The sequence below is a fragment of the Alosa pseudoharengus genome, unplaced genomic scaffold (genome assembly GCF_046254945.1).
Source record: "Alosa pseudoharengus isolate Yale_2024_CS ecotype anadromous, Long Island Sound unplaced genomic scaffold, YU_APseudo_1.1 YU_APseudo_1.1_scf_16, whole genome shotgun sequence".
In the NCBI taxonomy this organism is placed as follows: Eukaryota; Metazoa; Chordata; class Actinopteri; order Clupeiformes; family Clupeidae; genus Alosa; species Alosa pseudoharengus.
In genome coordinates, this window is record NW_027468630.1 from 38,965,121 (window position 1) to 39,037,209 (window position 72,089).

Sequence of the window (72,089 nt, forward strand, 5' to 3'; positions counted from 1 at the left end):
AAATACCCAGGTAAGACCATGGAAATGAATATTGTTTTATTTTACAATACAGTTTCTGCTTACTTATTGAGTAAATTCTAAAAACATCAACAAAAAGAACCCAGTATTTAAGAAGATGCATTGCTCCTGCAGAGATTACCAGGTAGGTAAATTGAATGTTATTCCATTGCTGTAAGTCGCTTTGGACAAATGTGTCTGCCAAATGAATAAATCTAAATTTAATGTATTACAAAATTCAGCACAAGAAAATAAACACACCACACTTAAATTCCAAAGTAAAAATATTATTTATTTACTTAACACATGATTTCATGTATGTGACAAATAAACCTCCTTGTATCTATACCTACACTGTTACTTATAATCTCACATAATGATAGGGGAGGGCTGGAGAAGTCTGTACCTCTGCTGTATCTCTGTGCAACATGCACATTGTTTATGGTTATTCAGTGTTTTTTGTAAGTTGCCTTTGGCAGTATGTCCATTTTTTTCACGGGTCATGATTTAACACCATCTTCAACACAGCACTATCCTCAATGATCTCTTTTACCCTCTAGAATATTCCAGGAATAAGTCGGCTGGGCACAGCATCTGTGTAACGCTTCCAGTCATGACCATATTTGGCACTACAACGGTGTTCATCTCGCACACAGCGGTGTACCAACAGAATGGTCATGTATACAAAATAGAAGTATGGCAGCAGGTGTGTCCCTCCACAAGCCGCACAGTAGGCTAGGGAACCCATCAAGTCACCAGTGTAGTTGAAGTGGCGAGCCAGACCCCAAAATCCTGAAGTTAGCAGCTTGCTTTTGTGAGTGTTGCCATCAGAGGAGTGGTACTTGCATTCAATGAATGTGGGTTTTTCACCCCAGATAATGCAGTTTCCTTCACTCTGACGGAATAGGTCCTTCTGGTGGTTAGTTGAACGAAAGATGTAGTAACCCACAAGGCCTAGCATAAGAACACCTGAAGCATGAGGTATACTGAGATGGATGGGGTTGTAGACCAGGTAAAGCCCCTGTCAAAAAACAAAATGGGTAAGTTATAGTAACTGCAGGACTGATGCTGAAGTAGTACCACGGGTCCATGAATCCTATGAACATGAGCCAAAGTTACATGATGAATGTGACCAGTATTATGGGAATCACTAGACTCAAAACTGCAACCTCACACACAGTAGTATCTAGTTGCTTCAGCACAGCCATGGTAACTGTAACAACACTTTATGTAATAACTTCACAAAATGTAATGGACTGTCACTTCATTATATAGAATCCACATTTTGTATTGATCTTGGATTGTACTTTGTAAAAAGCAGTCTGAACATATTATGTAATAAATAGGGCTGTGAAATGAATGTGTTCATTTTGAGTAATTAATAACAAAAAATAACTTGTCAAAAACAATTAGAACAGATTAATGACACTTAATGACACCCATGACCCAATTTCTACTCCATTGGTTATATTGAATGGTTTGGATACATTTGTCTATGTTAAGAAAAAACAGGCCATACTTAACCCAACACGCTACCCAGCTCTTGCCACAGACCAAGGTTATCTTTTGCCTCGACTACTGTAATGCCCTCCTAATGGGCCTCCCGACTTGAATGGCGGTACATGGCGGTACTTCTAGTTTTCAATCAACCAATAAGGGCATGTTACCCCGCTGTTCATTGAGCTCCACTGGCTTCCCTTAGCGCCCACATCATATTCAAGTACAAAGTGATTGCTAGGTCTGCTCCTACTTACTTCAAAGCTCTCATAAAGGCTTCCTCCATGGAACGTCGTCTGGCATTGCCAGCCTACACACATGGCAATTCTATTCTCGAGACTATTCTCATTTGTTGTTCCATGTTGGTGGAATGACTTACCAAAAGCTACTATGGGCTCTTACGAAGTCGGCAAAGTATTTTCCTGTTCGTTGACATTGCTGTCAAGCACCTGTTTCAGTTGTACCAAAACGTGTTCTCACCAAAAATCCTTTCCTCCTTATTTTGTGCAGCCACTGCACGTAGGTTGGAGTTTTTAGAAAAAAGGTGGAAGCTAAAATCACATCTATAACGACTTGAAGCCGAGCAGAGTGACACGCAGCACTGCTTCTTAGAACTGCCCAGGGACATTAAGACTCACATATATTGTATTTTTTTACGTTTTGGTACAACTATAAAGCACTCATCTTCAGGTGCTTGTTGACAGCCATGTCAATGAACAGGAAACTGGTTTGCCGACTTCAAGTAGTGCACAGAGCCCATTGCTGTCTCTGTTCAAGTGGCAGACTAGCGCTAAATACTGTAATGAATAAAGAATAATGTGTATGCATACAAATGACGTACCAATAAGGGTAACACTTTATTTTAAGGGGTCCGTGTTCCAGTGTATTTTCATAATGAAGTACAGTGTAACAACCTATGCAACGATATGTAATATCACATACTTATGTATTATACATACATAATGTATTTTTGTGCACCTACAGATCATTAGTACACAGTGCCTGTTACAATACTTTGCCAAAGTGGCCTATAAGTGTCTATGGGGTGAAGTTTGGGACTCTTGACACTCCAACATTAAAGCATAACTCCAGAATGATACAACCTAAGGTCTATTTACGCTAGTTAACAAGTTTTGATTGAGAGCAAAATTACATTAATTGGTGGAGTTTTGAGTAAGACCGTTTTTTTGCATTAACACTGAATGCAGGCATGAAAACGGGTCCGGGGTGAAAAAGGTGAGAAGGGTGCGCGAAGAGGGAAATGGCCGTTTCATAGCAAAACAAAGCGAGTGACATTGTTGCCAATAGCTTCCATGGATGAAGTTGCCTAAGAGTACCCTGTAGACACAGACTATAGCCTACTGATCAGGCCACTGATCGTTTCTTAAAAGACAGCATTACCATGTCAAACACTGCTTTTGTCTCTGAACTTGACAAAACGCACCAGCCCAGTTTAGTTCAACTATTTAGTTATTCACATTAGCCTTTGCTATAGGCCTACTGATAAAGTATGCCTATTTGCTTCACCTTTTGTCGATCTAGATGGCTCAAACTGCACATATTCTTCATCAAATGAACTCGTTATGTCTATATTTCTGTCCAATATTGTTAACTTTAACAACAGCCTATGCTACATTGCTACATCAATCTCAATGTCTTTTTCTGACAGAAGTTGAAAGTTTCAACTAGCCCACCTGTGACATCAATAAGCATCTCTCCTCGCCAGGCGCACATTGATAGCACAGCTGATATCAGACGCATCTATCTGCAGTCACAGACAGGGAGGCTATTCCAGCGCAAACGCTCTGTTCGCGTTGCATCCGCGGCAACAATTAGCTTCCACTGTTTAATAAATGCATAGGGGCTGCATTCACATATTTGTTGCTAGATCAGACAAGTTTTTAATGGGGCTCTGACAATACATCAAGTTCGTGTCTGCGCGTGATTTGTAAACTCAGGAACCCCATACCCCCCCCAAATATGTTCACATCGGATCTGCGCGAACCACGCAAGTCCCCCATTTTGGATTCAAAACGGCGAATTTCGCCGAAAAGGTGAGGAGTTTTCATGCCTGTGAATGGGTTTATGGTTAAAGCTAAGGGGGCCAGCTAGCATGTCAAAAAACAAATGCTATTTTATACCACTGACAATGCTCAAAATATAATCACACTTCTGTAGTAGTGTGGTGAGGGTTCCTACAGACAAAACGTATTGTAAACTTTGAAAATGTATAGAGATGTTATAACAAGACCTGTATCTGAAGGAAGCAAATTGCCTGGCTTTGTGTTCAATCAGCATTCGATCTTGCAGCACTGCGCAGATCTGGCTGAATCTTACAATACAAACATGCCTTACACCAACCAGATCTAAGCTGGAAGAAGTTGAACGTGCCCACTGATTTGACGCTACCGGAACACAAAGCCACGCAATTTGCTTCCTTACTAGGGGTGGCACAGTTCACAAAACCCACGGTTCGGTATGCATCACTTTTTTAGGGTCCTTTCACTTTACTTCAGAAATACCATACTTCAGCATAATGTATTGCTTAATTATGCACCATTAAGGCACCATTAAGGCTACAGTATTAGTATAGCTATATCATGTTTAATCTGCTTAACCTCCAGCAACTTAAACAGTCCTCACCTACAGAAACCTCCTTCTCCATGGCTTGGCAGGGGGGCAGCCATGGCCTACTGGTTAGCACTTCGGACCTGTAACCGGAGGGTTGCCGGTTCGAACCCCGACCAGTAGGAATGGCTGAAGTACCCTTGAGCAAGGCACCTAACCCCTCACTGCTCCCCGAGCGCCGCTGTTGATGCAGGCAGCTCACTGCGCCGGGATTAGTGTGTGCTTCACCTCACCGTGTGTACACTGTGTGCTGTGTGTGTTTCACTAATTCACGGATTGGGATAAATGCAGAGACCAAATTTCCCTCACGGGATCAAAAGAGTATATATACTTAGTCAACAAAACAGACATCATAGCTGGCTATGCCAACCACCTTTCGTTGGAACTCCTTGCTCTGACTGAGACTTGGATCAAACCAGAGTAGGTCACCAAACTAGGCGACTTTATGGACAAACTTGACACTCTGCTATCCTCCATCCCTGAGCATGACTGTCCGCTTCTTGTCCTCGTCGATATTTACATCCACTTAGATGCCCCTGGCTCAGCTGACTTTTTGGCCCTGATCCACTCTTTTGATCTCAAACTGGTTCAAAGCCCACCTACTCACAAAGCTGGCAAAGAGCTTGACTTGATCCTCACTCGGAACTGCAGCACAGACACCCTCATGGTGACGCCTCTCCATCTTTCTGACCACTTCTTTATCCAGTTCAACGTTAGCCTGACAGAACTGCCTCCGGCTCCTCAGCCCATGGTCAGGTTCCGCCGCAACATCCGGAACCTGTCTCCAACCCACTTTTCCTCGGTGGTTGCCTCCAGTCTACCTCCACTCAACACCTTCTCCTCTCTGGAGGTTAATGAGGCCACAGATTCGCTCGAGCTTGTGTCTAGACGAGCTGTGCTCTCTAACCACAAGACCAGCTCGATCAAAACACTCTCATCCATGGCTAAATGATACCCTCCGATCGCAGCGCACCAAACTCAGAGCCGCGGAGAGGAAATGGCACAAATCCAAACTAACTGATGACCTCAAAAACTACCAGACACTCCTAACCTCCTTCTCAGCCAGCTTCACTGCTGCTAAGACTGCTTTCTACAATGACAAAATCAACAGCACTACAGACACTCGAAAACTTTTCTCAACCTTCAAATCGCTACTCAACCCGCAGCTGCCTCCTCCTCCATCCAGCCTTACTGTGGATACCTTTGCCTCATTTGTTACAAACAAAGTGGCGGCAATCAGCAGTCAATTCTCTACATGCCCACACAACGCATCAGACTCAGATACCGCACTCCTACAACCTCCAGGGGCTGCTGGAACATCTTTTTCAGCATTCGCGCCTCTCTCCAAGAGTGAAGTATCTAGACTCCTGACATGTAGCCGTCCTACCACATGCTCGCTGGACCCTATACCTACGAGCCTACTTCAGTCCATCAGCCCGACCATCGCACTAGCTATCACACATGTAATCAATGCCTCGCTAACCTCCGGCACATTTCCAACAGCGTTCAAAATGACCCGGGTAACAACGTTACTTAAGAAAACTTCTCTCAACCCTGGTCAAGTTCAGAACTACCGCCCTGTCTCACTCCTGCCTTTCCTATCCAAAGGCATTGAACGAGCAGTCTCCAAACAGGTCTCTGACTTCCTTTCACAGAACAACCTTCTGGATCCAAATCAATCTGGGTTCAAAAGCGGCCACTCTACCAAAACGGCTCTGCTGTCTGTAACAGAAGCCTTAAAAGAAGCCAGGGCGACCGCTCGGTCATCAGTACTCACTCTGCTTGACTTATCGGCTGCCTTTGACACGGTTAATCACTGCATCCTTCTCTCCATACTCTCTAACATGGGAATCTCTGGTTCTACTCTCTCTTGGTTAGAATCCTACCTCACAGGTCGCTCGTTTAGCGTATCATGGCTTGGTCAGCTATCTGCACCTCACTATCTCACCACAGGGGTCCCCCAGGGCTCAGTGCTGGGCCCCCTTCTCTTTGCTATCTACACTACCTCCTTGGGACAGATCATCCGTTCGCATGGCTTCTCATACCACTGCTATGCAGACGACACACAGCTCTATCTGTCCTTTCCACCTGATGACCCCTCGGTTTCAGCACGGATCTCGGATTGCCTCTCAGACATAGCTACATGAATGAAGGCACACCACCTCCAGCTGAACCTCTCAAAGACTGAACTGCTGGTCCTCCCAGCTAAACCTACCATACACCACGACATCAACATCAAATTTGACTCCCTGTCTGTTTCACCTACCAGGACTGCAAGAAATCTAGGAGTTGTGCTCGACAACCAACTAACCTTCTCAGATCATGTTGCCTCAGTCGCCCGGTCATGCCGTTTCGCACTCTACAACATAAGGAAAATCAGGACTCAAGATGCTACTCAACCTCTGGTTCAGGCAATAGTGATGTCACAACTTGACTACTGCAACGCCCTCCTGACAGGTCTCCCAGCCTGCGCAGTGAAACCCCTTCAGATGATTCAGAACGCGGCGGCGCGCCTGTCTACAACCAACCCAAAAGGGCACATGTTACCCCGCTGCTCAACCAGCTACACTGGCTACCTATGGCGGCCCGCGTCAAATTCAAGGCTCTAACCCTTGTCTACAAAGTAGTCTCCAGTTCTGCTCCCACCTACTTGAATGCCCTCATACAGACATACGCTACCTCCAGACCGCTGCGCTCCTCAGACGAACGATGTCTAGCTCTACCACCGGTACGCTCAGGCCAATCCAAACTTTTCTCATCTGTTGTTCCTCGTTGGTGGAACACACTGCCAGTTCCTACAAGGGCAGGGACATCCCTCTCCATCTTCAAAAAACTCCTGAAGACCCAGCTCTTTAGAGAACATCTCCTCTCATAGCACCACTTACAACAAGTCTTGCTGATACCAGCACCTACCGTCTTGAACTGACACTCAACTGTCAAAAACAGCACTCACTACTGATGCACTTATACCGTTTTTAAATTGTCCTAAAATTGTTGAGAATAGCTTAAAAACTTCATCTGTTACCATGTTATTAGTCGCTTTGGTTAAAAATTCGTCAGCCAAATGTAATGTAATATGTAATCATGCACAAACTGAAAAGAATTTGACTTGACTTCAAGTACATCATTAAGACCAAAGGTGAGATTTTGTGAAGACATTGATGACTTTTGACTATGGCAAAAAAGTAGAATGTGTTATTGCCATCTACAGGAACATTTTAACACACAAAGATTGACTGAAATATTACGGAATATTTTACTTCTACACATAGAGTAGCCTACAGTACCCAAGCCTTGCCAAGCAATTACTAAAAAGGTCAGGAGGGAATCCACAGTACCCACATGATGATTTACCACGCTGAAAATTTACAACTAGGCCATCAGGACCACGGCAGAGGTGACAGACCCCCTGTGCCAAGCCTTCGGTCAGTTAGAAATATTATGAGCCAGTTTTAGTGACACCTCCCATCCCAGAGCAGTTGTCCCAGTCTGTCTACACTGCAACAAGGAGACTCACCCACCATCAGTGGCGTCCCGTAGAGTCATCTGTGACTGAAAACTTCTCTTGAAATGGAGGTGCCAGAAGCCCGCATTGGAGGATGCTACTTCCTTTTTAATCAGGCCTGCAGCAAATTGGATTGGTGGTTCCATTCCGGAACCAACTGGCTACAGACATTTGTTTGTTTTAGTAGGCCTATAGTTAAGCCGAGTTGTTAACTGAGACAGTTAATGGAATAGAATGGGGACATGTGCCACGATTTTGACAAAATAAGATTTAGCTGACAATAACTGGCATTATTTGCGATAAATAAAAGCAAGTAGTGGATGTACATGAAGGCATGAAGTCAGTCAAACTTCAGAATCAGTCAGAATTCCACAGAAAAACTTTTGTAACTTTAGACAGTTATCCAAACCTGTAAAGTATAAAGGAAAGGCAGCCAAACACAGTCCCCCCAGCCAAGGTACCATCCAAAGTGGTCATGGCATATGTCAATGGTCTTCAAGTACCAAGCCTCATTCCAGAAGAAGTCCAACACGTAGATAGCCTGAGAGAGAAGGAGGAAATGACATTTTAATGATTTATTCAGCTATACCTACATTTACATTCCTCTTCCAATTCATGTCTAGACAGTGGATATGAGTGACATGGTAAAAAAAAAACTCAACTTTTTCAGTGTTTCAGTAGACAATTCAAAATTTGATGAGTCAACGTTAACTCTTTCCCTCCTTACACTGACAGACTTTGGAAAGATTTGCAAAGATTTGGAAAAGATTTTTGAAAGACTACAGTCTCAGACCCTCTCATCTAAAGACAAGTAGTAGAGTTTCAAGTCACAGACTATGATTTTGCAATGACTAGGGATCTTGCAGGGTCAGTATTTACAAGACTGCAACTAGATTCCTTTAAATTATTACCCATCGTGCAATAGATAAACAGGAACTGAAATGATAGCCTACTAAACTCAAAGTTGTATTTTCGTGTTTCTGCAGCATTGTTTCATGTGTGACATCCTTAACCACGACAGAGTTGTTCTGTCACGTGGAAGAGCCGACTAAATATGTATAAGAAATTACAAATATTGTAAGAATAACAAATAATCATATAGGCTACAGGTGTCGCCTACTTTGCCCCTTCCTGTTTGGTGTTGGAGAGAGGTCACTATTGGTTTTTATAGTTCATGTCACTATTTGCATGAGTCACGACTAGAAAGACTTTCGATAATATCAAACATGTTTGATATTGTCGTAACGGCAAAACTAGAAAAGGACTGACTCCGACTGACTTAAAACCGCTAAGATTGGCACCTTACACTTAACGATCTAGTTGATGGGAGCGCGCCGCGATTCCAGTACAACTCCCATGATTTCTGTCCGACTTTGGAAATGAAGTCGCCGACTGTGAAAACAGACCAAAATCGTACAATGTAAGGCCGCCATAACCCAAGGTGCTTTTCTAGAAAGTGTAGTTGGCTAAATTCTGTCGCAACTTTGTAGTCCGATCCATCGTTCATAGATTGGGTGTTTCTTGAAAGGGTAGTTCGAACTCTGGTGGTTTGAACTACTGCCCCTGAGCAGTCGCACTTGTGTCATTCCTTGGTAGTTCCGGTTGGTGATTCAATTCAATTCAAGTTTATTTATATAGCACATTTCATATGGCATACACAGACTCAATGCGCTTTTAGAAAAACATTATCAAATAGACATTAAAACACATTGATAGTAAAATAAAATAAAAAAATAAAAAATAAAATGGTAATAAAAAATAAAAGTTTCTGATAAAAGTAATAAAAATGAAAGTCGCCACACCAACTTGGAAAGACCTTAAAGGAACCGTATGTAAGAAATGTATTTCAATTAAATATGATATGTCACTAGACATTAAGAAATCATGTTCATTTCAAATACTTATATCACTGACAACAGTTAGTCCGGCCAGGATATTGCCATTTAATAAGTGAAGTTGCAGCCCTCAACTGATGTTGATGTTGTGTTTTGTCATGTCATGTTGTGTTTTGGCCTGATGCGCCACCCTCTACCTATCTACTAATCACAAAGTCAGTAGTGTTTTGGCATCCGGGTTGGCAACCTCGAGTCAGGGTGGAGGGGGAGAGGTTACACCGCTCTATAGTAATTTGAAAGTGATTGCAGTACCAGTTTTGGCCACAATCTTACATATGGTTCCTTTAAATTTTAACCAAAAGCTGAGGCAAATAAATATGTTTTCAGTCTGTTTTTAAAAGAATTCACTGATTGAGAAGATCTCAGTTCAGAAGGTAGGGAGTGTAGGGGCATAGTGACTAAAAGCACCATGAGCGGAACTAGTATTTATTCTCGGGATTAAGAGGAGACCTTTGCTTGAGGACCGTAGGCATCTGGCTGGAGTATATGCAATTAACATATCAGAGATATATGATGGGGCTAAGCCATTCAATGATTTAAAAACAATAAGAAGTATTTTAAAATCAATTCTTTGTTTTACTGGGAGCCAGTGTAGTGATTTTAGTACTGGCGATATGTGATCATATCTTCTCGTTCCAGTTAGTACTCTGACAGCTGCATTTTGAATTAGCTGGAGTTTGTATAGTGTTTGCTTTGTTAGTCCAGCAAAAAGAGCATTACAGTAGTCTAATCGACTTGAGATGAAAGCATGTACTAATTTTTCTGAGTCATGTTGTGACTTTAGAAATGACTCTAAGGTAGTAAAAGGCAGTCTTTGAGATGCTTGAGATATGCTTCTGGAAGTTGAGTTCAGCATCTAAAGTTACCCCTAGATTTCTGACATCCTCAAGAGAATTTACTGACAGGGAGGTTAACAGAGGATGAAACTTTTGTCTCAGGACCTTAGGGCCGACTAGTAAGATCTCAGTCTTATTTTCGTTGAGTTTTAAAAAGTTGTGGCCCATCCAAGTTTTAATATCCAAGATACATTGGGTAAGATCATTTAAAGGGCTAGGATCATCTGAGGAAATAGAAATGTATAATTGTGTATCATCAGCATATGAGTGATAGGAGATGTTGTACTGCTGAATGATAGACCCAAGTGGAAGCATATATAAATTAAAGAGCAGAGGACCAAGAATTGATCCCTGAGGTACCCCATATAAAATATTAATGCTATTGGAAGAAAAGTTTTCAATAGAGACAGAGAATGTCCTCTCATTTAGATAGGATGCGATCCAATTAAGAACTGCACCTTTAAGACCAACCAAATGTTCAAGACGATGTAAAAGGATAACATGATCAACAGTATCAAACGCTGCACTGAGGTCTAAGAGGACTAGAACTGAAACTTGATGATTGTCTGTGGCGATTTTAGGATCATTAACATCTCTGACGAGAGCTGTTTCTGTGCTGTGGTTCGCCCTAAAATCTGACTGATAGATGTCGAAAAGATTGTTTAGAGACAGAAACCTGAGAAGTTGTTTATATGCAACCTTCTCAAGTATTTTGCCTAAAAATGGTAAGTTTGAGATTGGCCTATAGCTTTCACAGACAGAAGGATCAAGGTTAGTTTTTTTCAGTAGTGGGGTAACAATAGCATGCTTTAGACTGCTGGGGAAGATTCCAGACTGTAGTGAGGTGTTAACAATACCTAGGATGTCAGCAGCCATGCAGCTGAAGACCTTTTTAAAAAGCGTAGTTGGTACGGGGTCAAGAGCAAGGTGATGTTGTCAGTGTTCAGAGGGCCTAAACAAAAATCACAACTGCCTTACCAAAAATCATGAGGTGGTTGTTTGACTGTGGCTAAAGCAGGTGACTTGTCAATTGGACGTTATTGGTTCTAATCCCTTATGCCGGTGAGTTTGCTTTTGTTTCTGACTACATGCAGTGAAATGTGGAAATACTAAATAATGCTGTGGATATTTATTTGAAACTATTATTTTCAACTGATGTAATGTTCCTAATGGTCTCTCGATGTAGAGTAACTATAAATATTTAAGGTCAAAACCTATTGTTGTGTCTCATAGGCACATACTCAAAAGTGAAATGTAGAGATAGGATACGAACTTGTCACGCGCACAGAGTACTGACACACTACAGTTGCGCCACAAGATAGACAATACAAGTTTGTGATAACTTGAAATTTGTCGAGGCTATACACTTTGTACACAGATATTTAACCCACATAATGACAAATATTGGCTGGCTTAAGCAAACTGTTTTATTTGCTTGCTGTAGGTTTAGGTTTTTGCTAATGGCAATGACAATGCCAGCATTAAGCACTTTTAGTTTAAATTAGAAAAATGTCGACACAGACATATGCTGTGGTAAAGAATTTCTAGGGGTTGGGATATTACACATGTTGCCACTGTTTCCACCAATGATATATAGCATCATGAAAAACGTAGTTGGTACTACGGTGTTCGAACGCCGGAAGTAGCGAATTGCGACACAGGTGCGATGCTTTCTGGAAACAGGTGTTTAAGCGCAAGTTGCTTCGTACCATGGTGGTTCAGCAATGCACCGCAGAAGTGTAAAAAAGCAGAAAAATGCAATGTGATATACTGTTTATGCACTGCTTGCCTATACTATAAGATATATAGTAAGTGTAGACAATAGTATACAGTTAACAGTGTTGTGTGGTAACGTAACTACTTTTTCGAGTAAAAAGTAGTGTAACGAGCTACTACTGAAAATTTGGTAACGTAACGTAGTTCCTTTTTCATATCGGCGCAAAGTTACTTTTCCCAGGGACAGGTTTGACAGCGACGCTGTTTTCTCAGCTGCGCACTTGTGCAATAGGCACAGAGCTCCAAATGGCAGCCTACGTGACAGAGGCTGGTAGCATGAAGTGCAATCATAGCTCCACATGATATGTGACAGGCTGGTGGCAATGAAGCAAGACGCAGCCAACGCTAACTTCTGAGGGATGGACATTACTTCGAACTCGTTGAAACTAAGGGGAGGAATGTGAGTGTTAGTTGTAGCCTACACTGTGCCCTGATTTTGTCCACTGCCGTTAACTCAACTGCCATACGATTTGCACTAGCTTTGCACCAAATTTCGGAGGAGCGCCTGTTTAATGAAAGAGTATAAGGCTATAAAATAAGCCCTCATATATTTTGTGCTCACCTATATGCCCAAGATGAATCGAGGCTATGCTATTTGATATTGTTTCATAGGGCTTTAGTGGTGGTTGTTACAAACACGCCAAGTCCACTCCGACAAAGATACGAAAACTGCCAAGACGCTATCTCTGACAAACCAAAACAAACAAAAAGGTTACAAAGCTAGTTCACTTACCTGCTACGTTGTCTAGGGATTCTAAAGTAACTACCTGCTAGCTAGGACCTGGATTGTAACGTTAAACTTGCCCTGCAGTGTATGTGTAAACATGAAGTTGAAAACTAGGTCAGTGTGGATGAACTGTGGGTGCGACTAGGAGGAGGCCAGGAGCGTAGCTTACCATCCGCCGAAGAACGGCGAATAACCCAATCCTTACTCCGAATAACCCAATCCTTACTCCCAGCGAGTGGCCAGCCCAAGCTCCAGGTCCTTCAAGTCAAAGTTCTGTCTTACGACGACGGTAGTCCACAAAAGGAAAATGTCCAAACGAAAATCCTAAAAGGTCTGAGAGGTCATGGGCACGCTGCGTTGCAGACACAGAAACTCACATCATGGGAAACGCGCATCACTTCAATCAGTCACCTGTTTCCCATTTTCAAACCTTGGTGCGTCAACGCTCACTAATCAGCTGACGCTTCCACGGCCTTCTCATATCAGTGTGTAGTTTCCCTGACTGTCCACTACGTAACATGGTGTTGAAGTATAAGCCCAGTGTTTTCTTGTCAAGTGCTCTGTTTGTGGCATTTTTTTTTATAATAAATAGCACAAAATAAATACCTGTTATGTCCTCCATAGTAGAACTTTATGTAGGCCTACACATTTAGGAACAGATATTGGGTTCTGCCCTAAGTCAAGCAACATAAAATAACGTAAAAGTAACGAGTAACGTAAAAAGTTACTTTCCATAGAGGGTAACTAAGTAAAGTAACGGGTTACTTTTGAGTAACGAGTAACGAGCAAACACTACTTTTTAAAAGTAACTTCCCCAACACTGACAGTTAAGAAGGTGGAATGTTTTACAATAATAAAATAACTATATATATAGCATCCACAGACAAGGAGTTTCTTTTGAACCTGCTGGTTCGGATGTGGTGAGACCTGTTACGCTTCCCGGACGGGAGTGGGGTAAACAATCTGTGTGTGGTTGGGGTGAGAATAGTCTTTGATGCTGCGCGTCTTACGCAAGCATTCATTGCCGTGGATGGCTTCGATGGAGGGGAGTGAGGAACGGGTGATGCGTTGGGCAGTTTTCAACACCCTCTAAAGTGCTTTACGGTCGGAGGCAGAGCAGTTGGCATACCATACTGTGACACAGTTGGTGAGGATGCTCTCAATGGTGCAGCGGTAGAAGTTCACCAGGATCTGAGGAGACAGGTGGACCTTCTTTAGTCTCCTCAGGAAGAGGTCAGGGTAGAGGTGTCGAGGGTCCAAGGGAGGTCCTCAGAGATGTGGACATCCAGAAACTTGAAGCTGGTAACACGCTCCATCAGTCCCGTTAATGAGAATGGGGGTGTGTGTGCCAGCTTTTGACTACCTAATGTCCACAATGAGCTCTGGTCTTCTGTCTTCTTGGTGTTAAGAGCCAGGTTGTCGTCAGTACACCATGATGTCAGGTGCTAGACCTCCTCTTTGTAGGCCGTCTCATCGTTGTTGCTTTTGAGACTGTAGTGTCGTCTGCAAACTTGATAAACTTGACTTGGTGTTAGAGCCATATACAGGTTTGCAGCCGTAGGTGAAGAGGGAGTAAAGGAGAGAGCTCAGCACACAGCCCTGTGGTACGCCGGTGTTTAGGGTGAGGGTTGAGGAGATGAGGTTATCTAGCCTAACAGGCTTGCGTTCTGTTGGTTAGGAAGTCCAGAATCCAGTTACAGAGGGAGGTATTGATGCCCAGTTCACTGAGTTTGGTGATCAGTTTGGAGGGTATGATGGTGTTGAATGCTGAACTGAAGTCAATGAACATAGAGATGGCATCCTCCATGCTCCTGTTCTGATGGTAGGGGAATTGGAAGGGGTCCAGTGAGGGTGGTTAGCAGATCTTGAGGTGGGCCAGGACCAGCCTCTCAAAGCACTTCATAATGATGGGGGTGAGTGCAACTGGACGGAAGTCATTAACTCATATGTTTTTCCTTCCCATGCGTTGAGTGCCAAAAATGTAATATTACGTTTTTAGCTTTCTTTTTAAATTACGAAACTAGACACTCTAACACACCTTATATGTGATTTTGGGAACTCTGTGATGAATGGAAATGAAATATATGACGATCGAAAACTCATGAAAACGCACAATCTGGACATTTTATCTGGACATTTTATCATAACTCGGTTGCCGCTTTGGGTCGAATCAGTGACGCATGCACGTCATCTCAAAACCAGGCCATTTTCGTGTGTCTATCACTAGGTAGCAGTCTCGCCAGGTCTCGCTGATCACTTCCCGGAAAGTTTACAGGCAACACTTAACATTTCATGAAAGACGTTATATCTCCATTTCTAGAAAAAAACAGCGATTTTGATGAAAACTAGCCATTGTATGTGTTCATAGCTATAACACAGAATATGCTGTGGCTGTACAAAAATCATCAACAATGGTCTAGATTGCTGGCACTCTAGGACAAAGCTTCCGAAAACAGCTTGGCATTCAATGAGTTAAGGCTCGTTGCAGTGGAGTGTTTTGGCACCGGCAAGATTGAGGTGGTTTTAAAGCATGCAGGGACAGCTGGCTGGGGTAGTGACAAGTTAAATATGTCCAGTCCTTTGGTAGATATTACAAGAACCATTTTGAGAGTTGTTAATGCAAATACAGATGTTTCCATTGATTATTTAAAAAGGGTATGAATAATTTTGGACTTGCCATTTTTCATAAAAATGCAAAAAAAAAAGACAAAAACGATTATTTTTTTGATTCCATGTTTCTACTACATTATCTTACAACCTTTGGGCATGTGGCAGTGTAATTTTCAGTCAGAACAAACATATTGGTCAAGAGAAAATCAACATTACATCAATATTTGCCAGTGGTATGAATAATTGTGTTCTTAACTGAATATCATGCAGGGAGGGGAGAGAAGTCCTAGAGATGCGCTTGGCTGAGCGCACCACTCTCTGCAAGGCGTTGCTGTCTTTCTCAGTGCTGTTGGCATACCACACAGTGATACACTGGGTCAGTATACTCTCTATGAGCCCAGTGTAAAATGTTTTTAAAATCACTGGGGGGAAGATGTGTACTCCCAGATATTTAAAACCACTAACTCTCTCTACCTGTGTTCCATCAATCAAGAGAGGGGTTTAAGTCTGCTGCAGCCTCCTTCTGAAGTCTACAATTAGCTCATCTCAACATTCAGTTGGAGACAGTTTGCCTGACACCAGGCAATCAGCTTTTTCACTTCTTCCAAGAAGGCAGTCTCATCGTTGCCCAGGACTACTGTATCATCAGCAAACATGGGGCCGGCTGCCTTCCTGATGTTAACTCGTTTCAAAGTTTTCCAAACCTCGTCCTCCAAAACGGAGATCGCGTACTCATCTCTGTCTAAGCTGCTCCTCACCACTGCCGACGTTGGTGGTATTGTGGGAATCTTCTCGAAACGCGCATAAAAGGAGTTCAACTCGCCCTCAGAGAAGAGTCAGTGGGAGGCCTATCGGAAGTGATGGATTTGCTGCCGAAGTCGCTGATGGTCTTTAGTCCTTGCCATAAGTGTCGGGGGTCATTCAGTTGGAAGTGAGACTCCATTCAATCTCTGTAATGCAGTTTGGCAGTCTTCACTTCTCAACGGAGAGTGTAGCACGTCACTTTGTAGTCACTCACATCCCCTGACTTGAGCCCTGCGTTATATGCAGCCATGCGAGTATTCACTGCAGTCTGGATCAATTTATCAATCCAAGGTTTCTGATTGGAAAATGTCTTTATGGTGACAGTGTGTGCTGCTTCCTACTATGAAGTTCATTGTTGTCTCCGCGAACTCATTGAAATCAACAGAGCTCTCCCGGAACATGTTCCAGCCAACTGCGTCTAGCTCATCCTGAAGCGCAGCTAGTGATGTGTCAGACCAGCGCTGCACCACCCGACACTTCTGGGGTTCTTGTATGAGCCTTTGTTTACATTCCGGTAAAAGGAATATAGCAGCATGGCCGATTTTCCAAAAGCCGGGTGAGAGATAGCTTTGTAGCCATTCCTAAACTGCGAATAGCAGTGATCCAGTGTGTTTGCACCAATAGTTGGGCAGGAGACATGTTGGGAAAAGTTTGGCATCACCCGTTTAAGGTTAGCTTTGTTAAAGTCTCCAGCCACTATGATGGCAGCATCTGGGTGTTTGTTTATGGAGACATTAAGCACATCATGGAGTTTAGACAGGGCTGTAACTGTATCCGCCTGTGGTGGAATGTAGACAGCTGTGGCAATAACTGCCTTGAACTCCCAAGGAAGGTAGAAGGGCCGGCACATGATTGTGAGATCCTCTAGGTGAGGTGAGCAAGAGCGCGACAGGATGGTGATATTTCTGGGATCACACCACTTGCTATTCACCATGAAGCAGACACCTCCACCCCTGGCTTTACCTGCCTCTGGTGTTTTGTCCGTCCGTAGAATGGAGAAGTTTTCAGATGGAGTTACAGCTTGCTCCGGAACTAAGGTGATGTTGAACATGAGAAGACTCTCAGTGAGTGACCTGTACACCATGGTCAGGGTGTGTTTGCTGGTGTTAAAGTTTTGCAGTTTCCTGAGGAGAGAGAGACGCTGTCTTTTTATAGATGTAGTCTGCATTAAGGTATTTAAAGTTGCTGACCTGTTCCACATCCTTCCCCTTCATGTTGATGGTCATGAAGTTAGGTCCTCTGTTGCCTGCTCCCCTCTTTCCTCCAAAGCACAGTTCCTTGGTCTTGCTGACATTCAGATCAAGGTGACTGCTGTCAAACCAGGTGACAAGTAGCCTGGTGATACCAGACTCTGACTTCGCAGAGAGTCTGGCCTAGCTCTGGCCTAGCCCATTCACTAACAACCAGCGTTTTGTCATACAGAGAAGTTTCTCTGCATCGCACCCTTAGCAAGCAACCAAGCTAAATAAAGGTTGAATTAATGAATAGTAACGGTTGTTTAACTACCTGGAATTGGAGTGTGAAAAACAGAGATGGCTGAAACTGAACATTTGCTTTGCATACACTGTAATAAGAATAGATGATAAGAAGCCTAGGGATAACAGTACAGTGCATGCACTGTAAGAGGCTTGGTAAAGTCCTGGTAAGAGGCCTGGGGGGTATTCCAGAAAGCAGGTTTACTGGCTTAACTGGGTATGCTAACCCAGAGTAAACGGTAAACCTGGGATTTCAGTTACAAAACGATCAGGCTATGTAAGTCACTATGGTAACATTGGCTCTGAACTTAAATGGGTATGTTAACCCAGAGTAAGAGGTAAACCTGGGATTTCAGTTCCAAAATGTTCAAAAATGATCCGGCTATGTAAGTAGCTATGGTAACATAGGCTCTGAACTTAACCTGGTAGGGGGTAGGTTTTTTTCAAGTTATGTTCAATTATGTTCGGTTATTTCAGTGCATGTTCAACCAGGCCGCTATTTTTACACTTGTCACACAATGGCGTTTCATTTTGACAAAGGTCCGATTGACAAAGAAGCACAAAATCATGTTATATTTATCCGTGCAATTCACCGTAAGAGGGTGATAAGACCACATCACATGATATCCTATCCTTTCTTTTCCAAACCAGTTTTTCAAGAGCGCTAGAGTTGAGTTGTACATGGTAAAAATTGTTGCCTCGGATAATGAATAATTCATGAAAAAAAGAGGACCATGAAACAGGTTGATGGCTTTCTGAAGAATTTACGTGAAACATGTTTAGAAGCAAGGTTGATTACCATATTTTAACTATGTATTTGTATTATTTATCTGTATTTATCTATTTATCTGTATTTTAACTATTTATTTAATAATGCATATTTACCTATATTTAGTAATTAATCCATTCTATTCTATTCTTTAAACTTCTTGGTATGAAGAGGTAGGCTACACACTTAGGCTATCCTAATCATCCTCCTCCTCTCAAGCAGTGTTCTGACAGGTGCTGCTGCAGCTGCATGACTATGCATAACATGGCACTTTTCCTGCAACTGCAGCGCAGGCTTAGACATTCCTTGAAGCAACCACAGGAGGTGATCTCCTTACAAGCTTTTAGAGATGATCTCCTTTAGCTTCTTAGAGAGTTCCTTGAATTTCCCCTGGGGATCAATAAAGTATCTATCTATCTATCTATCTATCTATCTATCTGAGATAGTAGCTGTAGCACTAACTGATCATCCACATTTGGATGGCCATGATAAGTGTGTGTTGTGTTTGGGCCAGTCATGCATGAATTGTTTTATTATGCCTATGCACACAAGGGACGCCCGTTGTCGTTTTTTCTCTGGTAAACGTGCGGGTTCTCCTGTTTCCGAGGGGCCGTCAAGGAAGATGGCAAGAGTAGCCAGGGGGCTTGGGGAGTCCTCAGCAGCCTCACTGTTTTCTCCTAGCACAAGGCCTGCAGTTCCCCAACCTGCTCCTCCTACCAGTCCGTGTGAGCTGGAGGAGGAAGATGAGGAGGCCGTTGTGGACATTGAGACTGTTCTCTCGTCTGAGGGAGAGTAGCTACCTTGTGCACAGCCCTGTGCAGCCAGCCCGGCGGGAGGCGAGCTGGCCCGTCTGTTTGAGGAGGTCGTTGGCAGGGCATCCAGGGCTCTTGATATTCCCCTTCCAGAGAAGCCCCTTGCCTCTGTGTCTAGGTTCCACACAGACATGACTGAGCGCCCAGCGGCGGCACTTATTCCCCTAATACCAGACTTTAGTGACTTGGTCTGTCGCCAGTTTTCCTCTCCAACTACTTTTCGTAGGTGGTCTGGCCAGGCTAAGGTGCTTTCCAACATGCACGGTGAAGGGCTGATTGGTTGTGGCTCGCTCCCCCCAGTGGATCAAGCTTTGGAGCCCCTCTTCTCCTCTCCCAACTCCCTCTTTGGTGGTCCCTCCTGCCTCAGTGCCAATGGCAGGACTATGCTGGGTAAGTTGCATAGGCCCATAGCGATGCAAGCCCACCTGGCGAACACAGCGCCCATTCTGTCCCTGTATATTCGACACCTCTCTGGTTTCTTGCAAAGCAGTGCCGGTGATGCCACTCTTTTGAGAGAGCTCCAGTCAGCCTCTGTGTGCCTCGCTGTGGTGTCTAAGGAGTAGGCAGTGGCATCGGGCCGCTCCTTGGCTAAGTTCTGGGTAGCTAGACGCAATCTCTGGCTGTCTCAATCTCAGCTCCAGCAGGCAGACAGAGCGTCTTTTGAGAGTGCCGGTGGAGTCCATGTTCGGCCCAAAGGCAACCACCCTGTTACAGCAGGCGTGTGACAGCTGCCACTGTGCAGAAGAGGTGTCAGGGTCTCTTGGCAGGCGTGCCAGGGGCACTAGGCGCCCTAGGGCATTCACGCCTCAGCCAACACCTACCTTGGGGCATCCGTCTTGGGGGCCGACTGATCTCAGGCAGCGGCTTGAGGCATCCCAGGGTCGGGGTAGCCACCCACAAGCTGGCCGGGGGGGCCAGCGCGTTAGTGGCCGTGGCCCCACCAGGCGCCCTCGTCGTTCCTTACAATCTCCGGGCCAGCCAGCCTCGCCTCTCAGCTTGATGCAGGAATGCTTGGCTGGCCTTAGGAGTGGATCCATGGGTGTTCTCCACCATGACCCATGGGTACCGCCTGCAGTTCAGGACCAGACCCCGTGTGATGAGGGCACCTATGGTTACCTTGGTGAGCAGTGCCATGCACGCTCAGACCTTATGTGCAGAGCTGTCCACCCTCCTGGACAAGAGGGTGATCAGGGAAAGTCAGGAGTTCAGACCCCCAAGCGGGGTTCTTCTCCTGTTTTTCTTGTACCCAAGCGCACAGGGGACCTTCGTCCTATTTTAGACCTCAGGGGTCTCAGCGTGCACCTCCGGTCCCTGAGGTGCAGGTTCATCACAGTTCTGAGGGTGCGACAGGCCATCAATGCAGGGTACTGGTTTGCTACCATCGACCTGCAGGATGCTTATTTTCAGATACCCATCTGGCCGGGGCATTGGCGGTTCCAGGTGCATGGATGCAGTTCTTGCACCCATGAGGCAGCGGGGGCTCAGGATATTAAACTATCTAGACGACTGGCTCATCTGTGCAACCTCAGAAGTGCAAAGCCGCCTACACGTGGCCTTGCTGTTGAAGCACATTCAGGACTTGGGCTTGCGCCCCAATCCCAAGAAAAGCAGGCTCCAGCCTTCCCAGGTCACCACCTTCATGGGCATGGTTCTGGACTCCAGGAGGGCATCTGTGACTCTCTCACCGGCGAGACAGCAGTCTTTCGCCGCATGTCTCAGTTGCTTCACGTTGCACGCCCAGGTGGAGTGGAAACTCTGCCTTCGCCTCTTGGGCCTTATGGTGGCAATGGTGCAGGTAGTCCCCCTTGCCCTCCTTCACATGCGCCCAGTCCAGAGGTGCCTGTTGAGCCTAGGCCTGTGCCCCCAAGGGCCCTCCCAGGCCAAGGTGACTGTTTCCTGCAGGCTTCACAGGGCCCTACACTGGTGGAGAGATCCCGCCAACACCGAGAGGGGGAGTGCCATGGTACTGGTGATTCGTCGCCGGGTCGTATTTACAGACGCATTGAAGTAGGCTGGGGCGCGGTTCTCGATGGTCAGGGCATCAATGGTCTCTGGACGGAGCCTTGGCTATCCCTACAAATCAATGTCCTGGATCTGACGGCCGCTCTCCTCGCCTCCGGCACTTTCTATCGTGGCTAAGAGGCCAACATGTGATAGTGAGGACCGACAGCACGGTGACTGCGGCCTACATCAACAGACAGGGGGGCTTGGGGTCTCCAGGGGCCTCATGTATAAAGCTTGTGTACGCACAAAAATGCTGCGTACGCCACTTCTCACGCTCACGTCCAGATGTACGAAGACTGACTTGAACGTGAGAATGTGCGGTCCTCCATGCAAACTTCATGTCCGATCGTACGCACATTTCCAATGTGTATCGTCAGTTGGCGACACTTAGAGGCAATGCAGCGCAACAACATTAGTTGATCGCGAGTCTAGGCCTTTATTTGCACAGTATAGTGTGAAACATGGGTTATTAAAAATGATAACACTTCGAAAGTAGGCCTATGTTTCTATATAAATGGACATGCAACATGCTCAAATTCTACTAAGTTATGCACCAACCTATCTATAATGACAACTGTAGACTTATTAGAGGATACAAATTAAAAGGGAATGTAAAACCTATTGCCTACACATATTGATAGAATAGATAGGCTGATTAATAAGCACGGATATAAGCTATATTTTCTATAGTGTGATTGACTGCATAGGATACTTTGACTTTCCTCGAGTAAGCATTCGCATTATTGTTGTCACACTTGTGTGCAAATATAGGGATATGATCTAGAAATCGTAATGTTGTGGCGATGTGGCCTGGATCAACTTTGTTTATTCCACCTCGAGTGCGCGATGCGTGGTAGCCTGCTTGGACACGATTGATTTAATGTTTTATTAATTAATGCAGTTGCGTTGTAATGGTTCATATGCATCAAACCCAGTTATGCGAACCCTGTCACCTACTTGCAGACTGACCAATAATTCTGCCAGGGTCTCTGACCCTATAGCTAGCCACTGCTACGCTTTGCCACTACTGTTTTTTTTTTTTTAATTAATTACAGATGATAAAGTCGTAAGATTCTTGCCATTTCGTCGGATAAACACTTCTACCTCGCATTCGCTGGAGATAGCCTAAACTTTTTTTTTTATTATTAATTTGATGATTTCAATTATTAAACTTTGGAGCAGGTTCGAGTATGAATGGATCCATAAATGAGTTTTCATTGTTATTAATATTGCGCGATAGGCCATTTTGTCTTCGAGGAGGTCTGCGCTCTCGAGTGGCCTTCTAGTTAGCATATTAAAATGAGTGTGATTGAGGGAGGAGAGAGGGTGGAGTGTAATGCTTGTGCATGTACGCTTAATTTCACGTTAATTGGGATGTACAAAGAAAGGCTGCGTGGAATGCTGCGTACGCACAGTTTCATACATCAGGATTTTTTTGTGCGTACGCTACTTTTCAGGTTTGCACGTACGCAATGTTTTAGTATGAAATCCACGCAAGTCTTTGTACATGAGGCCCCAGGTCTTTGCAGCCTGGCGACAGACCTGTGGCTCTCTCAGAGCAGTTCATGTGCCGGGGGCCTTGAATGCTGCGGCTGACATCTTGTCAAGAGGGGGCCCACATCCCGGAGAGTGGAGGCTCTAATTAGCTTCTTCCTATTCACAAAGGCTAACTAGCTAATGTTTTTTTTTAGTTTCTTATAATATATTAATTATTCAGTTAGCTTATACATAATCCTCACATAACAATCTTCACATGCTATTACAGATGTATTACATGGTCCTAAACAAATTGTTATTATATTATATTATAGTTTACCTGTTACTGCTGAGCATCATGTGAGGGGAATGACATAATTCACAAGCGCGCATATTTCATTAGTAGGAAAATCTAGTAGTAAGTAGTAGCAGTTTTAAACATAGACCTTTAGCTTAAGAGTTTCAAGCATTTTCTTCAAATACTAAATAAATAGTTAAAATACAGATAAATAATATAGATAGTTAAAATATGGTAATCAACCTTGCTTCTAAACATGTTTCAAGTAAATTCTTCAGAAAGCCATCAACCTGTTTCATGGTCCTCTTTTTTTCATGAATTATTCATTATCCGAGGCAACAATTTTAACCATGTACATTCATTTCAAGCATTTTCTTTAGTCTTGATCTTAAATCTGAGCATGGCATTGAATTCCCTATGTGTGAAAACCTATCAAAGCACATTACATTCAGGTTTTTACCTTGTACAGTCCAAAAGACAAGTGATTAATTAGATTTTGACCTGGCAGTGGTGCCCATATTGGATTTCTCCATTTTGAGGCATTATGGGACATTTTTGTAAGCCTGGCATACAGAAGATTTGAATTCAGCACCCTTCAAAACCCCCAAAAATGTTGTATGCCAAAAATTAACATGATTTGCCTTTAAATAAGCACATTTTCCAAAATCCTGCCTAGTCTAATACTGTTATCTAATTAAAATCCTGCGTGTTTCTTTGCCTGCACCTTACACCGAAATATTTGTGTAGTGTAAAATACCCTTATTTATTTTTCAATATTTTCTTGGGAGAACTTACCTGGAGCACATTGACTAGGATCATGGAGTTTGTGACATAACCATACAACTCCTTTTGCTTAGCAGCATAAGACAGGTTGATGAGAGTCCAAGCAATTATCCCAGGTCGACCATTAAAGAAGAGCTTGAAGTCAAACCATTTCCCAATTCGAGGGTTAAATTCAATTCCCATCATGTAATCATAGAATATGTTTCCAGAAAATTTGCTGCAGAAAAGATAGATATCATGTCAGTTTGAGTTAATCAAAGCACAGAATGTATTTTCAAATATTAATTGAATTAAAATCTATAATTACATATTCATAAATCATGCAACCTATTAGGATACCTAGCCCTTTCTATTCATTTTGTCTTTTCTTCCCCTCTATTTTCAATATTAAATGTGGCAAACTTAACTAAAAATGGAATTGAATAAAAACAAAAGACAAAAATAGTTTGGTCGTAATTGAATTAAGTTACTTTTAAGGACTACATCCTTAAAAGTAACTTAATTCAATTATGACCAAACTATTTTTATGTTTAATGTACATTGGTGCTGATTAGTCTGATGTTTTGATGCAATTTGATTTGTTACTTCCAGTGTAACAGGCTATAGTTTTTGGATTACAGTACAGTAATTCCAATGTAACATAGGCTACAGTTAATGGATTTATGCAAGGTGCTATTGTTTGAGGGTGAGCAGCACAATTGAACCGATTAAGTTTTCCCTTACTAAGGTGTCACACAAGAAACATCTCAGGATGGGTAAAAGTGCACAGCTGTGCAAGACTGTTGCAACTTTATTGTTGCAAAACATATTAATGGAACTGGATGCAGAAATAATTCCGAACTTCATCGTCATCCAACCAGGCACAGGAGCTCCTTGCAAGATTTCTGAGTCAGAAAAGAAGCCCAAGAGCCAGGGACCACTCAGAAAGAGCTCCAAAAAGACTTGGAACAAGAACAGTTGTTACAGAGAAAACAATGGGCAATGCACTCCACCGCCATAATGTACGCTCACCCCCCAAAACTCCACTACTATTGAAGAAAAGCCTATTCTAACTCGTTTAAACTAGTTTGTGAAGTCTGGCTAGTCTGGCTTGATGAAATTCATTCTGGACTCTCTATCCGACCACATAAAGACCTCGGATACTTCGGTTTGGCATTAGGGACCCTCTACTCACTACCACGTAAGTGTAATGTTGTTTGGAACTGTAGAAGAGGTATAAAAATAGCGTTTTGTAGCGGCGAAATGACATGCCCGCATCACGTCCAGGCTAAATAGCTTTGACTAAAAACGGTAACATCGAACTTTCTCAAAACACATCCGAATGACATGATTTGGGTGTCAACTCAACGTATGTACTCCCAATCATCCGTAAATTGATTGCTAATGGCCTACAAGCTGATCTGGGGTGCGTTTCCCGTACAACTACGGAGGTTAGCTTTTTACTAACAGGATGCATCGTTCAACTAACCAACATGTAAGTTACGACTGTTTCCCAAAACTGTCGTACTTACATAGTACTGTAAGTTTGGACCATGATAGTTTCCAAACTTCAGTAGTCTGGACTAAAGTGGTTAATGACGTTTAGTAGCACGTGAACGGGCACCTGCACATAGTTCTGTGGCGCATTGCGTTTAAGGCCGGCAGATGACAGCCGCCGTGGCACAGCAGTTACCAGTCCCCTGTCCAAGAGTTCGAATCTGGGTTAAGATTTTGACAACAATATTGACATCGTTGTTTACCTAAGTTTATCTTTTGTGCAGATCATATTATCAAAATCAGAATCAGCCTTCTTGGCTTGGTTTGCGTAAACTAACAAGGATCCTCCCCCCCCATGAAAATAAAAGGCTACATATTCTCAGCTGACTCGTCAAAAAGTGCGCACCACCTTATTATTATCTGCAGGTGTGTGACTTTTACTTACGTGCACATGGCTGCAAATTGACTTTTAATTTATGTATTTTCTGCCTTGGGCATTTTAAAATATGGATGTATGGTGGTTAGAAGTGTAAATATCAATTAGAAACCTAAATATATTTATAATTATTAATTTGCAAACAAATAACTGGCGTCAGTGACGCTTCTACTAGCATTCTACCACAGGTCGAGAGGTGTAGTTGTAACTACACAACTTTACGATAGTGGTTGCGAATGTTCGTTGCTACTATGGTTTTGGGAAACACTAACGTAGTGTAACGATGCATTGGACTATGTAAGTTGTCCAACCACTGTTTTGATTTGCGTAGTTGCGTTACCCCAACACTGACAATAATGTAGACAGCAAATTTCGATTTCGATTTTCGTTACCACCGTGTAGTCAAGCCTTAATCCATACCCAAGTAGCCTAAATCGAGGTAAATCAAGCTTTTTCAGAAGGGGCGGCAGGCAGAGCGATGTACAGTGGCAGAGCGACGCACAGTGGCTGAAAGTGGTACTAAAGCTTCACGCAGCTTCACGCCTCGTAATGTGCGACTGAAGTGGCCATTTGAAAGCGATGCCCACTGTATACACGGGAATGCCTTTGTGTTCGGTAAGGTCTGCTGTTTATTCTGATATATGGCTTGTCATGTGTTGCGTGAAGAGTGTGTAGGCCTACGATATTCCACCGAGACGAATGGATGTGGAGATGGGCGCAGAGAATAATCATATATAAATTATTTTTATAAGTTATTTTTTCTCGCGAACTGTTTATTACAGCAAATCGTGGCTAGCTAGCACCGTTTAAAAGCTGAGAAAAGGGTCTTCTTAATGTGACACATGTGTGATGAGTAGCCTACTTCTCGAGGAGTTTAACAGAGAAGAATGGGTGAATTTGGACGCACTTTTTAATATGCCTTGTAGAAGTAAAGCTAAAGCGTTGCGCAGGATACTGCGGCTCACTGGTAGTTATGTAACTTCAAATCAGCGCGATTTACCCTTATAGGCTACTGCACATTACACGATTTGTACGAGATGATCCGCAGCACTGAAGTGAGAAATTATTTAACTCTTTGTGTAGAGCATGTGAGCACTTTTTTCCCCATTTCAACCTGAATATTGGTGGGGACATTTCAGTCGTAATTTGACATTGGTGTGGACACGTCCTTCGGTCCCCACGCAAATCTACGCCCCTGCTTATTTCCCCCACTGTATAACACCGCGGGTTGGGGATGTCACACCTGAAACAATGCTGCAGAACCACGAAAGTCTGACTTTGGTATGAATAGGCTATACGGGTCGTCTATACAAGCCTCGTTTACACAAGTTTATACAAGGCTTGTCATTCCTGTTGATATCTAGTGCGGGAAATAATGTAAAGGAATTTGCAGTCTTGTAAATAATGACCCTGCAAGATTCCTGGTCATTGCAAAACCATAGTCTGTGACTATAAAATCTGTAAAAACACTCCAGCATGTACCTTGTGCCAGGGAAGAGGAACTCTGGAGCACTTCCTCAGCAGCTGTCCTAAAGCACTTGGGGATGGCCACTACCACTGGCACCATTACAAAGTGCTGAAGGCAGTTGCTTAGTCCATCGCCACTGACATTGACCAGAGCAAGCGTTTACAACGACCTAGGCACAAAATTTCATTCTTAAGAGCAGGAGAACACCTGCCTTCCCGACCAAAAGCCCAGAAAGGCCTGCGAATGACTGGCAGCTAAGGGTGGACCTGGGAAAGCAACTCAGATTCCCCCGAGACATCGTGGAGACCAGCCTTAGATCCAACATGGTTCTGTTCTCAGTACCATCCAAGCAGGTTATCTTGTTGGAGCTAACAGTGCCCTGGGAGGAGAGGATGGCTTGCCCATTGAGGTTGGGGAAAGGGGGTTTGCAGGAAAGTCACTCCGCAAGACCTACAGCCTACTGGCAATCACAAGGGCACGCAAGAGAAGAGCCATCAGTGCAGCTTCAGAGGCTGCATTAAAAGCCTCATGATGGCTGTGGATCAGGAGGGACAAACAATGGGCAAAAGCTTCTTGGACACAGACTGGGAACTGATCACTCCCGGTCAGGTCGCCTGCATGTGGGCGTCTGAAGTTAAAGTTCTGCAGCTGCTTCACCTAGTTTGAAATCATAATAATTTTGTCGCAATGACACCAGATCTAGCTGGCCTAGTCTGCGTTCCAGTGGATGAACCATCTATGGTTACTACTTTGAGATGACCTGACAATCTCTGGAAATGCATTTAAACCATAATCAGACTACTTGGTTTACATCTTAAGAGATGGTTTTATTGTCCAGTCTGGAGTCAAAATTCAAAGTGTAATATGCTTTAGAAGCATTAATATATCAACCTCGATTTTCATAGAGATACATGATTATAGGTGAAATTAGCAGTGAGTACTTGACCAATGAAAATTTGTGGGCGCTTGTGACAAAATCTTGGGATAATGTTAATCCTAAAGCTGTTTAGAAAATCTAAAAAGGCTGGTCCCAGCCACCTGTGTAGTGCTCTGATACTGGAGCAAGATGGGCTTGGTTGAATGGGTAGACAGACTGTAGGCACTATGCTTAATTGTCTGCGAGATTAGTCAGTAAGCGATGTGTTGATTGGCTCTTCAAAAAGGCTGTCAAATAAGTGTGAAATTTTCGTACTCGTAACTTGAGTGTTGCATCTTCAGTGTTGCAAACTTGTAATTTCAGTATCGCACAAGGAGTAGGAAGGGAGGAAAATCGCATGAATTTGCCAATTACACATGTAGAAAACCTTTACCACACTTGGACATAATGATATTCAGGAATAGTTTCTATCCCTATTCCTTAAGACTGTTTAACACTCAATACAATTAACATAAACATATTGCTATTTCTCTCTATTTTGTTATATTACTATTACTATTATTATTATTATTATAGTTCATTTTAAAGTAAACCGTTGTCATCTAAATTTGAATGATCAAGTATTTCACTATAAAAAAATTACTTTTCCATGATAATTTTTTGCCTATTTTTTACCCACCTGTATGTGAAGAAGCGATCAAGTAAAAATTTAATTCTAATTGATACACTTTTGTTTACATATGACAAACTTTGGAACTCAAAAAGTAGGAATTCTGGGGGAACTGTCCTACTTCAAGTTTATATTTTTGTTATTTTTTGCTTGTTCATTTGAACCAAATTCAAATTCAAATTTGTAGTTTCTTTAAACTGAGTTTTCTCATTCTAGAGTAATCCTCACCAGTCCTCTGGATTGGTTGGGAACAGGTGTGCTTTGATGAATACAAAGGTGGAGACGGAGTAACCCAGAATGTTGGTGCACCATAGCAATGGAATCCAGTTATCAATGATTATAGTTGGGGAGAACCAGTGGAAGTAACTGGCATTTGCAAGCCACAGCAAATGGGTGATGATCCAGGACTGAAGTCCATTGATCTGGTATTTATTAATGAGACCTGAAATGAAACAGGGCATGTAAATTTATACTTTGTATTAAAAACCATTATTTAATCATTCTTTCATTGCAACACAGTACATTTTCAGTAAGTTTAATAGCTCATTAATAATAGCCCCAGGTAAAGGGATTATTCCAGATACAGTAAAATGTATCAGAGTAGCAGAGATATTTTCTCTACCTGCAGGGGTTCTTGCCCCGTCTTGAACTCCTCCGACATAGCCAGGCAAAAACTTGTGAGTAATGTCTGGGAAACACATGTATAGCACAACCTGTTGGAGAAACAAGCTAAGTGATTATAATGATAATTGTAATAGTAAGGGCCCGTCCCATTTCCCCCCCCTTAAAACTTCCACTTGGTTTTGATTGCCCTCAACATTAAAGCCCCCTCGACAAGGGAAGTGGAGGTGAAGATCTTTCCCTGTGAATTGGGACACCATGCAAATTAGCGTAACGAACGTGCTCACCTACGTCACGCGCAGCGCCGACGTGTCTACCGGTAGTAGCCTGCTACTATTTTCATTCAGGAACATGCCCGTTCCAGCGGTCATTGTTGTGTGGGCTGTGCTGGTTTATCTACGTCTGGTTAATCAACAAAGATACTCGTGTTCATGTGAACGTCAGAACACACACCTTAAATATTGACGAAACTACCCAGATCAGATATATAACGTTATTTGATGGGCAGACTCTCAAAGCACTCAGCAGATATCATGAACATCGTCAGATAGCTTTGTGAGATATTTTCTGACATTAGTGTTCAAAACAGTCCATCAGATGTGCATCAAACTAACATATTCCAACATATTTCGAAATTTTAATATGCTTATTTGCGAAAATATGAAAAATTTGGCCGGCTCGCTGAGCTCGCACGGTATCCTGGGTAATTTCATCTTCCACTTCGTTTTAAGCCTGCATCGGTCCTGGCTATATTTTGAGGGTTGATTTTAACTCATTGAGTGCCAAAAACGTAATATTACGTTTTTCCTTCCCATGCGTTGAGTGCCAAAAACGTAATATTACGTTTTTAGCTTTTTTTTAAATTACGAAACTAGACACTCTAACACACCTTATATGTGATTTTGCGAACTCTGTGATGAATGGAAATGAAATATATGACTATCGAAAACTCATGAAAACGCACAATCTGGACATTTTATCTGGACATTTTATCATAACTCGGTTGCCGCTTTGGGTCGAATCAGTGACGCATGCACGTCATCTCAAAACCAGGCCATTTTCGTGGGTCTATCACTAAGTGGCTGTCTCGCCAGGTCTCGCTGATCACTTCCCGGAAAAGTTTACAGGCAACACTTAATATTTCATCAAAGACGTTATATCTCCATTTCTAGAAAAAAACAGCGATTTTGATGAAAACTAGCCACTGTTTAGCTTGGGATTTCTCAGGAACAGAGGTGTGTAGAAATACTGAGAGCTTAAAGTCTCACCTTTTAAACGAGCCATTGTATGTGTTCATAGCTATAACACAGAATATGCTATGGCTGTACAAAAATCATCAACAATGGTCTAGATTGCTGGCACTCTAGGACAAAGCTTCCAAAAACAGCTTGGCATTCAATGAGTTAAGGGGAAAATTGCACTTACCCTTGCTCCCTAAAGTAATGGGACACCCTAGCCCTACACGTGCACGCGCAAAAATGTGGGTCAGGGCAAAAATCTAGGGGTAGGGGAGGTATTGGGACGGGCCCTTAATCTGCAACTGCCAAATCTACACTGATGACTGTATGTGTGGTCATTTATAGTATTTACATTAACTATAATGTATATAAAACTATATGTAATTATAATTAGTCCAAAGTAACTTACTAAAAGCAAAATAAAAACAACAATCGAAAAACACTGATTCTATGCCTAGGATGAAGACCATCACTGTGTCTCAAATGGCGTACTTCTGCACTTTACCTAATTTGAGTGTGTTCACACTGAAACTTCCAACAACACAAAGCTGAGTGTGGAATGCTAGACACTTTTCGCCCTCAACGGATGCCATCTTGGCCACATATCACCGTCACTGTCAAATAGAGGACAACAATAAAGTTATATTTAAATGTTGTGATCATCATTTCCGTTAAGTGCACAGAGTTCGATATGAGACTATTCTGTTAAAATTCATGCATTCTGCCAGTAGGCACACAGGGCGCTGCATGAAAGTGTACTCACAAAAGTACGCCATATGAGATACAGTCCATACTATCATATGAAACAAGAACACCTAAAGCAGCCATCACCAAATGGCGGACCGCGGTCCGAGTCCGGACCGTGACGTGATCCTATCTGGACCCAGACCATAATAGCCTAATTTAGATTTTCACGTAAGATTTCAAAGCTGCGCTAAATGTTTCGTTGGTTAGGATAACAGCATTTACTTCAGGAGCTTCAGGAACTCGGGATACTTCGGTTTGGCTTTAGGGACCCTCTACTCACTACCACGTAAGTGTTATGTTGTTTGGAACTGTAGAAGAGGTATAAAAATAGCGTTTTGTAGCGACGCAATTGAAATGCCCCGCTCACTTCCAGGCTACGAGTTGTGACTGAAAACGGTACAATCGAACTTTCTCAAAACACATCCGAATGACATGATTTTGACTCAACGTATGTACCCCCAATCATCCGTAAAACAATCTAAAGTGCATTTTACTCCGGATAATTCCTTTAAGAAGGCAATATGATTGATCCACCACAATCTAGTTAAGCCTACATGCATTCACTGCCCAACAACGTGATATTCCTGGGTTTCCAGGATTTAGGGTCAACATAAAAAAAACTAAAACAATTAAATTAAACTTGCTGATTAATGGGTTCAAGGAACCAGCTGTGGAATATCCATCCTTGTCTCAGCTCAAATTTTAAGTGCACGTTAAGATCTTAAAAATAGCCAGGGCTACTCAGTTTTTCTCCCCAATTAGGCTACTCTTATCTTGCCTTATTTCTCCTCATTTCGGATGTTGCCTTTTAGGCTACTTATTTTATTTCACATTAAACATTAGGCCTAGGCCTACAATCTTCTATTTCTTGAATTTCCCCTTGGGGATCAATAAAGTATCTATCTACCCTATCTATCTATCTACAACTAGGCTCCATCCATCCATCCTAATATACATACATATATACATAGCCTAAACACACGTTAAACATTATGATGCTCCGGACCTTTGCTTGAGGAAATTTTCCGTAACTGGACCTCGCTGAAGATTAATTGAATACCCCTGACCTAAAGCATCCATTGGTACAGCTGATATAAACAAGGGGTGAAGGGGCATTCCAATGTGAGTGCTTTTTGTTTCTGTCATTCCCTCAGTGTCTTCTTGCCATGAACTACTGTGGACCTTGTTGAAATTCAACTGGCACTTATAGGCCTGGGGTTTGTTATAATTTCTTTTAAAGGCATCCGCATTGTGTTGAACCTGCACGATTCAGCTTTCATATGCACATTTTTTACCATTTTTACCATGCTTTATGGCAATTGTTGGTCAGAAATAATGATACACCAATGAAAAAAGCGCAACTTATCTTATTTGTTTTTTATTTGTATTTTCAACATTTACAAAGGAACAAGGCCTGTAGGGAGTTGGGAAATGTAGTATTTCTTATTTCCTGTCATTCGTGATTAGGCTCAGTGCAAATGTTTGTTTTTTCGGCTATTGCTTGGATGTTCATCTAACCTTTTGCTAGGAAGCTGGATTTCAATTCATAACTTCGCTGCACAGAATACTCATAGAGTGAATTTCTAATGGGTAAGTTACAGGATTCTTTTTCTTACGGTGTAGGGATAGCATTAGGCTACCTGTCAGCTGTTGGAATGGTCTATGACCTGTTTGTGGGTAGGCTACATTCTGGCCGCTGTGCCATGCTGATAAATATATATACATATACATATCGCAATTGTGTGCATATTGCCTAGGCAATGATCATGCAGCCAGTCGGTGGACTGGCGCTGACGTGACCGTGTTTCAACGTTGTAAATCCTCTTGTTCCATCCCACCTCTTGTAACATACACCTCAGGTGGCTTTTAACACCATGTTCCAGTGGTCCACAGATTAATATTCTATGTTTAATTTAATTTAATTTAAATTAAATATAAGATCAAATCCTTGCATTGCCATTGAGCTGCACTTTTTAAGCACGCAGCCTTTCCTTACCCTGCCCCGCTCTCTCTCGTAGCCTGCTGCCCCTCCTCTGCATGTGCATTTAACAAAATATTCACGATTGTTGATGGATTGTTGTTGCCACATAGAAGCATTGCATAGAAGACGTCTGGCTAAATTGCTATTAAATCCGCTTAGCATCGTGACCATGCTGTGCAAATTTGTTCAAAACTGCTGCATTGAAGTTAACTCTGCTAAGGTCTTATCACAATGGCCTTTTAACTGTGTTACTCACGAACGTCTTAAAGTAACAGGCACTCAATTAGACCTATACACTACCAAGACGATCTTAATACCCCCCCCCCCCCCGTTGTCCAAGTCAGGTACCGCCACAAATTGAATCCAATTCTGTGGGAAACACTGTGTTCTATTCTCTACATCTGACTAACTTATACTGAGATCCTCTGACCAAATTCTCTTGGCTATCCCCGCTCCAGACTTTCCACCCTGGGAGGCAGGTCCTTCAGTGCCTTGGCCCCCAAACTCTGGAACTCCCTCCCCCAACCTCTCGGTGCTTGTCCTTCTCTTCCTTTCCTGAAAACACATCTCAAGACCTTTTTGTTTAATGATCACTTCTCCTCCACACCACATAGCTCCATACAGATAACTTGTCTTTGTTGTATTGTTTTGTTTGTTTGTTGTTGGGTTTCCTTGCCTTCCTACTATATAAAGCGACCTTGGGTTTGAGAAAGGCACTGTATAAAATAAACTTATTATTATTATTATTATTATTATATTACTGTTCCGTAACTGACCCTAGGCAGATGGGTCAGGCCCTTGAGTCGTGGATATGCTCAAGGTTTCTTCCAATTCTAGGGAGTTTTTCCTCGCCCCTGTTACCCATGGGCCTTCTTTTCTTCTCTCTGATTGTCTAACACTCTGTAAAGCGCCATGAGACATGTGTAATGTTTTGGCACTCTATAAGTAAAATTAAATTGAAATTTAATTGAAAATTGTTATAAGAGGCAATACAAAGTATCCCACTTTGACCACTATTCATTCAGACATTGCTTTAATGTTTGTTGAAACGCTGTTGCATTTACTGCATTTTATAAGTTGCTCCGGTTATGATCAAAGAGGTAATTCTGTAATAGAAATCCCGTGATTTGTTTGGAAGCTGCCCTTTCTATAGCCTTAGAGAGGAAAGGTAGGAGTGAGACCAGGCCAGTTCCCCACCTGCGTGGGAGCAAGAAACGTATATTTTTTTGGGCTTTTATGCCTTTAAAGTGACAGGATAGTGGAGAGTGACAGGAAGTGAGTGGGAGAGAGAGTCGGGGTGGGATCCGGAAAGGACCACGGGGCGGGAATCGAACCCGGGTCGCCGGCGTACGGTGCCCCAGCCAGTTGCGCCACAGTTGGGGCCAAGAGAAGGCTTTTTAAGCAGCAGAGTTACCTGAACCAGTTTGAATGCAGTCAGAAATGTACCAGAAGCAAGGTAAGTGTTTATTACATGTGTGATTGTTGGTGTGATGGCGGGAGATATGTCGAGGACGTTGGTAGGAATAGGGTCTAGTATGTTACAGGGCAATTGCATGTTAGGAGTACAATCTCAGTAAGAGGGGTATAGGAAATTAATGAAATTAATGAATTAATTGCAAATTAATATTATTGACCTAACTTGACTGGACTCCCTCATAATACATGCTATGTCAAAATCCATTTTGGAACATTCATAAATTCAGTTAACAACTTTAAATGTAAACGTTCGATAACTTTTATTGAAAAAATATTTACTTCACATTAATTCATTTTTATTTATTTTTACTTCACATTAATTAACTGTGGTTGTTAACCTGCAAGTTGCTCTTTAATGCATTAGCGGTAGACTATCCCTTTCAACAGTCAATAACCATATGGCGGGATCACATTGACCAGCGGCAGGTGGCAGATTTCCAATTGTTCTCTATGGTTCAGCAGCGGAACAGTTGGAGTGGCAGCAGTAAGCTAGCGTCGAAAGGCTTGAGAGTTGAACTTGGTTAAATACAATACAGAACCATGATGACAGTGTCTGTCTGTCTGTAGGGCAGTGGTCACCAACCTTTTTGAGCCCAAGATCCCTGACCTCGGCCCTGAACAAAGGCAAGATCTACCTTGAAGTGCAATTTAAGGCATTTTATTTAGGCAAATGTATCAGGTCAAAAATATCACATCCTCCACCCCCGTGAATCAGTGCCTCTGTACCTTTTAGTCTGGGTTACACAACGATGCCGTACATTTTACAAACCGATACCGCAATTTCCTTATACAGGCGTCAATGAGATAGCACTTAACATAGTCTTTACTTACATGATTTTGGTTTTGATTTTCTATGAGTAAGTGTTTGTGACAACACGTCATGATAAATTTGTTAATGTTTGATTGCTGTTTTGGTATGAAGCAGCTTTCACGTAATGAATGCGCAGATAGCGCACTCTAGAAAGTGAAAGTAAACTTGGCCTACGATGCGCTCCGTGTTTGTAGCTGTCTGTGCACGTCCGCAATCAATTATGTTTTTCAAATGGAGAACACATCCATGTTCCCTCGCGTCTCATGGACACTCTATGTAATCCTTCTGTGTTTGCAAAATTCCTGATCGCTAAACTTTCGTTTTCCTTTCCTGTCAGTTATCAGTTGATGTAGAATCACCTAGCATTTGTCCTGCTGAGAGAGAGAGAGAGAGCACACCTGCTGGTTCCCTGTTTGTCTGTCCAGTCCCGCATTCACGCTGCTCCATTATTAGAATAACGTTATCAGACAGCGCTGTAAAATCTGTGCGGGAATTTCTCGCATTATGATGGCTAGAGTTGCGTGACTTGAATAAATCATGCGCTATACCCGTAATCCTGCACTGAAATGTAGGCCCTGTAAACGTTGACGTGTTATTCTTGGGATCTACTGGGAAAGTTCCAACGATCTACAGGTCGATCGCGATCAAAGGGTTGGTGACCCCTGCTGCTAGTGGTGTCTCATTTCCAAGGGGGAATATTCTACCCCTATGTCTTGCCACTCTATTACTCTAAGGCAATGTTTCTCAAAGTGTGGTCCGGGGACCACTGGTGGTCCGCAAGCTATCCTAAGTGGTCCGCGAGCAGACGTGGTAAAATATAATATAAAATAGATGAGTTGTTTGCAATATTGAACCAACTTGTATGTAGGCTAAATCCAAACAGTTCTGCAACACTGTCTATGTAAGATAGGCCTATGCCAGTTTAAATCATATGAATCCTCTGACACAATAAGCAAAGTACAAAGACAATAAGCAAGGTGGTTCAGTGAGTAGGCCTATTGTGTATAGGCTAATATAGCCTACTGTTGAAGTAGGTCTAATCTTTTTTTTTTTAACTAGGTGGTCCGTACGTTACTTTTTTATTGGTTAAGTGGTCCTTCATCTGAAAAAGTTTGAGAAACACTGCTCTAAGGGGTAGAGGAAGGGGAAGAGGTAAGAATGAAAAATGGGATTGGGCCTAACAGTGTCAGACTGGTTACTGCACACCCAGAGAAGGGTATATCCTCCATCTAACTGGGGTAGACTGCACATAAGCTAATTTCCAAAAAAAGTTGGCGTGTTCCTTTAAAGGAATTATCCGGAGTAAAATGCACTTTAGATCAATTTACGGATGATTGGGAGTACATACGTTGAGTTGACATCCAAATCATGTCATTCGGATGTGTTTTGAGAAAGTTCGATGTTACTGTTTTTAGTCAAAACTCGTTAGCCTGGAAGTGACGCGGGCATATAACACGCTCTGGAAATTCACAATTTCGTCGCCGTTTTTTTTAAAAAACATAGTCCAGTCCATACAACTTCATTTCAATTTTGAAAGAAATACTGGACTATGTTTTTTTTTTTTTTTTAAAAACGGCGACGAAATTGTGAATTTCCAGAGCGTGTTACTCCACACTCAGCAATCGACTCCAACGGACTTTCCCCTGAAGATGGCAGCAAAGATGGCAACATTTCCGGAAAGGTACTGGCTTGATGAAATTCATTCTGGACTCTCTATCCGACCACATAAAGACCTCGGGATACTTTGGTTTGGCTTTAGGGACCCTCTACTCACTACCACGTAAGTGTAATGTTGTTTGGAACTGTAGAAGAGGTATAAAAATAGCGGCGAAATGACATGCCCGCGTCACTTCCGGGCTAACGAGTTTTGACTAAAAATGGTAACATCAAACTTTCTCAAAACACATCCGAATGACATGATTTGGATGTCAACTCAACGCATGTACTCCCAATCATCCGTAAATTGATCTAAAGTGCATTTTACTGCGGATAATTCCTTTAATATCAGTAAGATCAAGTCTAACTTCACATAGACATGTTAGGCATAAAATATACGCTCATTAATAGACAAACACTATCAGTGTCAATCATACAGCTTTTAAGGCTATGGTATAAAGGGGACAAGTGGGACCTAATAGCAAGCTATATGTTGTGCATCTCTTGCAATATGAGGAGTTACAGGGCACATGAGGCACATTGAGAGCTACTTGGGAGAACAGAAATGTATAACAAAGAAAATGCCTGTACCTGGAAAATCACCCAAATTGAATATACTTTAGCTGCTGTCCATGTGATGGAGGGTATTTGGTCCCAGATAGAAAGCAGGGTAGAATCACCGTTGTAAAGGTCAATCAGGCAATGGCTGATGGAGCACTGATATTGATCGCATGTCATGACGAAGAAGAAAACAATGAAGGGTGCAAAGCACAGTAGCAGGATCACACTAATGAGGGAAAACCAGTCCACTTGCCTGTTGAAGTTGAATGAGAACATGATATAAAAACAGTTGCCAAGTATGTATTATAGCAAACATGGTATTGGAGAAATTATACATTTCAGAATGTATGATGCTCTTTAGCATGTAATCCATAGTGCTTGAAGTGATTTATATAGTCTAATAAATTACATGTTTGTGATCTAAATTGGTCGCAAATTAATAACATAGCCTATGTAGCAGGGTTAATGTCGTTTCCCTGAATTTCCCCACAAGATGTTCTTTTTGAGTTTCTGCATATTCTTTATAAACAGAAAGCATATTCTAACATGCATGCTGTGTAGGGATGAGGAGGTGTGACATGCACTGCAAAAAATAAAATAAATCTATAATCTTAAATCTATTAATCTTATATTAAGTTCAAATCATCTATTTGGTAGGAAAGGTCTAGATGGCTTATGTCATATGTTTCTAATTCATATAAAGTGTATATATTTTAACAATGTATAGTATTTTATAATCTGCATAATTACTAGTAGCAAAAAATATTTAGTCATTTTAATACTTTATATTGTGTGCATTGCTGGTGTGTAGGTGTAACTGAGTGCCTGTCACTTTAAGAAATATGTCAGAGTAATTAACCGTTAGTCTCATGGTTTTAGGCTAGTGAATAATAGTTGTGCATAGTCAAGTCAGTTTTCAAGTCAAGTCAGTTTTCAAGTCAAGTCAGTTTTATTTTTAAAGCGCATTTAACATGCACAGAGTGCAACCCAAAGCGCTCCACAAACAAGAAACATAACAGAAAGACAAAAGATGCCGGATGGATCGGCGTAGTTGCCAGCATGCCCATGACATGAAGATATGACGAATACATTTAAAAAATAACAAACACAAAAGATGCCGGACGGAGCGGCGTAGTCGCCAGCATACCCGTGACACCAAGAGATACAAGACAGGCAACAAAACAAATAAACAAATAAAAAGTAAAAAAAAAGAAAATACATTTAAAAAGGGGGAAAAGGTGATGTTAAAATTAGTCCAATTTCCAAACCAGCTGAAAATGTCCAAGGGCAATGATGACCCGCGTGAAAACTGCGCACAGCTGTGTCTTCACAACCGATGCAACGCCTTCGCAAGTTCTTTACAACTGACCAACCCGGTGAATTCACTGGCAGTCTGGAGATAACGTTAACGTTAGGCCTTGTAGACTGCAGTCTGGATATCACTGGAAGCACAGTCTGAAGTTGTGGGTGATCTTGCAGATCAGCAACTCGGTGGACTTTTAACAGCGACCATTTGTTGCTCCGTGAGATTGCAGCTCTTCAACGTTAACGTTAGTCTGCAGTTGGCATGGCAGCTCGCAGGTCAGCAACAGCTCGGTGGCCACGGCTGATCTTTCGCAGAGTAGCCTAGGTCCAGCTGTCCCGAGAGATCCCCTCGACCAGACAGTGAAGTGCAGCACCGCTCATGGATGGATGGAAGGATGTCAGAGGCCCAGTTAGTCAGCAGTTGGCATGGCAGCTCGCAGGTCAACAACAGCTCGGCGGCCACGGCAGATCTTTCGCAGAGTAGCCTAGGTCCAGCTGTCCCGAGAGATCCCCTCGGCCAGACAGTGAAGTGCAGCACTGCTTACGGATGGAAGGATGTCAGAGGCCCAGGGTAAAAGCTAGCCATAGCAAGCTCCCAATGGACAAACGTCAATGACATCAGCTGACTTAGAAGCAGTAAAAAGGACTAAGAATAACACGACAACTATCAAAAATAACGTAAATAAACAGGGAAAACATTTAACTAGACAAATCAATACAAAAAAATAAACATGACATTACATAAAATTACGAACATTACATAAAAACAAACAAAAACATGATGCCAGACGGAGCGGCGTCTCGCCAGCGTTAGGGATCGACCGATATGTTTTTTTAATTAATTATTTATTTAATTAATTATGCAAACTTCTTTCTTCTTTTGATACACAATTGTCAATCAACTTGCATCACTTGCAAGTGTATATCCTGTGTATCATTTTAATCCAAGAGCTGAGTGATAGCAATTATTTTCATAGAGTAGGTCTACACCAGTGTTTTTCAACCAGAGATCATCAGGCGTGCCGCAGAAAATTACAGTACCCAAATGTCACTCACTGGTCCAGAAAAGCAACTGTTGCATCAAAGAATTTATAACCACATGCTCTCATTGATTGTATGATTGCACTATTTGTGGTATGCAGGCATTGTACAACGTGGGCCCCATATCCAGTATTCACAGAATCATCACATATCCAGTTCATAACAACAATTAAATTAGATATAGTCACCTACAAATGAAACAGAGGGCGCTTGTTCTATTGAGCAGGTCTTGCATAGAAGCCATAATAAGGCCATATCTGTGTATTATTTGAAATTTTAGGCTATGGTATGTTTATTTTTTCTTCACACAGGATGTTAATGTGCCGTGGGACATTTTAAGTGTCAAAATTGTGCCGTGGCACAAAAAAGGTTGAAAAACACTGGCCTACACAATGGGCTATGTGCTTGTTAAAGCAACACCAAAGAGTTTTTTGTACCTTAAAATAATGTTTCCAAAATCGTTTCAGTGGTTCATCAACTCGTAACAGGGTGAACGGCACTTTCTGCATTCGCTTCGCGGCCCTCTATCGGCTATTACCGCACTATGTAAGTTTGCTGCATCGGGTAGCGGATCTGTAGTTCGATGGAATGAGACACGAGAAACTACAAATTTCACTTGCATCTGATGTCGCAATACATCGTACTTTCATAAAATCATGCAACTTATTCTACCTTGTCTGTGGACATTGTTATTTGCAAAGCCGGTGCTGGATAAACAAATAGTGCGTGCGACAGATGAAAAGTTCTTTGGTGTTGCTTTAAGGGACCTGTCACAAAGAGGATACTTTGCCATCGTGTGTGTGAGTGCACGGGAGAGGGAGAGGGAGAGGAAGAGGTGCATGCGTGATGGCAAGGGTTGTATAGTTTAACATATAGTTTTAAAATAGTTCGTAGGCTATTTAAGCATGCAATTTGTGTCCATATGCTACAGTGTTTCCCCTACAATGTATTCATCAGCGGCGCAGCAATTCAAGCGCCACTGCAAAAAAAAGTTGCCTAATTAAAAAAAAAAAAATAGACGCAAGTGAACTTCAGGAACAGCTGCCGTTCGTTCAGGTTTAATGTCAACAAATAATAGTAGGCTAACGTTGAAGGCGCAGTCAGGGATTCCACAGGAGATCACACTTGTTTGTGTTTATGTTTAAGTTTATTAGCAGACGCAATTTTGTGCAAAAAAACGTAGCCTACATTATGTTTACCAAGGAACCAAATTAAACACGCCAGCGAGATAGTTCGCCCCTATCTTCAGTAGCCTATTCCCAGATAAATTCCACGCATTGTTTCGTTTTTGTTTGTGATACAGGCAATGCTTTCAAGCCCTGTGTTGCTAACATACCTAGGCTGTGAAACTGAGGTCTAGCTAGCCTATTGGTGGGTTTAATTGAATTTGAGTAATAGGATACGCAACCATTTACATCTGAGATAGTTTGTAATTCCTGTAGAGCTCAAGAGACTTATCTGCTATAATCCAAGATAGATTTTCTTCGAGTTTTTGACCATTTATTTTACCAAATGACATGGGAAACATAATTCATTTCATCCACATATTCTTATGCACCATGCACAACAATGCTACTAAGTTAGCTTAAAACCGTGAGAATCAAGCAAGCGTCACGGACTGTCACGGCATTAAAGTGACAGGCACTCAATTCGACTTGCACAGCACCAATACAGTGTAATGACATGAAAGAGAGTCTATATAGTTTATACAGTGCTGTGCAAAAGTTAAGACACCCATGCTGAAATTGACTAAAGGGAGGAATAAAAAACATATTTTGCCTTTTGTCTTAATACCTTAATAAAAAAAAAATAGGATATCAATTATTTTTTAACGTATCATGTATCGTAAATAAATAAATGTTATTATATATAAATGTCTTAACTTATGCACAGCACTGTATATTCTAAATAGTAATAGTTTGTATAGTGGCCTACAGTGTACAGTTGTACAGTGGCTAATACTAATAATGTAAATGAAAAAGGTGAAAGAAAAACATTAATAATAATCCTGTTCAAGTACTGCAATAATCATGCTTTGTAAATGCTTGTGTTAATGGTTATGTCATAATTTGTAACTCAATCTGTCCATTTATTTCACAAAATCCACCAGAAGTCACCATTTAAGGAGTAATTTTTTCAAAATGTTCTCTTTTTTTTTGGGGGGGGGGGGGCTTCCTACGATCAACAGCACCGCTGCTGGAAAAAATTCTAGGGGAAACACTGTGCTATAAGCTACACTTTTGAGAGCCTAAAAGGCACGTTAATACCCAACTCAGGACGCGATTTAGTTCAGGTCGGATTAAATTACGGCTGGCTCTGGGTGCATGTAGTCTTTTCTGACAGTCCGTTTCAAAAAGCAGCAATTAGACTTTTTGACATTCGCTATCGCATAATTTAGGACTTGTCTGTACTATGTCCACCGAGGTGTCCCGTTATTCACAATTAACGGACAAGGCGGAGGCAAAGAACTCCCGACGCGCAGCACCCGGGTTTGAAGGCTAACTAGTAGCCTAAACACCATATCACTAACGTGCATCAATCGGGAATTCGCTAAATGAAGGAAGTGGGTTCTTTACTTATTGATCCAGATCAAAGAGACAATAGCTTACAAAGTGCTGTTTTTGTAACTTCAGTGTAGATGTGTAGATGATTGTGATTCATTGCAACTTCAGCAATGTAAGGTACCTTCCTTACCTTCAAAAAATAGCTCCGTACAGCTGATGTAACTGTTGCCATTATGTTGAGTTTATAAGATAATTTGTTTAGGTTTTATTTTGTAATTTTACATTGATTTATCTGGTAAGACAGAAGAGACTTTTATTTTGAAACCTCTACTAAGCTGCTATAACGTGAGTGAATGAGAGAGAAGTATGCAGGCACCGTATGCGTTGCTGTTGAGTTTAAGGTCACGCAGTTGAAAGTATTACAGTACATGCCTTAAATTAACTGAAGTTAAGAAGAACAGTTTAATGTTGAAGATAGGAAGGCTTCAAGATGATTTCCTTTCGTAGCATGCAGCCAACGAGATAATTTGTCTGTCTGTATTTATTTTCTATACGTGTTATTTTACTGCTGTGTGTGCTAATAAGCTAACATGGGTTTATGTGTTTAATACTGTGTATTATTAGTTTTCACGGTTTGACTATGGAGAAGACTTCATTAAAACCAGTAAAAGGAAACCACTTGTGTCTGCCCGTGCTTGAGAGGGAGTTACAGTGAAAACTCGGACTGTTCATCGGCGCGAGTGGGTGATGCAGCAAGCTGAAGGACTAGCGAGCTAATCTCAACGTGGTGGCTACGGTGCATCGAACGGTCGTCGAAGGACTGGCAGATGAGTGAAAAACACGTACTTGTAACACGTAGTTAAAACACACACATGGGCTGGAAGAGCAACGTTTCAAGGCAAAGCCATAACGAACTTGGACACTAACAAGAGTGGGCTAAGAAGAGGTTGCTGTTAAAGTTCATGTGAATGATAGCTGATTTAATTATTGTGCTGTATGTGGTTACAACTTTTCTGCTTAGCTAAAGGTTAAACTGAAACATATTTGAGTTCTCCAGAAGTGGTCTAAGTGAATTGATATTTTGTTTATACATTTTCAAGTATGTATGTTTCAAGTAAGTGCCTTTTGAAGTAGGGCCTACATCAGTGAAATATTGCTATTGACAATCATAGCTTATGATAATAATTTTATGTTTAAACGTACACACTTACATTTAAGAGACATTTATATTTAGCAATTGGTAGCAGGTAATGCTGAGATTAGCCTAGCTACATTTTCTGTCTAAGTTACATTTACAGTACATGTATATTGACATTTATGTAGTCAGTTTAAGAAAGTTATTCAACTATGGCAGAGTCTAGTGAGTCTACAGCTCAGGTAAGGGACAGTGTTGGGGATGATGTAAATCAAGACCCTTCAGAAGCTCAAGCTGAAGTCCAGCAAGAGGACGTGGAGCAGCCAAGACGTGGTGAACGAATCCGTACTTTAACAGACAAGGGTAAAGAAATGCAAGACAACAAAATTAAAGCACTTCAACTAAAGTTCAACTATATTTACAGCAAATGGAGAACACAAGTTAAATTCTCTAAACAGCCATTATCACAATCATCAGAGCCTTTATCAGATACTCTCCTTAATGACATTATTGGTGATGTCAGAGGCCTTTCTGCAGATATCCATATGTATGATGAACTACGCAGTGTTTCAACTCCAGACCAAGACACTCGCCGGAGAGTGGATCTGTGTGTAGAGATTTCGAACTTCATTGTTTCCAGAGCCTCAAGTCGTCTGAGTGGAAAGGTTCCAGAAGAAGAACAGCATGATTGGCCAGAAGCAGGTTCTCTTTGGAACTCAAAGAAAAGTGAAGTTGGTTCTGTCACCTCGATCTTGAAAGCTGCATCAGAGCAATCAAGCAAGTCTTCTGTGAAACGGCAAGAAGCTGCTGCTGACGCTGCAGCAAGCCAAGCTGTTCTGAAAGTGTTGCAAGAACAAGAAAGAGAGCAATTGGAAATACAGCGCCTAGAAGCAGAAGCTAAAAGAAAGATAGCTGCTCAAGAGGCAGCAGTTGTAAAGCGCCGTCTAGAACTACAAGCAGAAGAGGTAAGGAGAAGAATAAAGAAAGAGGAAGAGGAAGCTGAAATGAAAGCTCAACTAGAAGAAGAACATGCAGCTCTTCAAAGGACTCTGGAGGAAAAACGGAGAAAGATAAAGCATTTGGAGGCGGTAAAAGAGCTCAGTGCAGCGCAGGCAAGAATGCAGGTGTATGATCAGGGGTTTGCCATAAAGGAAGAGCCGAAAGACATACTGAGCCATGAGATGGTAGCAGATAACCAGCTGCTAGGTCCCACAAGCCGTCTGCCCCAGTTTGTATCTCCTGTCCCACAAGCTGTGACAATCTCCTCAAATGAAAGTACAGCTGAGCTTGTCAAGCTACTGGCAGATGCTTTAAGCGCCAACAGAATCCCAGTTCCTGAGCCTTCAATATTCAGTGGGGATCCATTGAAGTACAGCGACTGGAAACTCTCATTTGAAACACTCATTGACCAGAAGAATATCCAAGACAAAGAGAAGATATACTATCTCCGTAGATATGTAAGTGGACAAGCTAAGACTGCACTTGATGGCTATTTCCTACTTGGAACCGAATCTGCCTATGTTGCTGCATGGAAGATTTTGGAAGAGAGATATGGAAACCCATTTACAATCGCAAAGGCATACAGAGACAAACTCCAAGCATGGCCCAAGATGGGATCTAAAGACAGCTTTGAGCTCAGAGAGTTTGTTGATTTTCTCCGTAGTTGTGAGGCCGCCATGGTCCACATCCAGGCATTGCAAATCTTGAACGACTGTAATGAAAACAGAAAGATTCTTTCAAAGTTACCTGATTGGCTAACTGCGAGATGGAACAGGAAAGTCATTGAAGTAGAAGAACAGAGCAGCCAGTTCCCCTCCTTTAGCCAGTTTGTGAAATTTCTGACAAGAGAAGCGAAAATTGCCTGTAATCCGGTTACATCATTGCAATCACTAAAGCAAAGTGAAACTGACAAGCCAAAATACCAAAGACATCAAAATGTTAAAGCAAAGACACTGACTACAAGTTCTAATGAAGAGACTGTAAAGACATGCATTTTCTGTAAGAAGACTGGGCATGCTTTACACAAATGCAGGAAGTTTGTGGAGAATTCAGTCACTGATAGAGTGAAATTTGTTCAAGCTGAAAGGCTATGCTTTGGTTGCCTCAAGTCTGGTCACCTCTCAAAGAGCTGCAACAATAGGAGTGTTTGCGATGCATGCCACAAGCGGCATCCTACTTGTCTGCATGAGGAGAGACACAAAGAAGAACAAAGACTACCACGAACCAAGCAAAATCCAAGTCAAGAGAAATCAAGTACAACTCAAGAAAAGAGCAAAGAAAGGCCTCAAGTAACACAACATAAAGAAATAGTCACAGTTGCTACTTCAAATCGAGTTATCCTGGATAAAGCTAATACACAGACCTCTGCAATAATTCCTGTCTGGCTTTCATCTGCAACTCAACCAGCACAAGAAGTCCTTGTATATGCTCTCTTGGATTCTCAAAGCGACACAACTTTTGTTTTAAGTGAAGTAGCCGAAGCATTGGAGGCCAACAAAGAGCAAGTCAAGTTAAAACTCGTGAATTTATTCCCGCTAACAGAACTCACATACCAACTGATGAAACTGCAAAGGCTTGGTCCCATCTAGAGCACCTCCAAGAAGATGTAGCACCTTTGCAAGACTGTGAAGTAGGTCTGCTCATTGGTTACAACTGCTCACAAGCCCTTCTGCCACGAGAAGTTGTGTCCGGCAAAGAAAATCAGCCTTACGCACAGCGCACGGATCTTGGATGGAGTATTGTCGGCCATGGGAATCCCTGTGTAGATTATGGAGATGCCTTCGGAATCAGCCATCGCATAGTAGTGAGACAGGTGACACCAGGTGTTGAGCCCTCTGTCAATCTCAAAACAGAAGTGCACTATGTGAACAGATCCAAAGTTAAAGAAATTACCCCTTTAGACATCATAAAGGTCTTTGAATCAGACTTCTCAGAAAGAGCTGGAGAAGAGGATCCTGTGTCTCAGGATGACCTCAAGTTCCTGTCAAAGATGAGAGAAGGCATAACACAAAAGGACAATGGTCATTATGAAATGCCATTACCGTTCAAAGAGGAAAGACCAAAACTACCAAACAATAAGATATGTGCAATACATCGCCTAAATTGTCTTGAAAGGAGGCTAAAAAAGAATGAAACATACTACAAAGACTATGTAAACTTTATTGATGACATAATTTCACATGGTGATGCAGAGAAGGTCCCTGAGGAAGAAATTGACAACAGTCCGGCTTGGTATATTCCACACCATGGAGTTTATCATCCACAAAAACCCGGGAAAATACGTGTAGTGTTTGACTGTTCTGCCAAGTTCCAAGAAACATCTCTCAATGACCATCTGCTCACTGGACCTGACCTGACAAATACACTGGTGGGTGTCCTGTGCAGATTCAGAAAAGGCTCCATAGCAGTGATGTGTGACATCGAAAGGATGTTTCATCAGTTTCATGTGAAAAGAGAAGACCAAGATTACTTACGAGTCCTTTGGTGGGAGAATGGCAATTTGGAAACCACACCATCAACCTACAGGATGAAAGTCCACCTGTTTGGAGCGTCTTCGTCTCCTGGCTGTGCCAACTTTGGCCTGAAACATCTGGCAGCACAAGGGCAAGATCAATACAGTGAAGATACGATACGCTTCATACAAAGAAATTTTTATGTAGACGATGGTCTGGCAAGTGTCCAAACTGAGGAGGAAGCCATCCAGCTTGTCAAAGAATCAAGAGAACTTTGTTGCACTGGCAAGTTAAAACTCCATAAGTTCATTTCCAATAACAACAATGTGATGGTATCCATCCCAGAGGAGGGACGTGCCACAATCAAAGATCAAGATATGGCCTTAAGCCTACCACATATGGAGAGAGCGCTTGGAGTAGAGTGGTGCATCACATGTGACTCATTCAAGTTCAGAGTTCAAGTAAAGTCCAATCCACTAACAAGAAGAGGTGTGCTCTCTACTGTAGCCTCAATGTACGATCCATTAGGATTCATGGCACCTTTCGTCCTTCTAGGGAAACAAATACTCCAACAAATGTGCAGAGAGAAGATCGGCTGGGATGAGGAACTTCCAGAAAATGTAAGACCTCAGTGGGAGTCCTGGATCAGAGACCTACCCAATCTAGCTGAAATGGAAATTAAAAGATGCTACTTACCTTCAAGTTTCGGCAACGTCAAAGGGTATGAGCTTCATCATTTCTCCGATGCCAGTGTGTCTGGATATGGTGAATGCACTTACCTGCGAGCTGTTAGTGAATCTAATGATGTTCATTGCTGTCTAGTAATGGGAAAGGCAAGAGTCTCGCCGACGAAAGTTACAACGATACCAAGACTGGAACTCTCTGCGGCAGTAGTTGCAGTCAGAACCAGTGACATGCTCCATAACGAACTAGAAATCCAAGATCTCCAAGAATATTTTTGGACGGATTCCACAGTCGTTCTTGGCTACATAAATAACGACGCCAAAAGATTTCAAGTGTTCGTAGCTAACCGGATACAAAGGATCAAGTCAAGCACAAAGCCTGAACAATGGGCCTATGTTGCATCTGAGGACAACCCGGCAGACCATGCCTCTCGAGGGTTAACTGCGAAGCAACTCAAGACTTCCAATTGGTTCTCTGGACCGAAGTTTCTGTGGGAAAAGGAACTACCTGACAGAAAGTGCAAGGTGGGAGAAGTTAAGGAAGATGATCCGGAACTCTGCAAGGCTGTTGTGTTAAACACTAAGGCAAAGGAGGAAAGATCATTAGTGGACCGCCTTGAGAAGTTTTCAGATTGGTCAAGGGTAGTACAAGCAGTCGCCAGGTTGAAACGACGAGTCAAGGAACACAAAGGTGTGAAGCAAAGAACCAACGAAAGCACAAGCTTAGAAGAAAGGAAAGAAGCAGAGATTGCGATCATCAAGTTAGTTCAAGAAGAAGCGTTCCCAGATGAGATAAAGAGCTTGAAAGTAAGGAATGTTGTCGCCAAGACCAAACATAGTACGCTGTACAAGTTAAGTCCAATTTTGGATGAAGAAGGTACCTTAAGAGTGGGAGGACGCCTAAGTCAAGCCTCGTTACACCCACATGTCAAGCATCCAGCGATACTTCCCAAGAATAGTCACATATCAGCCTTACTTATCAAGCACTTTCATGAAAGGGTTCATCATCAGGGACGTGGAATGACCGTGAACGAACTGCGAGCTAATGGATGGTGGATCCTAGGATGCAGCAGCGCAGTATCGTCACACATTTTCAAATGTGTCAAGTGTCGGAAGTACAGAAGACGTACTGAAGAACAAAAAATGGGTAACTTACCTCAAGATAGAATGGAAACGACTCCACCATTCACTTACGCCGGCATAGACTGTTTTGGTCCTATCTATGTTAAAGAAGGAAGAAAAGATGTTAAAAGATATGGTCTCTTACTTACCTGTCTATGTTCGAGAGCCATACACATAGAAATGCTTGATGACATGACAACTGACGCATTTATCAATTCCTTGAGAGCGTTCATTGCCATGAGAGGAAATGTTCGTCAGCTACGAAGCGACCAAGGAACCAATTTTATTGGTGCAAGGAGAGAGTTTGCAGAACTCATGAAAGGAATGGATGAAGAGAGAGTGAAGGCTCTAGGATGTGAATTTCTAATGAATCCTCCAGCGGCAAGTCATATGGGCGGCGTCTGGGAGAGACAAATTAGAACTATAAGGAGTGTTCTTACTGCAATTCTCGACCAGTCAGCGCAAAGACTTGACAGCTCCTCTTTAAGAACATTCTTATATGAGGTAATGGCAATTGTTAATAGCAGACCACTTACCGCTGAACATTTGAATGACCCATCCGCACCTGAACCTTTGACTCCAAACCACATTCTTACGATGAAGTCCACCATAATACTTCCTCCACCTGGACAGTTTGTGAGAGAAGATCTGTATCTTAAAAAAAGGTGGCGTCGAGTTCAATATTTGGCCAATGAATTTTGGATTCGATGGAAAAGGGAATATCTATTGAGTTTACAACCAAGACAGAAGTGGCAGAAGAATAGAAGAAACCTGAAGGTGAATGACATTGTACTTTTACAAGAAGATCACGCACCACGCAATGAATGGAAGCTGGCCAGAATAACAGAAGTTTATCCAGGGTCAGATGATAGGGTGAGAAAGATCAGATTGTTGGTTAGTGACACCTCATTTGATGATAAAGGTAATTCCACAACAAAGACAGTGTTTCTTGAAAGACCTGTACACAAGCTTGTTACTTTGCTTGAAGCAGAATAATATGTTTAATGTTTAGCCTGACATTCCATACTGGTTGATAACAGGAAATGTTTTATTGAATGTTTGAAGTGTTCAATTGCAACTGTTGTGTTTAGATAAATCCCACATAAAGACTGGTGTGATTTGGTGGGAGTGTAACTGTTGCCATTATGTTGAGTTTATAAGATAATTTGTTTAGGTTTTATTTTGTAATTTTACATTGATTTATCTGGTAAGACAGAAGAGACTTTTATTTTGAAACCTCTACTAAGCTGCTATAACGTGAGTGAATGAGAGAGAAGTATGCAGGCACCGTATGCGTTGCTGTTGAGTTTAAGGTCACACAGTTGAAAGTATTACAGTACATGCCTTAAATTAACTGAAGTTAAGAAGAACAGTTTAATGTTGAAGATAGGAAGGCTTCAAGATGATTTCCTTTCGTAGCATGCAGCCAACGAGGTAATTTGTCTGTCTGTATTTATTTTCTATACATGTTATTTTACTGCTGTGTGTGCTAATAAGCTAACATGGGTTTATGTGTTTAATACTGTGTATTATTAGTTTTCACGGTTTGACTATGGAGAAGACTTCATTAAAACCAGTAAAAGGAAACCACTTGTGTCTGCCCGTGCTTGAGAGGGAGTTACAGCTGAAGCCCAGTCTACAGTCTGCCTGACTGCCTCAGTGAGAATCCTAAACTTTTTCTGTGTTCAGTCTTCGATCCTGATTGGCTGCATTCGTGCTAACTAACAAATCAGACGGTGTAGTGGGCAGACTCTTGACCACAGAGTAGCAAATGCAGGGAGTGAGAGACGCTTTACAGACAAAGTAGCGCGTTTATTTATTCATTTCAATATCGGCTTATCGGTGGAAAAATGACTGATACAGATTATTATAAAAATGCTAAATATCGGCCCTAATAATCGGCCAGGCCGATAATTGGTCGACCCCTAGCCAAGTGGAATAACACATGTATTAACTAGGTCGACCAATTATCGGCCGGGCCGATTATTAGCAAAATGGATGTTCCAAAACAGTGCATTAGTAGTCTGTGAAATGAATGTCCCACACTGTAGTTGGCATTATAGCATTAGGCCTATAGCATATGCCATTATAATTACACTGGCATTATAGTTTGATACTGCAGCTGAAGTTAGACTTGAAGAAGAATCTGTCTAATCACCGGTTCCATTTTTTAACAGCCATTTCATTATTGATAAGTTGATTACATTTCTATATTAACATGTTCTATTAAAGAAAAGATAGAAAATAACTATTTGCGTGTGCTGTAAAATGGTTAGAAGAAATGAAATCGGAATCGGCTAAAATCGGTATCGGCAGGTGAAACTCTATGAAAAATCAGAAATCGGAACCGGCCCAAAAATCGGTTCATCTCTAGTACCAAGAATAGGCTGGATATACTTAAACCTTTATGTATACTTAAAGGAGAATTCCGGTGTGATTTTGACCTAAAGTGTTTTGAAACATGATACCGAGTGTGAACGTATGTCTCATAGCCCATCTCGGCTTGTCCCCTGCACTCCGAAATCTGGCGCTAGTTAGACGATGCTACCAACAAGGCGGTCAATGGTGGTGCCTCGGGCATCGGCATATATGCAAATAAATCACTGTTTTACACCATTTAGGAGGCTCAATGTATCTCCACACTTCATTGGTAGACTTCCGAGGGCCCTGACATTTAAAACGAGACATTGAGAACTTTGAAAAAGCACTGGTAGTTTACTTACAAGACGATTTATACAGACAGTATCTTCACGAAGTTTAGCGTTTGCAGCCATCTTGAATTTAGTCACGATAAGTCGAGCGACGAGTAAGAATGAACAGGTATGATAAGGGATCAGATTCCAAAAATAATTCTGTGGAAATGCATGGATTACAGTTTCTTCCAGTAGCAGCAACTGGAATCCATGCATTTCCACAGAATTATTTTTGGAATCTGACCGCCTTGTTGGTAGCATCGGCTAACTATCGCCAGATTTCGGAGTGCAGGGGACAAGCCGAGATGGGCTATGAGACATACGTTCACACTCGGTATCATGTTTCAAAACACTTTAGGTCAAAATCACACCGGAATTCTCCTTTAAATCAATCAATATAAGCCTCTGATCAGTACACAAAAAGTAAGCTATACGTATGCTTAGTTCAAAATAAGTAGACCAACAGTACACTTCCATAACCTTCTTTTTGCTAAGGGATTGTTGAAATAGGTCTTTTTAATTTACTGTAGGATCACTGACAGTAAAAAACCTAAGCTACTAGTGTTTATGTAGACCATAAACAAGACACATTATGTGTATGTTAGAAATGATTTCAGATATGCCTCAGACTTACCAAGCCCGTCCCCACTGGCCATGTAGCACTTTCTTGACGTGTTCCTCAGACATGACTCCAGAAGAATGTGAATGTGTCGCTGTCATCATCTCCCTTGAGAGAGGATAGAGAAGATTAACTAAGGAACAATGTGAAAGAGAAAACATTTAATGAAACTATAAGCACACTTAGCAAGCAAAGACCTCTGCCAAGACTATAGGCTAGCTCTGGTCTGTATAATTGCCTGTGTCCACCAATAACGATTTTTGCGCTGATTTTCTATACAAATCCTTTGATGTTCAGCGTTCACAGAGAAAAAAACTCTCGGTGCTTACCATTTTGACATTGAAAGTTAACATCTGTTCAACTTTAAGAACAGCGCTGGACTTATCAATGACACTTCTCTCTTGATGACCAACCAAAACTTAGTAACCTAGCAACACTAACATGACAACTTCACTGGAGCGCTCTGAAAATGTGGTTGAGGGCCTTCATCACAAAGAAAATGTGATTGGTGGACACGGGCCTTATAAGTCAGGCCAAAGCCTTCAATAAGTAAAATCCTACCACACTTGTTTGTTCTAACCATTTATTACACCAGCTGAGTCTTCTCAACTAAGTCTTCAAATTATGAGGCAAATTATTAGCCTGGAGGACCAGACCCAATCTGAAAGATTAAGGGTCTGGCCACGAATAACGTAATGGCCCAACTCGAGGAGCGGCACTAAGCACGCATTTGAAAATCTCACTGCACGCAATTGGATAACAGTATACAATATCAATGTTAACTGACTGATTCCGGACTTCGACGCAATTGGATAACGCTACGTCTGTGATCTGTTTAGCTCGCCTCTGGCCCGCCTATATCAGCTACACAGATATGATTGGTTCCCCGCGATGCAAGGGGCAAAAGTTACGTGCATCATTACTCGTTGCCAGAGTCTCTCGCTGAGCAAATGCTTCCGCGAGAACTCTGGATTCCCAGGATAGCAAATTATGATTATGAGGTGAAATCCCCACTGAATCACAACCCATGTAAATAACACTGGTCTTAACCAAATCAGTCACAATAGACCTCTGAAGTTCGCCTACAAAAAAGCTATCATCTTTTAAATTAGATTAGATTCAACTTTATTGTCATTGCACAAGTAAGGACAACCAGTACAACGACATGCAGTTTAACATTTAACCAGTAGTGCAATCATTAAAAAGTGGTTTTCTTTATAGCAGTGCTTAAAAAATACATAAAACACAGAAGTGCATTAGCAAATAAAGTGCATAGTTCTGAGGAATCAGACAGTCCATAGTCCATAATTAGTAAAGACAGAATGCAGTATGATTGTCTATGGTGCATTGTTGAGGTGCATTGTTGAGGTGCGTTAATAAAATGCATAGTGGTCAGAGATAGTCAGACAGTCCAGTGTTTCCTCTAGATTTTTTTTAGCAGTGGGGGAATAGAATATCTTTCTTAACCTCTATTTACACAAAACACAATGGATCTTTGACTAATTAGGCTTTTTTACTATGGCTTAGACTCATAGGATCTATAGCCTATAGCTTAATTTGAACCTATAGCATAATAATAATAATAATAATAATAATAATAATAATAATAATAACATGGGGGTTGGGGGGTGTCACCCCCGGGATTTTTTTTAATTCTAGTTGCTAATCAAACCATTTAACGTTAGAGGGACAGGATTCAGGAACTAAAGACAGGCCCATCTTCTGTCTGACTCATGTCACGTTAACCCATGCATTAAACCACATGTCACTGCTTGAACATGGTTCACATTGACAATGGAGAAAACTCTAGCCTACACGCATTCACTCGTCTATTATTTATACTCATTGGCAAACTGAAACTAACTTCACCGTGGTGTCAGTCAACGACAAAACAGTTATACACTGTTAGTTACTTTTACTATTGACTGACAATGGGTTACCTTCGAAAACATAGGCTGGAAAAAGCAGAGTTCCTTACATCTCGTGACAGTGCATCTTCAGCTGTGCTTCATATTTGCCTCTCCATCATTACCAATTACTCATTCTGATTTTATTTTATTTTTATTGTTATTTATTTATTTTTTCTTGATTTTAGTATTATCTTATTTTGGACTCTTTAGTAGCCCCTTTGTGTATTTCTTTATCCATTTATTCTATGTTTTATCTTTAGTTTTATGAGCATTGAAGGAATGTGTATAGTTGCATGTCTTACTGAAGATGTATGGGGGGGGGTGGGTTGTCTGTAAGTCTCTTTTCCTTAACTGTCTTGGACGCTGTAACAATGCAAATTTCTCCTTTGGGAGACAATTAAAGGATTATCTTATCTTATCTTATCTTATCTTATCTTATCTTGTGGATTGCGTCTTGTTGTCATTTTAACGCCTTCACTATATAGATCCCCCCATTTATATTTTTATAGCCTTACCTGTGAAGCACTTTGGGTCAATTGTTGTTTTAAATGTGCTATAAATAAAGTGACTTTACTTGACATTTGCCCATGTTAAATTGTGTAATCACATTAGGCTACAAGTCCGATATATAGATAAAATTCACGATTTCATTTCAGCAGTGCATAGTGTAGTGGAATAGGTTACTTATTAGCTAATCAGTCAACTTTTATGACACCCAAGGTTCGAATCTCAGCTAGATCGCAAGTGCGTTGTTCCGTTTAATTTTTTTCTGTTCAGACAGTATGTGTTGTATTTGTGTGGATAATGCTTCAACAGACATGTGTTAACATAAACTGGTGATGTTTTCAGCTATATCCATTATTTTGTTTCACTTGCAAACTTTGTGTAAATCTGAATCTCTGGCACTCCAGGGGCGGAGGCAGAGCAGAACGCTCTTAAGAAGTAGGCAGGGCCTTGTTGAATATTCACTGTTTTTATGCAAATATCACCAGTTAACATGATCACCAGCCAAACTGGCACACCTGCGCCAGTGGCACAAAAAGTGGGTATGCGCTATATGCGGCGCATAGGGGCGCCAAAGCAATGGTAAAATAATTAAAATAAGGGTAAGGCTATTTGCACCCCTGGTACAAATATCAATGTATGCTATTCGTACCCCGGTGCACACAGCAATGTGTCCTATTAGTACCCCGTCTGGTACAAATATCAATGTATGCTATTCGTACCCCGGTGCACACAGCAATGTGTTCTATTAGTACCTTGTCTGGTACAAATATCAGTGTATGCTATTCGTACCCCGGTGCACACAGCAAAGTGTTCTATTAGTACCTTGTCTGGTACAAATATCAGTGTATGCTATTTGCACCCCTGTGCATTTAATCTGGCATATTGATCACACAATGTAATATTTTTTTTTTTTTTTAAAACAAGCAACATGTTTTTTGTTGTTGTTACATAACAGAATGTGAATAGCTCAGCTGTGTAATAGACACTCTGAATAAGGTATGCTGTTTGCATCAATGTACAGTTAGAAGTGGATGCTATTCGTACCCAGGTGTTTATAGTACTGCATGCTATTTACACCCTGGTGCATGAACTAGCTAATTGTTGCAATCAAAACTTCCGTTTGAGAACCGATTTCTTGTTCAAATTGCGCGCCTTCTCTCCAGAGACGTTGGTACACATGCACACTGACTCCGCCAAAACGCATCACACGGGAATTGAACCCTGGTCTCCCGCATGCCAGCCTGTGACCACTGCACTATCTGCTTTGACAAGTTGAAGTTTGCAGGTAAACTTATAGTTTATAGGCCTGAACGTCATATTCACGAAATTTCTGTTAGCTAACAAACTGACGGTTGTATGTGTTCACTGAACAAAGATTGTGAAAATAAAACACAACTTTTCCATCTCAACTTTAATTTGAACAGATATTAGTGCTGAAACCGTTCAGAATTCTTCACTTTCTGCTGACAAAAAAACGAATGTCTGCCATGTTTTTTGGCCACGCGAGCAACATGTTTTTGTTGTTATGTTACAGGGTGTGAATAGCCCAGGGGGGTATTCCAAGTACGTGGTTTAATGATAAACCTAGGTAAGTTAACTCAGAGTAAGTGGTAAACCTCCTACAACAAAAGCCCTATGGTATTGTTTTGTTAGGAGAATGAAGCCATACAGTTCTTCAACCCAGGTTTGTCACTAAACCACGTACTTGGAATACCCCCCAGTTGTGTGGCCAAGGCTATTCGTACCAGGGATACAAATAGACACTCCGTTAAAATAATAGGCCTATATATATATATATATATATATATATATATATAAAATGGTATTTTCTATATGTAGCTACTGTTCTGCGTTTCTAAATCATTTCAACATTTTCTCAATGTTATATAATGGACTAACAGGCTAGAGTAGGCCATATCTCAAGATTCCATCATAGAATTCTGACATAGAAAAGGGTGTGGGGGCGCTAGATAGTGAGTTGCCGTCTAAAAAGATGGATACAGCGAAAAAGCTGCAGGCGGCTAAAAATAGAAAAGGAAAGAGGGAAAAGGAGATGGCAAGGGATGCAACAGCCGTTAAATAAGTGAATGGTGAAAGGCAACAGGTAGACGTCTGTGCTTGGAGTTAACAGCGTTTGAGCATATGCCAATTGAAACACAGCCTATTCATCAGATAGCTAGGTGGCTACCATGCTCATACTGCACTTTTAATGGCAAACTGCAAACAGAAATGTCACGCTAGCACTCATTCAAGGATCTTTGACTCATTACATGTTTCCATATCCTTAACAATGAATTGCGTTGTCAATATGGCGCAAACAAACAAGTAGGCCTATAGAGTTATCATCTTTTCTTGAATTTCCCCTAGGGATCAATATCTATCTATCTATCTATCGGTGAGCAACAGCTGGCAAAAGGGCGTTATGAAGCGTTTAGAGTAGACTCTGTCTCTGGCAGCATTTATTTAAACAATAATAATATTTAATACACACTAATTGTGTAAATTATTGGCCTTTTTTTTTGTGTGTGGGGGGGGGGGGCAATATTGTTGCATATCCCTGAAAAAATGGGTAACTGCGCCCCTGACCTGCGCTGTCGAGAAAACTTTCCCGAATGACCGTGAGGGAATGTTATGCAAACGTTCCCACATGCTTCAGCGGACGTCCGCTGAACTGACAATTTAAAAACCCCGAACCGAAAATTGTTTGCTTATGGATGCATATAGTAGACCTCTCCCTGATGTGAAAGGTTAAGCTATACGACTGTTGTTTTACGCAACTACATCTGGATCTGTGTCATCGCGTTGGTAGGCTATACGCAAATATTTCATGTTTGCTTCCAGGCTGGAGTAAAGTAACGTCAAAAGGAAGGTTAACATAGTGAACGAATCTGCTGCAAAACGCATGCGAGAGCAATAGCCTAGGCTACACAAGCAAGTAAACACACTAGAATAGACCTATCGTAAGATAACAACCAACCAATAAACCAACTGAATAGGCTACCTGGCTTTAATTCTAGCCTCATATAATCATGTCAATCAACTAAAACAGAGCACAAAGCACCAACATTATTTAAGGAAACATGCAAGTCTGAAAAAAAGTCTATCAACAACATGCAGGATAGGCTACTGTAGGCTAAACAACATCTCACCGCTGCTTTGCAAGATATCACTAGATCTATAAGTAATCATTCCCAATGCAAGTCATTTACTGTAAAAATAAATTCTGATTCATACTCACACTTGGAAGATTTACACAGCAACTCGAATAATACCGGCTAGCCAGATGTGTTACGTACCTGAATTTCTTAGATGGAGTTCCGCCTACTCGCGTAGGCTATGTAAGCGATACCATCCAGTCACATTCAAGTGATGCATCTACGTATTATCGGTTAGACATTCGATTGGTCAGCGCTAGCTAGAGCCATAAACGCCCCATAAGGCGAGAGCTACGGAAGAAGCCCCTAGCCTAGCTGCAGTGTGAAATGTAGGTGGAGCTCAGCCCACGTTGATCAATGGTTAATTTGCCTTTTGGTCCGGTGTTACATGTCAACTGCCTCCAATGTTAACTGGCTGCGTTGATGATTGTTTCTTCGACAGGTGTGGCCGCCTGCAGATTTGTCATTTTCTGATAAACTGGTAGGCCTACTGGTAGCCTACTGATACAAATATGCATGACATATCAAAATTGTCTGTAGGCTATGCACTGTGCCATTAGCCTATGCCACCAAAAAAGTGAATTGGTGGTTGACATAGCCTATGGCCTTTTTTTGGTCCAATGTGTCAAAGATAAGAAATTATAGAAAAATATATCAAAAATGGTGATATTGGAAAAGCCTGTTTTATATGAATATACAGAGCATTCATGGGGTTAATCATCCATTTTTTCACAATTTTCAGCCAAACCAGAATAAGCTCATATGGCGTGACTGCAAGCACATTTCACAAATTTAGATTTTGAATTAAAACAAGAAAATTAATTCATTTTCTGCAATCATAATATGATAATCCAGATGTCTGCTTGTGTGTCTGCTTGTATGAAAGTTCAGGCATAAGATTTTGAAGCTACCCTTAACTTAAACATTTTGTTCCAAAAATGGATATGGTGTGATGCCATATTCCTTTTTTTAAACGGACAATTGTTTGGAGACCTTTGGGGAGTGGGGGTCCTCCTTTCAGGAGGAAGAACAACACCTAAGAAGAACAGTGAAAGTTGAGTTGTGTCTCTTCATGTTTTCAAAAAAATCAAATCCAGTATATCAAGTATATCCGGTATATCAAGTTAGTCCAGGCAAAGTAGAGACCAGAGATCCAGGAAGCAGGGATAAGGTCTTACACAGATCTCTGCCGTCCTAACAGTCACCCAGGTATACAGGGCATACAAGGCCAAATAGAGAGGGTGTCTGTACCAAGACTGTCAACTCTTACTCGACCCACTAGGGGAATTATTCGTAGCAATCTTATTACGATAAAAACTTCTTCGGTGAAGCTAATTCCTCCAAAAACGCAACTTACACTTGCTTTACTTAATATTCGATCACTGTCAAGTAAAACTGCCTTGGTTAATGAAATTATTACTGACAATCATATAGATGTTATGTGTCTTACTGAAACCTGGCTTAAACCAGATGAATACCTTCCATTAAATGAGTCTACACCTCCCTCACATTTGAATTATCATGTACCACGCCACACTGGCAGGGGAGGTGGAGTAGCTACAATCTATCAATCTAGTCTTCTCACATCTCCCAAGCTCACACACAAGTTTAAATCTTTTGAAGTTCTAGTCCTCAATTTTTTACCGCCAGACTGGAAAACTGATCAGCCTGTAACTGTGGTCACATTGTACAGACCCCCTGGCCCCTACACTGAATTCTTAGAGGAATTTTCTGATTTCCTTTCCACTTTAACTATCCAAACAGAAAAAATACTTATATTGGGTGATTTTAATATTCATATGGATAATGTGCACGATTGTCTCACAATTGCATTTCAATCCCTAATTGACCATGTCGGGTTCTGCCAAAATGTTAATTCACCCACGCACCGACATAACCATACTATTGATCTAGTCTTGTCATACGGCATAAACATAGAGCAGTTAACAATCTTGCCACAACACCCGACCTTAACTGACCACCATCTAATTACTTTTACAATGACATTACAACATGCAGTACCTAATTTAGCCGAATACTACAGCCGCGGCTTATCTGAAAAAACTAATGCAGACTTTCTAGAAAAAATTTCGCTTACGCTTGCCCCATTCCGGACTCATGCGGTAGGCCTATCAGAAGGCCCATTCCTTAATCCAGCCGAGGTCGACTTGTTAACTGATAATGTGATGAACTCATTACGCTCAACCCTTGATTCAGTAGCACCACTCAAAAAGAGAATGAGAAAACAAGTAAGGCGTGCTCCATGGTATACCACACAGACAAAAACACTCAAACAAACAGCGCGTAAACTTGAACAAAAATGGCGTACCACTAAATTGGAAGTTTTTCGCCAAGCATGGAAAGCTAGCCTTATCACCTACAAAAAAGCACTCAACGAGGCCAAGTCAACTTACTACTCCTCGCTGATCGAAGAAAACAAAAACAATACAAAATGTCTCTTTACCACAATCTCCCGCCTGACGAAGAGCCACACCGAAGTAACCGAATCTATCCCTATTTGCCTAAACAGTAATGACTTCATGAACTTTTTCAATGACAAAATTGAAACAATTAGAGATAAGATTAATATCCAGTCAGTCTCACCAAATATTCATACTCAATTGCTGAACGGTAGCGAAAACATAATTGAATCACAGATGAGACGAACAACGTTGAATTCATTTACACCTATTGACATATTAGACCTCACTTCCACAATCTCTTCATCAAAATCTACAACTAGTCTACTAGATCCTATTCCTACTCATCTTCTGAAGACTGCTCTCCCTTTCTTGGATAATGCTTTGCTCCAGATTATAAATAACTCACTGCTATCAGGCCATGTACTACAGTCGTTTAAGTTATCTGTCATTAAGCCATCCCTCAAAAAGCCTACCCTTGACCCTAACAACCTGGCCAACTATAGGCCTATATCTAATCTCCCTTTTTTGTCAAAAATACTAGAAAAAATAGTGTCGAAACAAATTGGTACCTTCTTGCATATGAATAAAATCCAAGAATTATATCAGTCTGGTTTCAGAGCTCACCACAGTACTGAATCAGCCTTAGTTAAAGTTTTTAATGACCTGCTCATCGCTGCCGATAATGGACATATATCAATATTGGTCCTCCTGGACCTCAGTGCTGCCTTTGACACCATAGACCACAACATACTACTCCACAGGCTTGAACATTCGATAGGCATTAAAGACTCAGCACTCGCTTGGTTTAGATCATACCTTTCTAACCGCAGAAAATTTGTACAGGTTCACAATGAACCATCTACCCAGACTATGGTAAAATATGGGGTGCCTCAAGGCTCAGTACTAGGGCCCCTGTTATTTTCTTTCTATATGCTTCCTCTAGGCTCAGAAATTAGGAAACATGGCATTAAATTTCATTCTTATGCAGACGATACGCAACTATACCTTTCCATAAAACCTGACGAATTGACTCCATTAGCCAAACTTGACACATGTATACGAGACATGGATGACAAACAATTTCCTGCTTTTGAACTCCGATAAAACAGAAGTCATGGTTTTAGGACCTAAAAAGATGAGGGTATCCTATCCTCATCACAGGCTACATTTACTGATCTCCTAATATCCTCATCCACATGTGTTAAAAATCTAGGAGTTACAATTGACCAAGACCTATCACTAAGTAATCACAAACAGATTACCAAAGCTTCATTTTATCATTTAAGGAACATTTCAAAGATAAGGAAGTCTTTATCCCTACCAGACGCTGAGAAATTAATCCATGCTTTTGTCACGTCAAGGATTGATTATTGCAATGCTCTATACGCTGGCTGCAATAACACCTGTCTAAAGAGCTTACAGCTTATATAAAATGCAGCTGCTCGCACACTCACTAGAACTAAAAAATATGAACATATTTCCCCTATCCTGGCATCTCTACACTGGCTGCCTGGTTAGAAGTCGCATTGACTTCAAAATATTACTTCTAACATACAAAGCCATTAATGGCCAGGCACCAGAATATATTAAAGATCTCCTAGTCCCATACAACCCACCCAGACCGCTACGATCACAGAATACTGGCCTTCTTGTAATTCCAAGAATCTCAAAAACTACAGTAGGAGGCAGAGCTTTCAGCTATCGCGCACCCCTCCTCTGGAATAATCTTCCTACCTCAATTCGACTAGCAGACACCCTCCCTATTTTTAAGTCTAGACTTAAAACATACCTCTTTACTGCCTCCCATAGTTAGGTATGGTGCGTGGAAATTCACCCACCTCAGGGTTTTTTGGAATGGACCACCCCCGTGTGACTGGCACCCAGTGATGCCAGTAACGCGTTACTTAGTAACGCGTTAGTCTATGAGTAATCTAACGCGCTACTATTTACAAACCAGTAATCAGATTAAAGTTACTTATCTAAATTACTGTGCGTTACTATTTTTGTCATGTTCCTTAATAAAAAGATATATTCTTTGCTTTCTTCTTGTCTTGGGTATTAATGTCATGTAGGCTATGCTCACGTTTTCAGCATGAGGGCAATTCACGTGCAGCGACACAAACGTAAACAACAATGGAGGGAGAGAGAGAGATGCACATTTCATCAGTCATTACTTTGAGTTTGTGTCAGTTAAACATGACAACATTAAGGTACATTGTACATTCTGTGCTGGCGACAAAGTGCTGTCTAGCTAGACATCCCAAGTCTCCCGAAGTTTTGGGAGTCTCCCACATATTGATAGCGGCTTCCTGACGCCCGCAAATTACATAAAATCTCCCGGAACCTAGAGCGAACAAGAGCACGCAAGCCAGACCGGACTTCAAATCAAAGATTCTAGAATCTTTGCTTCAATAGGCCTTCCTTATTTGGTGTACTTAGACATTATTGAACAAACATCTGAATTTCAGTAGGTTAGGTTGGGATGTCTGCTATACATTGCTGTTAAAATGCACTTCCAGTATATTAAGTATTGGCAAAACCGGTTATCATTTTTATGTTGAGGCGTTGGGGGTGTTGTCGGCAGCTGCTGAAAGTAACTAATAAAGTAACTTGTAATCTAACTTAGTTACTTTTAAAATCAAGTAATCAGTAAAGTAACTAAGTTACTTTTTAAAGGAGTAATCAGTAATCAGTAATCAGATTACTTTTTCAAGGTAACTGTGGCAACACTGCTGGCACCCCAGTCACGCGTGCGATGGTGGTCACTGACCATACCTGCGCTGGTGTCGACTAACCCTCACCATGCCTTAGTTATGCTGCTATAGCATAGTGCTGTCATGGACTTTTCATGTGTCACGCCGTACAACCCCCCCCCCCCCCTCTCCCCCCTTCTCTCTCTCTCTCTCTCTCAACTCTCCCTCTCTTGCCTATTCCCACCATGGTATACTGTAACAATATATAGTACTACTGATTACTTACTGACATTAACCATTTTGATTTTCAGTAATACTAACCCACTCCACATCTCTCTCTCTTCCCCCTTACTGTACCTCACTTGTGAGGTATATCATCACCAGTCATCAACCATCCGTGTGTTGGCCCTCCTCTCACCCATCTCACCTGAAGTCCCATCCTCGACTGCCCTATTACTGCCCCCTATCTGGACTCCTGGCCCGTACAGCCTAGCGACCCACCACCAGCCTATGACAACTCTGCCCGGATTACTGGCCCATCCACCAACCCACCACATGCCCCTCGAAAACTCCCTTCCCCTGGACAATTCCAACGCTGGACTATTGAACTTTCTGTCACTAAATCAGGAATAATGAATTACCATAACGGATACGTAATCATCCCACCTCTTGTAACTTTCAGCACAAGTGCTTTTAACACCATGGGCCCTATCATGACATTCTAAAGTGCATCGTCACTCGTCAAAAGTCTATTCAAATTTAGTAGGATGTCCAGTTCACATTGGGAGGGGTTTCGTTCTCAAAAGTGGAGCGCATGGCATAACAAGGTGTTCCTAGGTCTTTTAATCAGTCATATGGGTGTGTTTGGGGCGTAACATCATTTTAAACCAATGAGAATGACATCTGTCATTCCCTTTAACGGCGCAACGCGCGATATGTCAAATAAATGCATCGGTATTTTGGCATTCAACGGCGCATTTGAAGGAGGCTGCTTGCGAGACCGTATGGAATAGTCATTCTTAAACCATGCTTTACTAAAACCTAGCATAGCCTTCACGCATTTGCACTCGTCTATTATTTGAACTCATTGGCAAAGTGAAACTAACTTCACCAAGGAGTCAGTCAACGACAAGACAGTTATATGCAGTTACTTTCACTATTGACTGACAATGGGTTACCATCGAAAACATAGGCTGGAAAAAGCAAAACCTTACCCTAATGTTGCTCAAATGACTGAATAAAACAACATTTATCCTGCAGAGGAGTTGCTTATATCTCGTGACAGTGCGTCTTCAGCTGTGCTCCATACGTGTCTCTCGCCTCTCCCCTATCACTTTTAACCGTCATTACCAATTTGCAAATGATGGTGAATAACTACTCATCATGAGATGTACAGTATTTCGTAATATCTTTATTCTAATTATGTTTACCATTGTAATCGTGCAATTTGTAATGCTTTGCATGGACGTGTGCTGGTGTGCGTTCATGAATGATAGAAGGATGGTGCGTGCACCTGCCAATATGACTGTTGACATGCGCTCTTAAAATAGCATATGAACAACTCGCCATTGACTTCTGCCCAGGTTTAGGTGGTGTATAATAGCGATTTTTAGACAATGCGCCAGGACCCTCCCTAGGTTGTTAATTGCCACACCCCTGGGCGCAATGCTTAAAAAATAAAGGTGCAAAATAACGAATTCAACTTCGCGCCGGTGAATAACGAACTTTACGCCATGCGCTGGTGACCCAAAATACAGCCCCATGTCTTGTTCTCTACACCCGACTATCATATGCATTTGTCATGTATGCAGACCTTGCCGTCATGTACTGACCCTAGGCAGATGGGTCAGGCCCTTGAGTCGTGGATTTGCTCGAGGTTTCTTCCTATATATATCTCCAATTCTAGGGAGTTTTTCCTCGCCCCTGTTACCCATGGGCCTCTCTCTTGCTTTTCTTTTCTTCCTTTCTTTCCTTCTTTCTCTGATTGCCTACATTCTGTAAAGCGCCATGATACATGTGTTATGTTTTGGCGCTCTATAAGCACAATAAACTGAAATTGAAAGTAGCGTTTTATGACAGACTAATTATAAAATCATTTTTTGCAGCTTAAATTATTTCTTATGAGGTGTCCAGAACAACATACTAAAACTCCTAAGAAATCCCAGTTGAGGAAATATGTTTAATTCTCATCAATCCGAGATGTGGGCAGCCGTGGCCCACTGGTTAGCACTCTGGACTGGCCGGAGGGTTGCCGGTTCGAGCCCCGACCAGTGGGCTGTGGCTGAAGTGCCCTTAAGCAAGGCACCTAACCCCTCACTGCTCACTGAGCGCCGCCGTTGAAGCAGGCAGCTCACTGCGCCGGGATTAGTGTGTGCTTCACCTCACTGTGTGTTCACTGTGTGCTGTTTGTGTTTCACTAATTCACCGATTGGGTTAACCCTCTACTGCACAACGTTGCCCTTGGGCAACACAAAGTTTATTAAAGCCCCATGTCCAGTGTTTGCCTCTTTAAATTATTAAAACCAATCAGAATAGTGAAAAAACCATCCATTCACAATCTAATGTGGTTTGGGTGCCACTATCAGGCATCATTTGAAGGCGGGACTTCCTTTTCTGATCAGCAGTCACTGGACCACATGGCGTGACAAGAAGGTAAGATCATTTGCATTATTAATGGAATTTAATTTGATATAAACTTTGAAATAAAAATACCTTGTTGTGTATAAAGGTGTAAAGAAGCCTTTTGTAAGGTTTTAAGAAGGATTTTTTTTTTTTTGTTTAGAAATACACTTTTTCTTTTCGTTGCTTTAAGGCAACGTTGTGCGATAAGGGGTACTTTTTTTGGATGTCTTTGTTATCATTGTTTTGTTTGTGTGTGGGTGAGTCATCATATCTTCACATGCATTTATATACAATAAAAGCTATAAATAAGTATCTTTAACTGCTTTATTATTTAAAATAACTTCTTTTAACACATTTTGACAGAGAAAATGGACAAAAGAGTATTCTATGGTAGAAAGAGGCAGGATCTTCATGTTAGGGAAATCCCATCTGAGAGTGAGGACAGTGAGGTAGAGAGCAATGCCAGTGAAGAGTTGGATACAGAAAAAGGTTTGAGCAGAAGTGGAAAAATAACGTATTAACTACTGATTCTTGATGTTATAGATCAGGACAGCAAAAGAAAGAGGTTTCAACTACTAGGCTATTGCATTCGTATTTTCTTATTTGCTGTTTTTATCATTTCTATAGACATCCAAGATGATGAGGATGAGGAGGAAGATAGTGGCCAAGAAGGTGATCCTTCTGTAGAGAACTATACTACCCAGACCCCAAGATGGAAAACATCCCATACCACTGCCTCTTCAGTACATCCTCAATGGACAGGCATTCCCCAACCAACTGGTGATATTCAGTCACCTTATCTATACTTTAGAAAGTTTTTCTCAGACGAGATACTTGAATGCATTGTTCATGAAAGCAACCTGTACAGTGTTCAGAATAATCCTGCCAAGCCACTCAATCTCACAGTTGATGAACTTGAACAGTTCTTTGGCACAGTGTTGCCAAAAACTCTTCTCTCTTCGGCCTCCCAGCCACCCGTATGTTTTGGAGCCACAGTAGCCGCATTTCTCAGGTTGCAGATGTGATGCCTCTCGCACGGTGGGAGGCCATTAAAAAATGTCTCCATTTCAATGACAACAGTGGTCAGCCCGCACGAGATATGCCAAACTATGATGAGCTCTACAAGATTCGGCCTCTCCTTGATCACATTTTACCTAAGCTGAAAGATCTTCCGATGCTGGAGACCTTATGTGTGGATGAGCAGATGGTGCCATTCAAAGGCAAAAGTAGAATAAAACAATACCTACCAAAAAAGCCAAAGAAGTGGGGATACAAAGTTCTCGTCCTTTGTGGATCAGATGGCATTCCACACAATTTGGAGGTGTATGTGGGAAAGGCTGTCCATCCACCTGATTTGCCAGATATAGGAGCACGTGGTATTGCGTCTGGCAGAACCAATTCCCAAAAATAAAAATGTCAAGGTTTTCTTCGACCATTGGTTTACCTCTGACCGTTTGATGCTCGTGTTGGCCCAGCAAGGCATCCATTGTGTAGGTACGGTGCGCTTGAACCGCTTGCCAGGCAGTTCTATGGTGAAGGATGAGGACCTAAAAAGGTCTGGCCGTGGGTCCTTTCAAGAAAAAAAGGCATGTGTTGGTGTCACAGAGCTGTATGCTGTCAAATGGTATGACAATAGGTCAGTTACCCTCCTCAGTACCTATGTAGGAGCTCAGCCCTTGTCCCAGGTTGACCGATGGGACAAGCGGCAAAAAAAAAATCGTTAAGGTCCCACGTCCTGCAATCGTGTCCACATATAATCAGCATATGGGAGGTGTCGACTTGCTGGATTCCCTGATTGCCTTGTACCGCACAAACATACGATCAAAAAAGTGGTATCATCGCCTTGTCTTCCACATGATTGACCTGGTGGTGGTGACATGTTGGCTCATCTACCAGCGGGATTGTGCTGACAATGGAATGACAGGAAGTGACCACATGCGACTGTATGCCTTCAAGTCACAGATTGCACACAGTCTCTGCAAATACCAAAAAGATGGAAGACAAAGAGGGGGCCCAGTAGTGGAATGTCTCAGCAGTACGAGGAGAAGAGGAAGAAGCAGGGACCCACGGCTCCCATCCCCAACCAAGACATCCGCTTGGACCAAACCTCCCACTGACCAATGATGTCTGAAAAAAAGGGAAGATGTAGGGTTCCTGGGTGCACAGGAACACCCAAAGTTGTGTGTAGAAAGTGTAATGTGCACCTCTGCTTTACTGCGCAAAGTAATTGTTTTGTTACATTTCACACTGAATAAAATAAGAATGTTAGGCCTACATGATGAATAATCCAGTGTGTCATATGTCACAATGTTTTACAAGTGTTCTTTTTTCTAAGTTGTATGATAATGTCAAAGAATTGTAAAGTTATACTGCTTTCTAGACATTGTCTATTGTTCTGTTAATGAATAATTGTCTGTATGAATTTATACCATTATCGCACAACGTTGCCCTCAGGCAACGAAAAAATATTTTGGAGGGGGGGGGGGGGGTCCAAAAAAAAACAAAAAAACTTTTTATCAATAAAATGTCCCAAAATGAACCAAGAAATGAACTGGAATATTTTTTATCATGCAAAATCAACTTTTGTGCAGTAGAGGGTTAAATGCAGAGACCAAATTTCCCTCACGGGATCAAAAAAGTATATATACTATACTTAAAATGTGTGCCAAGAAAGCCAGGCAATACACCCCCAATGGGGCTATTTTCCTTTACTCCTATCAAAATTAAACTTTACACAATTTATGTACCCATGAAAAGTAAACGTTTTTGTAATACAATTTTCTTTGAAAATTAATTTTAATATGCAAATGAGCTACACACTAAGCGAATATGCCCAAAATACACCCAAATAGGCTTAATTTTTCCTTTACTCTTTCCAAAATAACACTTTACATAGTAAAAGTATACCATATGAAAAGTAACTGTTTTTGTATCACAAGTTTCTTTTGAAATTAATTTGAATATGCACATGGCTCCACACTTATTGAATATGTCCTAATTTGCATAGGCAGAAACACCATTCATATGTATGACAAATACATAGGCCCAATCTTCATCCAATCATCCTACTGCCAATGGGTGATGGCAATGCTGCTTTTAGACTGGCCTCTAACCTGAAAATTGCCTGGCTTGGTTGTACCTGCCAGGGGTATAAACCCCGCCGGTATAGTCTTCAGGGTCACGGAGGCACACACACAACCCTCCCCACCACGACAAGGTAGCAACAACAGGGGAGTTTTCTATTCTTTTTTTAAACATTTTTAAATGTTTTTCTATAAAGAAATCCAGCCTGGATCCTGGACCCCTTCCCTGTGGCTCTTGGTTCTGGCACCCCCTCAGTTCCTGGTTTGTTATTTGCTTATAGTTCTTCCCCTGTGGGTCATATTCATCTGATAAATCAGGCAACTGTGAGTTTGTAATGACTAAGATGGTTATTCTGACTTTCTTCTGATGTCATCTGTGGGGGAATGTCATTAGGTAAGGCTTGTTCAAAAATAATAAAAAAAAGAATTTAGAAAGCAACTGGAGGCAACATTGTGCAATCAATTCTTAAGGTCAATATAAGTCTTTTTGTGGCAAGTGACCCAGGTGGTAAGTGTGGCAAGTGACTTCAAATTTATCGCGTTTATGCATACGTTAACATCTCTGATGGCGGAATATTCAATGGCTACTCGACAACATCTCAGTGCAAATTCCAAAATTGTTTGTGTATTAATTTTCCACAACACACGAGACGACTGAACACCAAGGTGTTGTTATATGTGTACATTAGCCTATAATACTACATAGTTTAGCTGCAATGGCTTTATTAATTTCTGCCAGTTAGTGCATTTTCCTTGTGTGTATAAATTATACTACATGCATTATTGTGTTTGACACTGAGGATAGCCTATCTGAGACGGTGCTCTGGTTCAAATGAGTTACGTTGTGAAATTGAGAATGGCACAGACTAAATCGTTAGTCTCTTTGTATTGTGAATTTTTATGGACTATTACAATCAATAATATGTTGAAATTAATTAGGTAAAGCCTAGGCCGACTGTGCAAGTGCCACTTGCGCCTAGGCTATTTAATTGTATCACTGTGTTTAACCTATTCGCGGGGTGTGCCAGCTTTTTATGAGATAGAGAGACCCCCTTAAAGACAAAAGGATAATTCGAGCCCTGGAAGGACTTAACGTAAATATGAAACCAGGGGCCGTATTCACAAAGAATTTTAAGGCTAAAAGTAGCTCCTCAGTGGCGAATTTAGGAGCAACTCCTAAAAATAATGGGCGTGTCACTCCTAACTTTAGGACTCCTAATTTTTTTCACTAAAAGTAATTCACGAAGCATTTTAGACCTAAAAGTAGCACCTAAGTCTGGGACAGCTTAAAAGAAGTCAAGAGGACTCCTAACTCACTAAGACCTATTCACAAACAGCTTTTTGCGGCATTTCACGTCGCGATGTTTTGAAATGCGTATGAGGCAACAGGAGCTTCCAATCGCGAGGGAACAATTTTGCATTGTAGGCATAAAAGGGATGCAATAACGCAACCAACAACAACCAAAACTACCCATTGTCAACATGTAAATTAAATGTAACGTTTCATTGTGAATCAAATTAAAATGTTCTCCTCTTTGCAAACGTAGGCATATGGTGACAGATTAATTTAATAATGTTGCAAAGATAGCCTAGCCTACTGCATCAATCTGTAGGCCTATGTTTCATTAGGCTACCAGGCTATTTGTTTTGCCTACTCTTTATTCATTTAGGATTCAGTTATTCATCATCTTCCGTCCTTCGCACTACTTGTGTAGCGCACGCATTCTCAGACCTGTCACCTGTCATTCATCATCGTAAGGTGATAGTAAGGTGTTTGGAATCATTCCCGCGTTACAATCGTCAGCCAATCAAGGTGGTCACTTCAGTCAAGCTCGTGCATGAGTAATGACGTCATCCATAGCAACGAAGACTCACTCTTAGTTTAGGAGTTGTCATTTTTCCTTACTAAGAGTAGGTCTGCAAGGCTTTGTGAATAACTTTTAAGAGAAAAATCCTAGCTAAAATCTTTTAGTGCGATTTAGGAGTACTCCTAAAGTACGGCCCCTGAACTCTATAGACATTGTCAATATAGGCCTAAACAGGCCATTCAACTGCTATGCATATCAATCTGTACATTCATAATTTCCAGAATTGAATATGAACATATGTTTTTGTATAAATCAAAGTAATAACATTGTATACATGTGGAGAAAGGAACTATGGATAGTGCTTAATGCAATAGGCTACAACAAGCCAATCAACCACTGGAAAAACAGGCACTTTCAGTAAACTTGAAAGGAACTATAGATATCTAAGTGCAATATAAAAAGAGCTTCGTGGATGGATGGAAATTTCAAGCATTATGCAAGGACATATATCTGGGTATCATAGCACTCCAATAGTTGCCTGTATAAATTTAGAAAAGGAAGGTCTTGGAGATTTTCGCAGAGAATTTATCAAAAGTCAATAATTTCGATGAACCCAAAGACTGGCCGCGTACCAGCCGCTCCGAAGAATTTATGGGCCGGCCCGCTCCATGCAAATTCATTGGCCAGCCAACTGGGAAAACTCCCGATCATTGCCACCCTGCCTCTGGGCTTCTCCAAGCACTGCTGAGTCTGTGACAGCACCGCTCCCATGGCTGACGCATCACAGGTAACAAGGGTGGGGCTGGAGATGTCGAAGTGAACCAGCACTGGGGCTGAGGTAGCACCTTGAGAGAACGCACAGCATCAGAGCACGCTCGTGACCACACCCACGGCTCACTCTTACGCAGCAGTTCGCGCTGAGGGGCGGTGGTAGTAGGGTAGTGAGGGAGGAACTTCAAATAGTAGCCGGTCATGCCCAAAAAGGAGGCGACTTGTTCAGCCGTGGTTGGCTCTGGGATGGCCAGGATGGCAACTATTTCAAAGTAATAAACCCGTTTAGAAATCATTTTGGTGGTTAAATGACCTGTTCCGGTGAAAATGGTGACTTTCCCCGCTGCCCCTAGCGTCCCGGGCGGAAAACCAACCTTGCAACATTGAGGCTACCGTCCCGGAAAGAGAAGTGAGAAACAAGAAACTCGTTTTAAAGGGACACCAGGCAAGCCTGATGCTTTTTCTCTATGAAACTCCCCCTCGCTCGGTCTGAAGCTCTTTTCCTTTTCTTTGCGTCTTCCGTCAAGGGTTTTCGCTGCTTCTTCACCGGCTCTGCCATTATACACACGTTTGCAACAATCTCTAGCATTTCGTTAGCCTGCCTCTGTGCTGTAAACTGATCTTCGGTCGGCGGGTAGGATACACTGAACTTG

The 72,089-nt window shown here is 41.8% G+C and overlaps 1 protein-coding gene across 2 annotated transcripts; it reads right to left on the reverse strand.

Moving 5' to 3' along the window:
- Positions 1-268: 268 nt before the first annotated feature.
- On the reverse strand, positions 269-58,216 carry dhcr7 (7-dehydrocholesterol reductase). Of its 2 annotated transcripts, none has more exons than XM_076287960.1 (8): positions 58,178-58,216; positions 52,480-52,572; positions 37,941-38,163; positions 29,442-29,532; positions 29,048-29,261; positions 23,905-24,109; positions 8,037-8,168; positions 269-1,018 (listed from the first exon to the last, which is right to left on the reverse strand). In XM_076287960.1, exons 2-8 carry the CDS (start codon positions 52,566-52,568, stop codon positions 554-556), a joined length of 1,419 nt encoding a protein of 472 aa, XP_076144075.1. In that variant the 5' UTR covers positions 52,569-52,572; positions 58,178-58,216; the 3' UTR covers positions 269-553. The 2 variants fall into 2 exon arrangements, with proteins under 2 accessions (XP_076144075.1, XP_076144074.1); XM_076287959.1 differs by having other exon boundaries at positions 58,120-58,196.
- Between the last annotated feature and the right edge of the window lie 13,873 nt (positions 58,217-72,089).

What these genes read in the sequence shown, in the direction of transcription:
- dhcr7 (XM_076287960.1), bottom strand. Translation starts at nt 52,568, where the DNA reads ATGATGACAGCGACACATTCACATTCTTCTGGAGTCATGTCTGAGGAA. An exon ending in CCAACCAATCCAGAGGACTG is followed by an intron (nt 24,110 to 29,047) that starts GTGAGGATTACT and finishes TCTTTTCTGCAG; the next exon opens with CAAATTTTCTGGAAACATAT. An exon ending in TCCTAGTCAATGTGCTCCAG is followed by an intron (nt 8,169 to 23,904) that starts GTAAGTTCTCCC and finishes CTTCTCTCTCAG; the next exon opens with GCTATCTACGTGTTGGACTT.